This window comes from Notolepis coatsorum, assembly GCF_963971535.1.
Source record: "Notolepis coatsorum genome assembly, chromosome: 16".
Classification (NCBI taxonomy): Eukaryota; Metazoa; Chordata; class Actinopteri; order Aulopiformes; family Paralepididae; genus Notolepis; species Notolepis coatsorum.
This window is the reverse complement of record NC_140180.1, coordinates 11,023,481-11,095,569: the sequence shown is the minus strand read 5'-3', so window position 1 is coordinate 11,095,569 and position 72,089 is coordinate 11,023,481. Positions and strand designations below refer to the sequence as shown.

At 43.6% G+C, this 72,089-nt stretch overlaps 2 protein-coding genes across 3 annotated transcripts; both read left to right on the top strand.

The window, feature by feature from the left end:
* Window positions 1-12,540: 12,540 nt before the first annotated feature.
* Window positions 12,541-12,967, top strand: LOC311243218 (gamma-aminobutyric acid receptor-associated protein-like; the record flags this gene model as incomplete). Its single annotated transcript, XM_084332355.1, has 1 exon — window positions 12,541-12,967. The coding sequence occupies one exon, from the start codon at window positions 12,541-12,543 to the stop codon at window positions 12,907-12,909; it is 369 nt and encodes a 122-aa protein (XP_084188481.1). The 3' UTR covers window positions 12,910-12,967.
* Window positions 12,968-24,347: 11,380 nt separating this feature from the next.
* On the top strand, window positions 24,348-52,274 carry rnf4 (ring finger protein 4). 2 transcript variants are annotated; one of them, XM_084332354.1, is made up of 9 exons: window positions 24,355-24,406; window positions 28,073-28,236; window positions 30,681-30,807; window positions 43,565-44,093; window positions 45,798-45,886; window positions 46,119-46,131; window positions 47,062-47,182; window positions 51,368-51,419; window positions 51,964-52,274. In XM_084332354.1, exons 3-9 carry the CDS (start codon window positions 30,796-30,798, stop codon window positions 52,111-52,113), a joined length of 966 nt encoding a protein of 321 aa, XP_084188480.1. In that variant the 5' UTR covers window positions 24,355-24,406; window positions 28,073-28,236; window positions 30,681-30,795; the 3' UTR covers window positions 52,114-52,274. The 2 variants fall into 2 exon arrangements, with proteins under 2 accessions (XP_084188479.1, XP_084188480.1); XM_084332353.1 differs by lacking the exon at window positions 28,073-28,236 and having other exon boundaries at window positions 24,348-24,406.
* Window positions 52,275-72,089: the final 19,815 nt, after the last annotated feature.

Genomic DNA, 72,089 nt, shown 5'->3' with positions numbered 1-72,089 from the left:
AACGTTGCTACCTATATGTACCTAGCGCTGCTAACTGGCTATCATTATGAGAGCTAACGTTGCTACTTGCTACCTATATGTACCTGGCGCTGCTAACTGGCTATCGTTATGAGACCTAACGTTGCTACCTATATGTACCTGGCGCTGCTAACTGGCTAACGTTGCTACGGCGCTGCTAACTGGCTATCGTTATGAGAGCTAACGTTGCTACCTATATGTACCTGGCGCTGCTAACTGGCTAACGTTGCTACCTATATGTACCTGGCGCTGCTAACTGGCTAACGTTGCTACCTATATGTACCTGGCGCTGCTAACTGGCTAACGTTGCTACCTATATGTACCTGGCGCTGCTAACTGGCTAACGTTGCTACCTATATGTACCTGGCGCTGCTAACTGGCTAACGTTGCTACCTATATGTACCTGGCGCTGCTAACTGGCTAACGTTGCTACCTATATGTACCTGGCGCTGCTAACTGGCTAACGTTGCTACCTATATGTACCCAGCGCTGCTAACTGGCTAACGTTGCTACCTATATGTACCCGGCGCTGCTAACTGGCTAACGTTGCTACCTATATGTACCTGGCGCTGCTAACTGGCTAACGTTGCTACATGTACCCGGCGCTGCTAACTGGCTAACGTTGCTACCTATATGTACCCGGCGCTGCTAACTGGCTAACGTTGCTACCTATATGTACCTGGCGCTGCTAACTGGCTAACGTTGCTACCTATATGTACCTGGCGCTGCTAACTGGCTAACGTTGCTACCTATATGTACCTGGCGCTGCTAACTGGCTAACGTTGCTACCTATATGTACCCGGCGCTGCTAACTGGCTATCGTTATGAGAGCTAACGTTGCTACCTATATGTACCTGGCGCTGCTAACTGGCTAACGTTGCTACCTATATGTACCCGGCGCTGCTAACTGGCTATCGTTATGAGAGCTAACGTTGCTACCTATATGTACCTGGCGCTGCTAACTGGCTATCGTTATGAGAGCTAACGTTGCTACCTACTGTACCCGGCGCTGCTAACTGGCTATCGTTCCTGTTTAAACAAAAATGTTAATAAATGGGAGCTTCCTCAAACAGCCATCTCTTTCCCGACAATCCCCTCTGTGCACGAACCCTTATGGTAATTAAACATTAAAACACCTGCGACTTATAGTCCAGTGCGGCTTATATATGTACACATCATTCAATTTAGCTGCTGCGGCTTATATTCAGGTGCGGCTTATAGTGCGAAAAGTACGGTATGTATATAGAGGGAGTTATGTATGTTATCTGTTCTATATGTAGCAGGGTGGATTATCCCTGCTTAGTGGGAACGGTTGTGCACAGCCACTGGGTAGCGGGACGCAGTAGAGCTCCGTCTGACTGCACCCTCGTCTTTGGGCCTGGAGCGTCAAACTGGAGGCCGGCAGTGGGAGTGGATGGGGCCGGGATTTACCAACCTGGCTTGGTACTCTGGTCTTCCTCGCCTCTCCGGGGCGGTCAGTAGTATTCCCCAACTCGCTCTCACTTCCCCCAATACCTCCGGTAGCCCTCCCAGACCTAAGGACTGATAGATGACTAAATGGGTCCGTTCCTCCCGCAAGCAGTACCCTCCCTCAATGACACTAGAGACCTTAATAACTGAAAGGGGAAGGTGGGTAGGAAAGGGTTAAATGCATTAACGTTACCCGCACCAAAAGGGTTAGTGTTAAGGCTCAGGAATTGACACACACACAAGATTCCCATCTACATCTTTTAGTGTTATTTAAGGACTGGTCAGTTACAAATATCAAATAGCAATGAGTCAAATGAAATGTAGTTCTCCCATTATTCGAGTCGTAACTCAATACCTTGCAAACAACTTATATTGTACACCCAAATAGTATAGACTCAGATATTGCAGACTCAAAGATAATAGACCCAGATATTGCAGACTCAAATGTAACTGACTCATTACCCACGTCTGGGCTCGTACCAATAATAATACCTCTCTAAGGCTGTACATATATGGCAGCGTTACGTTACCCCCAAGAGGAGAAGGGTTAACTGGATGGGAAATTAATATGGATGAACATACACGTTATTACACTCAAATGAAATGAAAATGTGGGCCCACATTACCAAACAAAAGTCCTAACTAATGCCGGCATGAAATGTTTGTGGGGTACCCCTATACACTGTGGTTAGCAACCATTATCTTCGCCCGTAGGCCGCGACACACAATGCAATGTACGATATGGTATTGGTCACCAAAGTGCCACTGTACTTAGCCAAGATGGCGGCCTCGCCCTCACCACCACTCGTCCGGGTGGTAAGATGGCGTCGAACGCTCTCGTCACAAGGGCTAGCAAGCTGTGGTGTGCAGGGGGGCAGTAGCAGGTTGGAGGCGCGTGCTGTGTTGTGGCGACCTCTGCTGGAGAGGCGCCGTCCTCTGCTCCGTCGAACCGAAGCCTGCTGCTGGTCTGCTGAGCTGCCGGTGCTGCAAAGCTGCTGGTAGGCGAGCTGGGTTGGCGCGCGTGCTAATCTGAAGGCTACCTTAACTGAAGCTACTCTGTGGGTCTGAGAAGGCCCTCCTGCTAACGAACATGCAGCCAGCGCACGGTGCCTCTAACCACCAGCTCTCTTCAGGCGACGCTTGCCGTGGGTACCTCGCTGGAGGGGATACAGTTAGCATTAGCCACTTCAATATACCGCTTACTTCTAGTATAACCCGCTGTATCACTAGGGTTGTTCCGTTCGGATGTTCAACGGGCTACTAACGCTTATATTTCTATCATAACACGAAATATACTCGAGTCCAATTACATTCACCCGTGTGCTCCACGACGGGGCTCCTCAACGATACGTCCTCTCAGGTTTACGTTCAACGCCGAAGAGGCTGTTTCTCTCCACTTCCGTTCAGGTGACTTGCTTCTTCTCGACGCCTTCCTCCTGCGCTCCGCCTGCCACCGCCGCCCCCTGCTGGCCACCGCCCACTAGTCCCACAGGAAGAACTGGGTGAATGTGAATATGATTCAGTTAGTGTTTATAATCCATATTCCAGCCGGTGAGAGAAGGAGAAACTCGCGTCATTGTTCAGGAGAATATCAAGGGAAACTGGTTAACATGTCTTTGTGCACCAAGGAGAGATAAAAGGTTAAGTCAGCACTTCTGAATAATAGTCGAATATTCAGGATGCTACATATATATAGGCATGTTTTGTTTGTTATTGTCTTGTCTCCCTCTTGTATCTACATATCCCCATTCTCAGGTGTCCCAGTTGCAGCAGCAGCTGGTCAATCAGCAACTCGCCCCAGTGCAGCAGCAGCTGAGGCTCGTCAAGCAATCAAGCTCCACACCCATTCATATACCCTATTTTGTGCAGTGTTAGTTAGCTCTCTGGTTCATTGGTTGTGGTAACTATTTTCTGGTATATTTTGTGGTAGAGTTCTCTCTGTCGTTTGCTATAGAGCCGTGGCTCTTTGGGGGTATATTTTGTAGAGCTGGTGAAGGCTCTGGTATTGTAGAGCTGGTGAAGGCTCTGGTATTGTGTAGAGCTGGTGAAGGCTCTGGTATTGTGTAGAGCTGGTGAAGGCTCTGGTATTGTGTAGAGCTGGTGAAGGCTCTGGTATTGTGTAGAGCTGGTGAAGGCTCTGGTATTGTGTAGAGCTGGTGAAGGCTCTGGTATTGTGTAGAGCTGGTGAAGGCTCTGGTATTGTGTAGAGCTGGTGAAGGCTCTGGTATTGTAGAGCTGGTGAAGGCTCCGGTACTCTGTGTTTTTGGTGTAACTCTCGTATCTTTTGGTGTTCGTTGTTTATTGCACATTTCTGTCTAACCTTAATCCTTTGTATATTTGTTTATCACCCAGCCTATGGTGATTGTCTTTCTTTTGTATTAATCTTTTGTTTCGCACACAGGGACATTGAGGACAGGAAGATACCCTGGGGTCTACATTTTTGCATCACGTAGGTGACCTGATGTTGGGACTGGAAGACCCATGTTACTGACCAGACACTCTATATCAGTGATGGCTGTTTACTGCAGAGCGGTGGGACTGGGAGACCCATGTTACTGACCAGACACTCTATATCAGTGATGGCTGTTTACTGCAGAGCGGAGGGACTGGGAGACCCATGTTACTGACCAGACACTCTATATCAGTGATGGCTGTTTACTGCAGAGCGGAGGGACTGGGAGACCCATGTTACTGACCAGACACTCTATATCAGTGATGGCTGTTTACTGCAGAGCGGAGGGACTGGGAGACCCATGTTACTGACCAGACACTCTATATCAGCGATGGCTGTTTACTGCAGAGTGGAGGGACTGGGAGACCCATATGTTACTGACCAAACACTCTATATCAGTGATGGCTGTTTACTGCAGAGCGGAGGGACTGGAAGACCCATGTTACTGACCACACACTATATCAGTGATGGTTGTCGGAGTGTAGAGCTATTATTTGAACATGTAGACCACTTATTTTAACAAACAAAAATAACACTTACAGCATCTTTAACAGATGTGCAGTGAGAATGTATATAATGGGACTATACAATGTCTTATATCTGTAGTTTATTTGGCTTTAAATGGAAATACCATCGAAATGGTAGGCTATACATACAATTGCTACGATTTTGTTTGGAGTTATGATCCCAAAGGTATGGGAAAGGGAATGTGATGACATCATCAAATAGCATTACCTGAGATGGTTGAGACAAAACATTTTCTAAACATGTGATGTTAAAGGTCACTAAATATGACAATTTTCAAATGATGCACCAATGCTATGGAACACCCTATGCCTATGCTATGGACATTAGAGAGGCTATATCACTAAATATTTTCAAAAGTAAGCTAAAAACATAGTTCACCGTAGCCTTTTAATACACTCTGCCACTCATTACATCCACACTGTGATTATTGTACTGTAAATGAGAGCTATTTTATGCAAATGTGATGTATTATGTCTATTTTATGTCTACATTATTGCTGTGGAGCACTTTGGGCTGCAATTCTTGTATGAAAGGTGCTATACAAATAAAGTTTGTTATTATTATTGTTATTATTATTATTATATTAGTATGGTTCATTGTCTTCCACATTTCCCCTGAAGTGCAAGATAAATGAACACACAACTATTTATTGTAAAATAAATAACTAAATCTATAAATAAACAAACAAACTAGAAATGGTATTACGACAGGCACACTTACCTTTGGTTTGTGGAACCACTTCCTGATTTTGTTCATTGTTGCCAAAAGAAAGGTCCTGCAGACTCCTCACAGTTCACACAGTACTATATAGTTCTTCTCCAGCACGACCCTCCAAACAACTGGTCACCGGGGATTTCTGGGCTGCAGTCAGAGATCTTCAATCACAACTCAGAGCAGATCAGATATGAGGGACAGTGTCGTGCTCGCTCCCTCGTGTCCTGGAAGGCTCTGGGCACGTCGCGATATAGCATCTCACAGTCTAAAAACCCTGGCGGGAGGGACTTGACCGTCAAGTTCAAGTTCAAGTTCAAGTTCTTTAATAGTTGTCATACAGAAGTACAGAATACTTTCATACAAAATGCTTCTTACTGTTACGCTCCAGAGACTGTGCTAGACAAGATAGTATCAAATAACATATTAACATAATATAGCATGAATTTAGAAGAAGAAAATGAGGTCACAGTTGTTCGGTATAGACATATGTACAATGTTCTGAGTTACCATATAATATACAATACACAACTATGCAGTGTACTAATGTACAGTACTATCTAGTGCAAAGCAGAAATGGGATGAGGTACAATTTTAGGTACAATTTACAGTAAGGTGTACGAGTTGTAGTGCAATCCTTCATCCATAAATATAAAGTGTGGGGAGTGGGTGCTACAGTGTGTTTGTTTAAAGTGGGTGTGTGCTATAAAGTGTGTGTAGTGGGTGCTGCAGTGTGTTTGTTTAAAGTGAGTGTGTGCGTGTGGATGTGTGTGCTATGTGTGTTTGGTGGTTGTTGTTGTGTAGTGTTCATTCATTGTTCGTTTAGCAGCCTGATGGCCTGGGGATAGAAGCTACTTCTGAGTCTTTCTGTGCTCGCCTTGAGACTCCTGTATCGCTTGCCTGACGGCAGCAGTTCAAAGAGGCAGTTGTTCGGGTGGCTCGAGTCCTTAATAATTCTCTTAGCCTTCCCCTTGCAACGCTTGTAGTAAATGTTCTGGAGGGTGGGGAGCCCCCCTCCGATTGTGCGTTCGGCTGAACGTGTCACTCTTTGTAGTCTGCTTTGGTCTTTTGCAGTGCTATTCCCAAACCAGGAGGTGATGTTGCCGGTCAAGATGCTCTCTATTGTACATGAGTAGAAGTTCTTAAGGATCTTCTGGCTGACTTGGAACTTCCTTAGGCGCCTGAGGAAGTAGAGGCGTTGTCGTGCCTTCTTCACCACACTGTTAATGTGTATGGTCCATTTCAAGTCCTCGGATATGTGGGCTCCGAGGTACTTGAAGCTGTTGACTCTCTCAACCGGTGCCCCGTCGATGCTGAGGGGGCTGTAGTCCTTGACCCCCGACCTCCTGAAGTCCACAATCATCTCCTTTGTTTTGCTGACGTTCAGGGAGAGGCTGTTTTCCTGGCACCATCCCGCCAGGACCTTGACCTCTTCCAGGTAGGCCCTCTCGTCGTTGGCAGAGATCAGGCCCACCACCACTGTGTCGTCAGCAAATTTGACGATTGTATTGCTACTCCGCTGAGCCACACAGTCGTGTGTGTACAGGGAGTAGAGGAGGGGACTCAGAACACAGCCCTGGGGGGCCCCTATGTTGAGGGTGATGGATGAGGAGGTGCAGTTGCCTGCTCTCACCACCTGGGGTCTGCCAGTCAGGAAGTCCAAGACCCACTGGCAGAGGTCATAGCCCAAGCCCAGGTCCCTGAGCTTGTCTATGAGTATGGAGGGGACTATGGTATTGAATGCCGAGCTGTAGTCGATGAATAGCATTCTCACATAGTTCCCCTGCCTCTTGTCCAGGTGTGATGCTGCTGTGTGCAGCACATGGGATATGGCGTCCTCCGTGGACCTGTTGGGGCGGTATGCAAATTGCAGGGGGTCCATGTTGATGGGGAGGGAGGAGCAGATGTAGCCCTTTACTAGCTTCTCAAAGCACTTCATGGCTATGGAGGTGAGAGCTACAGGGCGGTAGTCGTTGAGGCAAGCAGGCTTGGATTTTTTGGGTACAGGGATAATAGTGGACTTCTTCAGGCAGGTGGGGATGACAGCCTGTTCTAAGGACAGGTTAAATATGTCAGTGAATACTGGGGCCAGTTGGTCGGCACAGACTTTTAGGACGCGGCCGGGGATGCCGTCCGGACCTGCTGCCTTCCTGATATTCACTTTTTTAAAGGTCCGCCTCACCTCATGCTCTGTTACCCTGAACACTGCGCCTCCATCAGCAGCCGACCCCCCCCCCCCCATTGCCGAGGCTTGTGAGCTGGTGTTGTTATTACCAGCATCAAACCTCGCATAGAAGGTATTGAGGTCGTTTGCTAAGGAGATGTCACTGTTCAGTTTGAGGGAGGCGCCTTTGTAGTCTGTCATCGTTTTGAGCCCCTGCCACATAGCTCTAGAGTCAGCTTGTTCAAACTGGAGTTCAATTTTATCCCTGTAGCGTCGTTTGGCCTCTGTCACTGTCCTCCTTACGTTGTGTTGCGCCACCTTGTGGTCGTTCATGTTGCCTGCCACTAGGCCGTCATTGTATGCTTTGGTGCGCTCTCTCAGAGCTTCACGGACGGATTTGTCTACCCAGGGTTTTTGATTTGGGTAAACTTTCATTTTGGTAGTGGGGATTGTTTCTTTCACCCTAGTACAGACATAGTCCAGCACTGTCTCCGTGTAGGCATTAATGTTATCTGTGTCGCGGAATACAATCCAGTCTGTGTTGTGAAACACTGACACTAGTGTATCCTCTGACGTCACATCCCATTTCTGCACCTCTCGCGAGACTACGGGAGTACTTTTAATTCTTTGTCTGTACTTGGGTGTAAGGAAAATGTATGCGTGATCTGACTTGCCAAAGCCACTATCAGAATGAGCCTTGTAGCCACCTTTAAATTGCGTGTAACAGTGATCTAGGATGTTACCGCCTCTGGTGTTGCAAGTCACATGCTGGTAGAAATCAGGCAATACCTTTCTCAGATTGGCGCTATTGAAATCTCCCAGTACTAAAATGGCGGCGTTAACGTTCGTCGTTTGTATATTGTTTACCTCGTCGTGTAGTCTGGAGAGCGCGGCGTTGTTGTTGGCTTGCGGTGGAATATACACTCCGACCAGGATGATCGCCGTTAACTCCCTCGGGAGGAAGAAAGGACGACACTTGATGGTTATATATTCCAGTTCTGGGGAGCAGTGATTGGATAATTCCTTCACATTCGTTGGATCACTCCAATTTTTGTTAAACATGAAGGCAATACCTCCACCACGTTGTTTACCGGACTCTGATTGTGTCCGATCTTTCCTATGGATAAAGAAATGATCCGCTGGTTGAATCGCGTGATCTGGAACCTCCGGCGTGAGCCACGTTTCGGTGAAGCAGAGAACGTTGCAGTCCCTAACGTCTCTTTGATATTGAATCCTTGCTCGGATGTCATCCAGTTTATTGTCTATTGATTGTACATTGGCTAGCAATATACTGGGAAGTGGTGTACGGTGTCGTCTGGATCTCAGCCTGTTACGGATCCCAGCTCTCTTCCCTCGCCGCCTGGTGATTCCTTTGTTCCTGGGATCAGGATCTGGTCCCATTGTTTTGAGAATCTCCAAAGGCCATTGCTGCGGTTCGGAAAGCTGATTCAGGGAGTAATCCAATCGGTAAGTTTTTCTTAATCCAATGTCAATGATTGACTGACGGTCATACACATATAATGCACCAACAGTTGGTGCAAATAAAACTCCTAATACTATAAAAATTAACAAAATAAAGCACAGTCTCGTCGGAGCGATCAGAGAGGCAGCCATCAGAGCAGCGCCAGGATCTTCGTTTCGTCAAGGGGGATCATGCGTCCCGCCTCCCCGTTCCCGTCCCTTAATCCCTTTGCTTTTGTTCTTGCTTTTGAACTTCTTCATTGTTTCTTTGGAAGAGGTGGGTGCCGAGTTACATATTTCTGTGTGTGTGTGTGTGTGTGTGTGTGTGTGTGTGTGTGTGTGTGTGTGTGGGGAGGGGGTTCCATGGGATTTGTACCCAATTTGTAAGTCGGTTTGGATAAAAGCATCAGCTAAATTACTAAATGTAAATGTAAATATAAACATATAAGGGATCACATGAAATTGTTGAAAATATGAACTATGTATACCTACCGTATATATTTATTCTTCTTACCATATATCCACATACCCATCCACAATACATCCTGTCTTTACATACCTGCATATAATCCCTTTTACATATCTGTAGATACTATATCTATAATTGTACATATCCCCCTACTTTTAGTTATGCTGCTGGCCAGTATGACTTACTACCATAGTGGCTATACCTGTATCACTGTACATATTAATACTACAACCCTGTACATACATCTAATTTGCACTATACTCAGTAGTACTCATTTATATATTTTATACCTAGTTTAATCACCTGAACATTACATATTACTATTGCACTTTACTACAAGGACACAACTACACACCCTCAAGACCCCTCCACTCTACATCATCATGTTGGCCATGATGACAACATCCCCTCCAAATTCCTCAGAGACTCAGCAGCCGCCATCACCCCAGTCATCACACACATAATAAACCTCTCCATAAAACAGGGACACGTCCCCAAGGACTTCAAAATTGCGAGAGTAACACCCCTGCACAAAAAGGGCAGTAAATTAGACCCAGGCAACTACCGCCTTGTTTCTATCCTTACCTCCATCTCGAAAGTCATGGAAAAAATTGTATATGAACAGGTCGAAAAGTACCTCGCGGAAAAAAATCTAATCTACGAATTCCAATCTGGCTTCAGAACATCCCACTCCACTGACACATGCCTTCTCTATTTAAACAACCACATCAAACAAGAGGTGGACGCGGGCAAATACTGCGGCATGGTCATGCTGGATCTACAAAAGGCCTTCGACACTGTCAATCACACCATTCTGATTGACAAGCTAAAAGCAATTGGTTTTGATAGTCTATCAGTGAGCTGGATGCAATCCTACCTGGAGGGGAGAGAACAGATGGTGGAGGTAAACGGTACCCTATCCCCCCCCCTCACAGTGAGCTGTGGTGTTCCACAAGGAAGCATACTAGGACCGCTACTGTTCCTAATTTATGCAAATGACATGTCGTCAGCTTGTGACTGCAACTTGTTCCTGTTTGCGGACGACTCAGCCCTGCTGGTCTCTGACAAGAACAAGTTACAGGTTGAAAAAACCCTCAGCTCGGAACTAGGCAAAATCTGCATATGGCTCGCTGATAACAAACTATCATTACACATGGGCAAAACAGAGTCCATTCTCTTCGGCTCAAATAACAAACTCAGCAAGACCAACGACTTCTCAGTTACAGTGGGTGACAATATTGTCACAAGGAAAGAAGAAATTACCTACCTGGGTTCCATCCTAGAGGCAAATCTTTCCTGTGACAAAATGGCATCCAATGTAATAAAAAAAGTCAACCAACGAACTCGATTCTTGTACCGGATCTCCTCACTGGTAAACAAGAATACCCTGAATATTCTGGCAGGAGCACTCATTCAAGGGTACTACGACTATGCTTGCACCTCATGGTACCAAAGCACCTCAAAGGCGCTAAAAACAAAATTACAAACATCTCAAAACAAACTGGTCAGACTACTGCTTGACCTTACTCCTAGAACCCACCTCACCCCTGCCCACTTTGACAACCTAGGATGGCTTAGAGTAGACGACAGAGTACAGCAACTTGCAATGGGCCTGGTCTACAAGATACACTACACGACCAAGGTACCCATGTACATGTCAAAATACTTCCCAAAGGTCAGTGAATACCACGATCACAACACCAGAGGGAGCTCCACAAATCATGTTAAACCCAGATTCGGCTCAAACAAGGGACTAAACACGTTTCGCAATTATGCCACATCAATGTGGAACGCCCTACCCAAAGCTGTAAAGGATGTGAATCACTACCCACTTTCAAAAACACTCTCAAAGAACACCTATACGGGAGACTGCAATTCGAAACTGGCCCCTGTAAATGTCCTAACCCAACCCCCTCCAATGTACAGTAAATGACCAAGTATGGTTGTCAATATTCCAATGTACAGTTTTGCTTGTACAGTTGTACAGTGTCCCCCACCCACCCACCCCTCCTACCCAACCCCCCACCCCACCCACCCAACCACCTCCAATGTTTTTTTGCCAGGCCATGTATGGCCATTGTTTCTAGTTGTGGCGGCGCGATAGTTAGATAGGTGGGTGTGGAACAACCAGGATTTCACTGTCTGCGACAGAGTTGGAGAACTATCTGACTCTCTCCCTAACCTCGTTCCCAGCTTTATCTCGAGAGATACGCTCTCCCTCTCGTGGATCACACACACACACACACACACACAAATGGAGCCGTGCTGCCGCTTGTGATTGGTGGAGGCGGGAATACATAATTTAACCCTTGTGTAGGAGCCAAAGCTATATATTTAGGTTATTGTATTATATGAATGTTTATATGTTTATTTGTATAACCTTACATTGAAACGGCATTAGGAATATTGATTGGATTTAGATAAAGTCATTGAACCGTCTTTTTTGTCATAATAGAACATTCTAGAACATTTGTGATGTCACAGTATGATGTCATAATCAAACATTCTAGAACCTTGGTGATGTCACCGTATGATGTCATAACCAAACATTCTAGAACATTTGTGTATCTATATAGTCAACAATTCTCTCAGGTCCAGTAGAAGAAGAAAAAGAAGGAGAAGAAGGAGAAGAAGAAGAGCCCATAAAAAGAATTGCGGAGGGCAGTAATACGCCACGATGCGTCTACTCTGCCGGAAATTCAAATAAGAAGAAGAAGAAGAGCAGCAGTGTGCATCTTGAAACAGCACTGAACAGGACTGAACTGATAGACTCAACAACATAGACTGAAGCCTGAATTTCTCAACCAAGGTGCCAAGCCTACCGTTTTGCTGTGGAAAGAGCCGGCAAGTTGATTTACGGCTTTCCAGTGTGGAGGAATTTTCATGTGTCGAGTCTGCAGTGATTTTGGAGACTGGGAAAATACAGTTTTCTTATCTTGTAGTAGTGACGTGAATATTTAGGAAAGTAGCTTTAGGACCACTTCTGTAAAGAAAGACTTCGCTGTGGAAGAGAAATAAACCATTTGGATATCTTTGTTTTACACTGGAGAGCGGCTGTGGACATTATTTTTCTTTATCAACGAACGTACTACTCACGAGTAAGCAACTTTAACCAGTAGAGTGGAACGTCGGCCCTCATATTATGCAGCCAGTAACGTTTGTTTTTGTCCTGCTTTGTCACTGAATCCAATTGCTCCTTAAGGAATCCCGGTCGTATAATACCTCTCTCAGAGTGACCGACTAGCTGTCTCTGTCATTTCTCTAACGATGAAGTTCCAGTACAAAGAGGAGCACCCCTTTGAGAAAAGACGGTCCGAAGGCGAGAAAATAAGGAAGAAGTATCCGGATAGTGTCCCTGTAATTGTGGAGAAAGCCCCCAAAGCCAGAATAGGAGATCTGGACAAGAAGAAATATCTTGTCCCCTCTGACCTGACAGTGGGCCAGTTTTATTTCCTCATTCGGAAAAGAATCCACTTAAGAGCGGAGGATGCGCTCTTCTTCTTTGTAAACAACGTCATTCCACCCACCTCAGCCACCATGGGACTGTTGTATCAGGAGCACCACGAAGAGGACTTTTTCCTCTACATTGCCTACAATGTTGAGAGCGTGTACGGGGACAGCCAAAGGGAAATCTGATCCCACCACCATCACTCCTGCCCACCCCCCAAAGCCCTCCACCACCCATTGAAATATTAAATCCAGCTCCCACTTAAAATCTTTATTTTTCTTTATCAACGAACGTACTACTCACGAGTAAGCAACTTTAACCAGTAGAGTGGAACGTCTGCCCTCATATTAGTAAGAAAACTCTGTTCCAAGAGGAAAAAGGAATCAACACGAACTACTGGAGCGCTGAAAGAAGGATACCAACAAAATGTCGGAACCTAAGAAGGTTGAGATGACACAAAAGGTCTATGAGGAAGATGTCCGTCATGCCATCAATAAGAGAAGAGCTAAGTTAGGTCAGCTAACTGGTCACATGAACAAGATAAATCAATGAATGGAGGAGGACGACGACGGTAACTTGGAAGGTGTGCAGACAAGATTGGTAGAATTCAACAATCTATTTGGAGAGTTCGGTGAGCTTAATACTTCAGTCCAGGTGGTACTAAGCAAAAACATAAGCAAGACATCAGAAGAGGAGATGAAGAAAGATCAGGATGGATGGTTCACGCCGAAGGCTGACACATTTTACAACTTCACAGTAAAGGCTGACACATGGATGAAAGGTGCATCAGCGTATAGCGGAGTCTAGGAAGCACCAAGATGAGGTCAGGCCTGAAGACAGTGCATCCAGTGTCGTAAAAAAGAAAGGGTCTAGAGCACCATCCACTACATTTTCCAGAACATCATCTGCAAGCGTGCGTCTGAAAGCTGTTGCTAGCCCAGGCTTCCGCTCTAAAACAAAAACAACAACTCGATGAACAGGAGGCTCTGCTCTTAGCTACCTCATTAGCTACCTCATCTAAGCTAAGAGCAGAGAGAGAGGATTTACAGGTCCAGGCTGCTTTAGCTGCCGCAGAGGCTAAGTGCAAAGTACTGGAAGAGTACGAGGGCCAGCGAGCCTCATCCAGAGTGTCCCGTAGGGATGGAATGAACTCTTATAGAGAAAAAGAAGCCCTTCGAATCACAAGCTCACGAGCAGGCTACGCCTACTCCTCAGGCTGTAGCGATAAAAAGATAACCTGCTTACAGTAGCAGCTCCAGAGCACCAGGCGGTGCTACACAGAAAGAACAAGAGTCTCCGCAACAAGAGTCCACACGAGCCATGGTGGATTTCCTAGTGAAGCAACAAAACCATGTTACTCTGCCCCCTCAACAGATTCCTATATTCAAGGGAGACCCTATGGAGTACAGGCTATTCATCAGTGCCTTTGAACACGGAGTGGAGGACAAGACAGATAGTAACAGAGACCGGCTGTACTTCATGGAGCAGTACACGGATGGACAGCCAAGAGCGAGGCTATCACGAGGCAAGGAGGCTCTTGAAAAAACATTTTGGAAATGGATACAAGATCTCAATGGCGTATATAGACAAGGCACTGAACTGGCCTACTATCAAGTCTGATGACGGAGAGGCGCTCCACTCCTTTGGCCTCTATCTCACTGGATGCCTCAACGCTATGGCTGACGTGGAGTACATGCAGGAGCTTGACAGCATATCAAATATGCGTGCCACTGCCATCACAGCCAAGCTTCCGTAGAGAGCGGTGGAGAAGCAAAGCCTATGCTCTTCTAGAGAAAGATCAGTGCAGCGCCAAGTTCAGCGACCTTGCCGATTTTGTCAACCTACAAGCCCAAGAAGCCCTACACCTACATCCTCTCTTCGGCAACCTCACAGATGGAAACAAATAAACAGCATTGGCAAAGTGTGCATTTTCTCCGGTCTATGTCCAACCCTCCGCCGGAGTTCAGAGCTGTTTAGTCGTACTTACAGCGCCGACCAGTGGCTGCGAAATTTCTGTACAGCATGTGGATACGGATACATTGGCCACTTCTATTCATTTTGGACGATGAGGGATTTGTACAAACCTGATAAACTTCATCCCAGCTATAAAGGAGTCTCAGCCCTATCTTTCAATTTATCCTGCCATCTAGCCAGTCTTGCAGACTGACGCTATACCCCTGCTAGTTATTCCACATCAGCTATTCCGAGTTTCGAAAATCGGATGGACTATAGCCTGTGCCATTATAACATTGATATTAAAAAAAATTCAAATATACAGGTTATAGTAAATAATAGACCTACAAGCAATAGAGTAGGGATGATCACAAATCATCAAAATAGCCTAGAAACGTTGCAGACTACAACAACGACGGTGCCTCTACCTGGGAAGCTGAGAGCCCGTAGCGACGGTGTTATCCACACTAACCTGCGCCCGCTACGACGTGCTGCGACCAGTGTGACGCCAAATATCACTTTGAATATGGCTCTGATTAATGCCAGATCGCTATCAAACAAGACATTTCTTCTGAATGGTTTTTTCACTTCCCGTAAACTGGATTTTATGTTTCTAACGGAGACCTGGCTACATGTCGATGAGTCCATACCTTTCTCTGAACTCCTAGCTCCTGACTGTACATTTATCAGCGCCCCACGGACCACCGGCAAAGGTGGTGGGCTTGCATGTGTTTTTAAATCCACTTTTCATTGTCGGCATGATTACAGCTGTCACTTACTCTAGCTTTGAGCTGCAGCTCTTTGAATTACATTCCTCTCCTCCCCTGCTGTGTGCGGTTGTCTATCGTCCACCAAAATACAATACGAATTTTATCCAGGACTTTGAGAACTTTTTGTCTGAAACCATGGTGGCTTTCGATCATTTTTCTAATCACTGGTGATATGAACATTCATGTGTGTTGTGAATCCAGTCCTCTGGTTAAAAGCTTCTTGTCTCTAATTGAGTCTTTCAATCTCACTCAGTGGGTCTCTGGTCCAACCCACGAAAAAGGACACACATTAGACCTAGTGCTGTCTCATGGTTTGAGTGTCTGTGGAAAAGAAATATGTGATAGTGCTTGTATTTCTGATCATATGCCTGTTTTATTTTCTGCTGTTGTCCCATGCTCTGTAGTTGCTATTCGTCCTCCTGCACACCGTTTTCGTGCTATAAACACAGACACTGCACTGAATTTCCACACAGCTTTTAATGACTTTGTGCTTTCTAATGTGGATGGGTATATGTAGAGGAGCTTGTTGCACTTTTTAACTCCACTTGCACCAGCATCCTAGACTCTATCGCCCCATTGAGGAGCAAACACCCTAGGGCTCCTTCGGAACCATGGATAAATAATGCTATCCATGTGCTCAGACACTCATGCAGGCGCACTGAAAGAAAGTGGAAGAAGGATAAGTTGCATGTCTCGTTTGGGATTCTAAAAGACTGTAAAATGGAGTATCAGAGAGCCATGAAGGCTGCTAAAACTGAGTATATCTCCAATCTTATTTCTAAGAATATTAGCAAACCCAGGGTTCTATTTAATCACTCTTGTGATACTGCCCCTGTTGTACCATCGCCTGCTCTCTGTAATGATTTTTTAAATTTCTTTGTTGACAAAATCTTGTCTCTTCGGTCTGCACCCCCTCTTGCTGCCCCCGACCCCTCGGTTCCACCTGTGTGCCCAGCTGCTTTTGAGGAGTTTAAACCCACATCCTTGTCCTCACTGCCTGATGTTGTTTGTGAGTTGCGGCCCACAAACGGCCTCTCTGACAGTGTTCCCTCTCGCCTTTTAAAAGAGGTTTTTGATTTTGATTCAGTTGGCTCTTTTATTCTTGTTTTGGTGCATGCTTTTTTTTTCCCAACTTCTTTTAAACACGCTATAGTGCAGCCACTAATCAAAAAAACAAACTTGGACCCTTCTGTTCTCTAAAATTCTAGGCCATCTCGAAACTGCCCTTTCTGTCCAACGTGCTGGAGAAAGTAATCTCCATCCAGCTGCAATCTTTTTGAGAGACAAACGACATCTACGAGAAGTTTCAGTCGGGTTTTAGACCTCGTCATAGTACTGCTCTTTTTAAAATGTTCAATGACCTTATTTTAACTGTGGACTCTGGGTGTGATGCCATTATGGTAACACTGGATTTGACTGCTGCCTTTGATACGGTGGATCATAAGACCCTTTTATCCCGCCTAGAACAGTGTGTTGGCATCAGAGGTGCTGCCCTTATGTTAATTCAGTCGTACCTGACTGATAGGACTTTCTCTGTCCATCTGGGTGAATTCTCCTCAAATGTGGCCCCTCTTTCCTGTGGTGTTCCCCAAGGTTCCATCCTGGGTCCCTTGTTATTTTCTTTATACATGCTGCCCTTAGGTTCTATTCTACGCAAACATAATGTCTCTTTTCACTGCTACGCGGACGATGTCCAAATTTACCTTCCTCTAAAAGTAGAATGCAATAACTGTCTTGAACCTCTGCTGGCCGCTCTTGCCGACATTAAGATTTGGATGGATCTAAATTTCCTAAATCTTAATGACGGCAAGACAGAGGTAATTGTGTTTGGGCATCTGGACCGCTTGGGAAACTCGGCTGGTGTTTTAGGGCCCCTCGATGCCAAAAAACAAAATTCTATAAAAAGCCTTGGTGTCACTTTTGACAGGGATCTGAAATTTAATAAACAGATTGGGTCTGTGGTTAAAGGCTCCTTCTTTCAACTAAGGCTCCTGGCAAAGATAAAGCCCTACCTATCTCCCAAAGACCTGGAGAGGGTCATCCATGCGTTCATATCATCAAGGCTGGACTACTGTAATGCTCTATATGTGGGTCTCGACCAGCTCTCCCTACGACGCCTGCAGCTAGTGCAGAACGCTGCTGCACGCCTCTTGACTGGCACTAAGAGGCGTGAGCACATCAGACCAGTGCTAGCTTCCCTGCACTGGCTCCCTGTTCGTTTCAGGATTGATTTTAAAATTGCAATGTTTGTTTTTAAAGCCTTAAATGGTCTGGCTCCTCAGTACCTAGCTGAACTTCTCCATGCTTGCACCCCAGTTAGAGCACTGAGGTCATCAAACAAATTACTTTTAGATGTCCCAAGGTCTAGGCAAAAAACAAAAGGTGACCGAGCCTTTGCAGTGGCTGCCCCTAAATTGTGGAACAGTCTTCCACTACAAATTAGGTCTGGTCAGACCCTAGAAAATGTTAAGGCTCAGCTAAAGACTCACCTATTTTCTTTGGCGTTTTGAGGCTTAGTAAGCCATATATCCCTGGTCGTGTCGTGATTGTTTTTAATGTATTGCAGCTTCTGATTTTGTGTATACTGTATTTGTAATTTTTTGTATTTCTTAGTTTTTTATATTGTTTTAATGTATTGCAGCTTCTGATTGTGTGTATACTGTATTTTGTATATATATATTTTTTTGTATTTCTCAGTTTTTTATATTGTATTTTTAGTATTTCTCTGTGTTATATTGTGAAGCACTTTGGTACAACTTCGGTTGGTTTTAAATGTGCTATATAAATAAAGTTGACCTTGACCTTGACCCTCAGAGGAGAAGATGGCCATGAAACTACCAGTGGACTCATACAAGTCACGTCCAACCGCACATCCGTGGCCACGCTAGATGAACATTGGAGTCAACAATTCAAGAACAACTTCCCAGAGTGTCAAGACGACCGGCTTGAGAAGTCGAGGGACGACATCCAGTTTCTGGAACTGGTCTCGCAGTCCGTGAAACTTACAGAGGGACACTACAGCATCGGCCTAATACTATGTTATTTGATACTATCTTGTCTAGCACAGTCTCTGGAGCGTAACAGTAAGAAGCATTTTGTATGAAAGTATTCTGTACTTCTGTATGACAACTATTAAAGAAACTTGAAACTACAGCATCGGCCTACCAGTGAGGAACGTCGTCTTCAAGATGCCGAACAACAGAAGAGTAGCTGAACAGCGAACTCTCAACTTAAAGAAGAGGTTCACGAAGAATCCCCAGTTCCATGCTGATTACTCAGTGTTCGTCGACGACTGGATCGCAAAGGGCTACGCAGTCAAGGTTCCCAGTGAGGAGCTCAGCCGCAGCGATGGAAAAGTTTGGTACTTGCCACACCATGGCGTGTACCATGCCCAGAAGAAGAAGATCCGCGTGGTGTTCGACTGTGGGGCATCATTCCAAGGCACCACCTTGGACAACCAGCTGCTACAGGGGCCGGAGCTAACGAGTACTCTCCTGGGAGTCGTCACTAGAGTCGACAGCACCACTCTGCTCAAATACTGACCATGCGTCAAGAGGACTCAATGTGGAATCATTCCTGCATAATGAGACTTGGATACAGGGGCCGGAATTCCTCACCAAGCCCGAAGAGGAATGGCCTCAGAACCCAGAACACTGTGGGGACTAGTGATGCACGATATATCGGCCGCCGATATAATATCGGCCGATATGGCAGTTTTTTTACACATCGGTATCGGTCCGATATCAAGATAGGGCCGATTTTTTTTTTACATGTTTTGGCCTTAAATAGTTTCAAAATATCTGTCTTTTCTGAAAATAAGTTACAAAAAGAAAAATAAAAAAATGCGTTTTGGAAAATAGCTCTTTATTTGATTATCATAAAAAAGTGTTTTCTATACAGAGATATCGACATCGGTAAATATCGGTATTGGCCAGAACAGCAATATTAATATCGGTTATCGGTATCGGCCACAATTTTCACATCGGTGCATCACTAGTGGGGACCTAACCATGGAGGACCCAGAGGTAAAGAATGCCGTGGTCACCGCTACTGCAGCTGAAGAGCAGTTCGACACAGTTCAGCGGTTCCTGACCAGCATGGGCTCATGCGCCGGGTCCGTGTCAAGACGAAGACGACCACTTTAGATAGACCTATCACTAAGATCTGTCTTCTCCAAGAAGCTGCATGAGGCGGTGGTAAAGACCGTCCTCCTACGGTGTGCCAGGTACTAGGGACCTCTGGCACCAGGTATTGGTTATCCAGCAGCAGAGACACTTATCAGTTAAAATAGTGTTTGGTTTAGCTCCTTGTTTTTTAGTTGTTAGTAATTGTCTCTAGATTAGAAGTACAATTAGGGGCCGGTATATAGGAGCTAAAGCTATATATTTAGGTTATTGTATTATATGAATGTATATATGTTTATTTGTATAACCTTACATTGAACCGGCATTAGGAATATTGATTGGATTTAGATAAAGTCATTGAACAGTCTTATTTGTCATAATAGAACATTCTAGAACATTTGTGATGTCACAGTATGATGTCATAATCAAACATACTAGAACCTTGGTGATGTCACCGTATGATATCATAACCAAACATTCTAGAACATTTGTGTATCTATATAGTCAAGCAAGAATTGTGGAGGGCAGTAATACGCCACGATGCGTCTACACTGCCGGAAATTCAAATAAGAAGAAGAAGAAGAGCAGCAGTGTGCATCTTGAAACAGGACTGAATAGGACTGAACAGATAGACGGAACAACATAGACTGAAGCCTGCATTTCTCAACCAAGGTGCCAAGTCTACCGTTTTGCTGTGGAAAAAGCCGGCAAGTTGATTTACGGCTTTCCAGTGTGGAGGAATTTTCATGTGTCGAGTATGCAGTGATTTTGGAGACTGGGAAAATACAGTTTTCTTATCTTGTAGTAGTGACGTGAATATTTAGGAAAGTAGCTTTAGGACCACTTCTGTAAAGAAAGACTTCGCTGTGGAAGAGAAATAAACCATTTGGATATCTTTGTTTTACACTGGAGCGGCTGTGTCTGAAAACTAAAGTGTTATACTCTTACCATATTATGGGACTAAATTAAAAAATGCCATAAAAAGATTATATGTTGAAATAATTTCCCACTTTCTTTTCCATAAATATTTTATTCAACTTCAGATTAAAATGAAATACTCCCACTTTTCTGAAAGGAGTTGTTAAATCTGACATTACATAAAACAATATGTGGTGGTTATGATCGGGGCTGAAGTTGAATAAACAATTTATGGAAGAGAAAGTCAAAATAATTCCAAGATAATTCAAAGATTACACACCTTTGCCACATATATTGGCTACAAACATAATCACTGCAAAGTTATCAAAAAATAAGAATCTGATCAGACACAAGGGTTAAGTTGTTGTTCCCTTTCTAATTTCCTCAAAAACATATAGTCTAGTTAATGTGATCAATATTATTTGACAATTGATGCTTTTTGTTGGAAATTTCAGTCAGTGAGCTCATACTTTGAGCTCATTTTATAGTTAAAATGATTGAGACAACGCAATCTTCTGTCTTCGTTGTGCATGCATGTGCTCACCACACGCGATACATGTTTCACTATTGGCAGTGGCTACTGTTATTATAGTATTATTGTAATGAAAGGTCTGTTATTTAATGTTTGTGTAAAGGGCTATTTTAACTGTTGATGGGTAGTGCATCAGTAAAGTTAATATGGTATTGTGCTCTTGCTGTGTTTGAATAGGTGGAGAGAGTGGTTAACTGTATTATAATAGTAAAGAGAAAAATATGTTGTGCATGCTCTTGCTTTTTTCTTTTTGAAGGTGGAGAGAGTAGCATTGCTAGTGCCACAACAGTTTTATTTGAGGTTCATAACAGTACATTGTACTAAGCAATTGTTGGCTCATTAGTTTGTGATTCACATGCACTCAAATTCACCAGAATGCAGGAAATTAAGTCTTTGTAACTAAAATCTTCCTGGTGGGGGACCCCCATACCCCCCGCTTAAAAAGTGGCCTGACTGGGGCTATATTTCGCTCTATATCTCCCGGTATGAATTATTTCCCCATGCAGTCCGGCCCTGCCGGCCAGCAGCGTAACTAAGATAAGGTAAGATTCCTTTATTGATCCCCTTGGGGAAATTCAGGCATCATAGCAGCATGGGGGAGGGGGGAGGGGAGGTACAGGTAGTAGAATACATGATACATAGAATTATAGTACAGTGGAGAAGTAAAATAAAAATAGATAAAAAATAGGCAGTGTAGACAATATAACAATATAATTAACTCTGGACATGCGCATATGGGCAAGTAGGCAGTGTAAAAAGGTCAAGGTGCAGGATGAGGGTATGTATGCCCTCTCAGTTATATTTGCTCTACAATAAATATAGTTACAATATATAAACTAATATCTAATCTAAAAATGATAAATATTATGCTCTGATATATGCTCCGATGAAGTAAGTATCCAGTGTTGCCCACTGTTGTGGAGCCTGATGGCCGCTGGTATGAAGGACTGGCCGAGGCGGAGGCGGTTAGTTGAGGGGGGGGGGGGGTGGGAGGGCTTATCCAGGATAGCAGCCAGCTTCCTTCTCATCCCCCTCTCTACCACCTCTAGTCTGACCAGCTCGACTCCCACCACGGAGCTATAGCCTTCCTCACCAGCTTGTTCAGTTCAGTTTGTTGGTTTGTTGATAAGAGTAGGGATATGCAGTACAGATACAGATATAGTATCTACAGATATGTAAAAAGGATTATATGCAAGTTTGTACAGACATATGTGGATAGATATATATACGTTAAGAATAAATATATATACATATATGGTATATATATACAGCATTATTGTACATGCTATCATACAGAGTTATATGGGTTATATGCAGGTGTATAAGTAGGTATATAGAAGGATTATATGCAGGTATATTCAGACAGATATGTATATATATACATGCTGTAAATATATATATATGTATACAGTATACAGCACTATTGTACATGCTATCATACAGAGTTATGGGTAGACATACAGGGATTTTCCACTGTGGTGATGTCATTATTTCTGCTAGCAATCATTGCTGCTTATTCTCTTTCTGCCTTCACAGAATAAAAGTGTGTATGTGTGTTCTATTTTCCTAAAATTGGTCCTACTATACCCTATCATTCAGCTTTCTTGCATTTAACCCCCCTTCCCACATATGAATGTCTTCTTCCTCCTCCTTCCCAGAGTTCTTACTCTTAGAACGTTTTTGTTTTGTTTTTACTTTCATATCGGTGACAACATCCTCATTATAAAGAAACCCTATTCCTTAGAATAAAAGTGTGTGCGTGTGTGTCAGTGTGTGTGTGCACGCGCGCTAGGCAGAGCCGCCGCCCTTGTCGCACCTTTCATATAGCTCACGTCACGTGACAAAATTACAGGAAGTGAGAAGGACCTTTAAAAAAAAAGGAAATATAAATAATATAAGAACAACATATACATACATTACAACATCTATACAGTAGAAGGATAGTGAATATTATAAATATCGCTGTAATTACAAATTACAAAAAAATCACTAAGCCTTTAGATGTGGAACAGTCTGAATGTGGTGCTAAAGCAATGTCCAAATATGAGACAATTCAAACTGATTTATAAGGAAATTATGTTCACGAGGTACACAAATGAGGAAGGGACTTGACATTCACATGGTGTTTACATTTTTATTTTATTTCTTTTATGTTTTACATAATAGTTTTTGTTTTTTTGTTTTGCATATATATATATATATATTTGTTTAGAAATGTTTTAAATTAGTACACTCATTTGAGTAGTGGAAAAGGGGTAGGATTAAATAAGTATACTTCTTCCTACTCCTTTTCGAACATGTAAATTGAGTTATGTTTTGCTTTTGTTTAGTTATCTATTTAGTTTGAGTTTTGTTTTGATTTTCTTTAGTTATTTATTTTGTTTGTATTAATTTACACGTTCGAAATAAAGATTTCAAAGCAAATCAAATAGTGAATATTATAAATATCGCTGTAGTATACAAATTACAAAAAAGAAATCACCAAGGGCTTTAGATGCTGTACTGTATATTTAAATATCGTATATGGCACAAATGTAACAGTACTAAATACCTCTATGTCATGTATGTCCCTATGCCATAAATGTCATGTTATGTTGTGTATGTCATAAATGTCACTATGAATTGAAAATGGGGGACCCTGATGTAAACAAGACAAACGTCTTTCTCTGGTCTGCATCCCCTTAGCAATTGTGTGTATTGAGCCGTACTGTATTATTGTACCCATTCTGCAATCTGTTAAATAAAGTTTTCATTCATTCATTCACCAAAAAAATCACTAAGGGCTTTAGATCAGATAGCTTAAGGCGGAGTCACCAGCGTCACTGAACCGCCGCCATCTTGCTCCAGTTAGCCTTGAGTGAGAGTGAGTGAGCTGCACAGACAAAAATACTCATAACTCGCTGAAATATTGACGGATTTACAAACGGGTTGGTTTGCTATAAACATCAAAGATGTAGTTATGATACTGCATACTTATAAAAAAAAAAATTTAAAGATGTTTTTTTTACAAACCGCTTGAATCATAGCCACGTTAATAATGCTTGTAATAAACCAAACCGTTTGTAAATCCGTCAATATTTCAGCGAGTTATGAGTATTTTTGTCTGTGCAGCTCACTCACTCTCACTCAAGGCTAACTGGAGCAAGATGGCGGCGGTTCAGTGACGTCGCTCTCCATTGGCCGGCAGCGCGGGCAAGCTATCTAGTGTTCTATATATATCTATGCTTTAGATCACTAAGCATTTCTTTTTTAAACGTCGCCAGGTGTCGCTGTTGCTTCCTGTCTGCCCCTATAGCAACACATTCAACAACAGAACCGACGAGGAAGAAGACGAGACGAGGAGGCGGAAGCGGTAGCTGCCTGACTAAACAAGTGATCATTTGATCAGGTAAATTAACTTAACGTCTGGGAAATCATTCATAAATCTGTTAACCCATCTAATTACCGTCGTCTACGGTAGTTGCTCGTGGCGTTTGATATGATCATATAGGGGGGAGGGACTCTCAAATATGCCACTGAACTTCTTCTCAGATTTGCTAGCCCATAGCTATAATGTGACCAGGCTGACGTTAGCAGCAGGCATACGGTTACACGTTTTATAAATGTACTACTGGCTTTGATTGATTGATTGAAAAGTTTATTAACAGATTGCAGAATGGGTACAGTACAGTACATCTCAATACATACAATTGTTAAGGGGATGCAGACCAGAGAAAGACTTTCGTCTTGTTTCCACCAGGGTCCCCCATTTTCAATTCATCATAACATATATGACATACATGACATACAGATAGACAGTACTGCTACATCTATACATTTATGACATATCAGATTTGCAAATACAGTACTGTTTGTGATACAAAAGTGTCCAGAAAAGGAGTGTATATACATTTGGCGTAGAAACTGTACATTGGAGGAGGTTGGTGGGGTGGGGTTGGGTGGGTTGGGTGAGGGCTGTACATTGGAGGTGGGGGGGGGGGGGGGGGGGGGGGGTTGGGTAGGGGACACACACACATTTTACACTGTACATTGGAATGTTGACAAAGCCTTACTTGGTCATTTACTGTACAACTAGGTTAGGACATTTGTAGGGGCCAGTTTCGAATTGCAGTCTCACGTAGGTGTTTTTTGAGAGTGTTTTTGAAGGTGGGTAGTGATTCACATTCCTTTACAGCTTTAGGCAGGGCGTTCCACATTGATGTGGCATAATTGCGAAACGTGTTTAGTCCCTTGTTTGAGCCGAATCTGGGTTTTACATGATTTGTGGAGCTCCCTCTGGTGTTGTGATCGTGGTATTCACTGACCTTTGGGAAGTATTTTGACATGTACATGGGTACCTTGGTCGCGTAGTGTATCTTGTAGACCAGGCCCATTGCAAGTTGCTGTACTCTGTCGTCTACTCTAAGCCATCCTAGGTTGTCAAAGTGGGCAGGGGTGAGGTGGGTTCTAGGAGTCAGGTCAAGTAGTAGTCTGACTAGCTTGTTTTGAGATGTTTGTAATTTGTTTTTTAGTGCCTTTGAGGTGCTTTGGTACCATGAGGTGCAAGCATAGTCGTAGTACCCTTGAATGAGTGCTCCTGCTAGAGTCTTCAGGGTATTCTTGTTTACCAGAGAGGAGATCCGGTACAAGAATCGCGTTCGTTGGTTGACTTTTTTTATTACATTGGATGCCATTTTGTCACAGGAAAGATTAGCCTCTAGGATGGAACCCAGGTAGGTAATTTCATCTTTCCTTGTGACAATATTGTCACCCACTGTAACCGAGAAGTCGTCAGTCTTGCTGAGTTTGTTATTTGAACCGAAGAGAATGGACTCTGTTTTGCCCATGTGTAATGATAGTTTGTTGTCGGCGAGCCATATGCAGATTTTGCCTAGTTCCGAGCTGAGGGCTTTTTCAACCTGTAACTTGTTCTTGTCAGAGACCAGCAGGGCTGAGTCGTCCGCAAACAGGAACAAGTTGCAGTCACAAGCTGACGACATGTCATTTGCATAAATTAGGAATAGTAGCGGTCCTAGTATGCTTCCTTGTGGAACACCACAGCTCACTGTGAGGGGGGGGGATAGGGTACCGTTTACTTCCACCATCTGTTCCCTCCCCTCCAGGTAGGATTGTATCCAGCTCACTGATAAACTATCAAAACCAATTGCTTTTAGCTTGTCAATCAGAATGGTGTGATTGACAGTGTCGAAGGCCTTTTGTAGGTCCAGCATGACCATGCCGCAGTATTTGCCCGCGTCCACCTCTTGTTTGATGTGGTCGTTCAAGTAGAGAAGGCATGTGTCAGTGGAGTGGGATGTTCTGAAGCCAGATTGGAATTCGTAGATTAGATTTTTTTCCGCGAGGTATTTTTCGATCTGTTCGTATACTATTTTTTCCATGACTTTCGAGATGGATGTAAGGATAGAAACAGGGCGGTAGTTACCCGGGTCTAATTTGCTGCCCTTTTTGTGCAGGGGTGTTACTCTCGCAATTTTGAAGTCCTTGGGGACGTGTCCCTGTTTTATGGAGAGGTTTATTATGTGTGTGATGACTGGGGTGATGGCTGCTGCTGAGTCTCTGAGGAATTTGGAGGGGATGTTGTCATGGCCAGTGGCCTTGTTTGGTTGGAGGGCGCTCAGTTTTTTGAGTACCTCATCTGTAGTTACTATTTCCAGTTTGAAGTCGTCTTTGTGGACTGCTTTCTGGGCTCTTATTATTATACTACTGTAGATATGGACTCTAACGTTACTAGGTTAGTTGACTTAGTTTTTTCTTCTTTTAATTCATTCTATGATTAATTGAAAATGGGGGACCCTGATGTAAACAAGATGTCTTTCTCTGGTCTGCATCCCCTTAACAATTGTGTGTATTGAGCCGTACTGTATTATTGTACCCATTCTGCAATCTGTTAATAAAGTTTTCAATCAATCAATCAATCAATCAATGTTACACGTCAGTCCAGGGACCTGCGTATACCTTATTGTGGTCACTTCACTCACTTCACGCAGTTCTCAGTGAGGTATAGAGGGTCCAGTCTTTGCAATGCAGCTGATCCTATGCTACTGAGATAATCTCCATCTCTGCTTATTTGTAAAGCAAACTACAAAGAAAATGCTCATATCCATAAGTAGTAGATAGATAAATAGGTCATACATATGTAGGTATGCATTTGGTTATGTGGGATTGTGGGTGGGTAGGTTTGTAGGCAGGTGGGTGGGTGGTTATGTATTATTATCTATGCAGTATACAGTATGTACTGTGTGTATGTATGTTTGTATTAACATGTATCTTTTGAATGTATTACTGGTATTTTATAACTATATATTTATATAGTTTTATATTTTATGTATATTTTTGTACGTTTGATTTTACAAAACAGGGGAAGTTCTCGATAAGCCTCTAGGCTTCTAACTTCTCCTTCACAAATTGGTTATAACTCATTATGTATTGTTTTTACTTTTGTTTAACTGTGTTAATACATACAAATACAAATACTTATTTGCTGCCATTCATGTTGCCAGGCAGTAATTCATAATATCACTTTATTGCTTAGCAACAATTAATGTGGCTTCGTTCCATTTTTGCTTACATTTAAAGGGGAATGCCACCCGTTTAAATAATTGTGTTTTCTTTTGTCCCAGCCTCCAGGACAGTTCAGTTCAGTCAGTATTTATGAACACGCACCACTCTCCTAAAGCTAGAATTCAGAGAGAGAGAGAGAGAGAGAGAGAGAACCCTTCAATCCGTGATGCAACTGGGATGTAAAATCTGGGGCTGCTTTATATAGACAATGGATGGGACTCTGGATCCATGACGCCATAACAGTTTGTTTGAGCTCTCCAAATATGCTTTTTCATTCTTGTTCAGACCTTCTAGCAATGCAATAATAATATTCTATATACCTCATTTGGGTGTGAGAGCTCAGCTCACTCAATATATATATTGTATTTATATCTATCCACATCTGTCTGTACATACCTGCATATAATCAATTTGACATGTGTAGATACTATATATATATATATCTGTACATATCCCTTACCTACTCTTTTTTTTTTAAACTTTATTTTTTTAGCGTTTATCGCTTTTCTGGTCAAGCATGACCGACAGTTGTAGGGTGAAACGGGAGAGAGAGCAGGGGGAGACATTCAGCAAATGACGGCGAGTCCGGGAATCGAACTCGGAGTCAACCAGATCCGTGACGCAGCACGGAGTCCCGCGACGCAGCGCGGTAACATGGTGTGCTACTGGAGCACCCCCTTACCTACTCTTACTAGTTACACTGCTGTATGACTACTAGTCTACTACCATACCTGTATCACTGTACATATTAATACTACAACTCTGTACATACATCTGATAAATGTGTACATGATCTCCTCTCTGGTAAATAAGAATACCTTGAAGACTAACAGGAGCACACTCATTCAAGGGTTCTACTACTATGCTTACACCTCATGGTACCAAAGCACCTCAAAGGCCCTAGAAACAAGGCTACAAACAAACATCACGAAACAAACTGGTCAGACAACAGCTTGGCCTTACTCCTAAAACCCACTAGCCCCTTTCATGACTGTGATGCACGCCAACAATGTTTGGCCGAGTGAATCCACAGTCCCTTGCTCTTCAATAGGAAACCAACCTAGATTTACCATGAAGAACTGGTCCTACCCAAACCTGACCAAGGCATGGTTGGTACGAAAGTGATGGTGACGTCTTGATGGAGCGCCAAGCAGATAGGCTACATCATTTATGATTTACATTTTTATGACTAGTCATATACTATAATAGTATAACACTATGGGCGGCTAGGTGGTGTAGTGGGCAAGGCGCTCGCCACCAATGCAGGAGACTCTGGGTTCGAGCCCAGCTCTCCGCATTGCTATCAGCTTGGCTGGTCGTTCATACTAACATAATTGGCAGTGTTAGGGGGTGGGAAAGCTGATGGGTGGGGATCGGACGTTGTGGACAGCGACTCCTACAGGTCGGTTGGTGCGCCTGCGCAGCAGAATCAGGAAGCGACGGGGGCGGCGTGTCCCTCCCACGCAGACCCCCGCCGCTGAGAGATCGCGCTCTGCAGGTTGAAAAGATGCGACGTCTGCCTCCTTGAGTACCGGAGGGGACACGTGATGCAAGGCTTCGTCCACATTGCAGCCGGCTTGTGGGAGGCATGGCCTAACAGCGTTCGAGACGGGGGAGGGGAGAATTGGACGATACGAAAATTGGGATGGGAGAAAAATAGAAAATGGGAGAAAAAGTAGATATAAAAATAGTATAACACTATAATATTAGTGTAGCCTAATCTTTATTTACAACTGTGAAGAAAAACCCAATTGGTTTAAACGGAATGAATAGACGCATACAAAAAAATTTGAATGTTGATTTAGAATTCAAATGTCAACGTTATGAATGAAGCTTTGAACTATTCAGTGCAGCCCGACCAGTAACACATGTTCTCCTAATTCTATCCTAGAATTCTACCACTCCAGCTTTCAATCATTTTCAATAACTTCTCAAGTGTTGCCATCATTTTGTAATCTAGTCTAATCTAATCTAGAAAAGTCACGCTGCCTTGTCCACTCTTTTACCCATAGACACGGTCTATCATTCTGCTCTTAGATTCATAACTGGTAACACACATTGCATCCTGTATGATATGGCTGGTTCGGTTGGTCTTCTCTCTCTCAGTATCAGAGTCAGGTGGTAGGTGTTGTTATTTGTTTATCTTTAAGGCCATTGGTGGAACATTTCTACCATATCACAATGATCCTTTGGAATGATGGACCATATCCCACTCAAATGATTGTCTTTACACTTAAGGTGCTCCCATAGTCGAGCGGACTGTACATGGACTGGACTCTGCGGAGGTCCACTGGACTCTTTGAGCTTTCATAGTTGAGCGGATCTCCGCGGACCAATTTCCTACATGTCTCGCGCCAGTTTGTGTGACACCAAGTGGGCGCCGCGGACGTCCGCGCGTCAGAAAATAGGAGCTTCGCACTTGGACTCTGCGTTGGGTCCGCTTTGAGTACCCTTTGGGTCAGCTTTGAGCCCGCGGGAGTCTGCTCCGTGTACGGTCCGCTCGACTATGGGAGCATCTTTTAAGGTCCCACAAGTTCAATCTCAGTTTCAGTTTATTTAAAAAAGGACAGTACACATTAATCAACATTACTGTAAATGTTTTTTCGCCCAGCTGGCTAATTCACAACCGTAGTCCTTTTGGCAAGATGTCATGAAACCATCTGAAGTCCGCCTTTTGTTTTGATGCACCAGGCTCCTGGAATGATCTTCAACTCAGACTAAAACTCAATGCCCCACTGTCCTCTGGAACATTTATGAACATGATCACAAACCTCTCTACCTCAGTATGTACTGTAACTGTTTTTAATTTAAGGTATGGGCAGGGTATTAGAAAAAAATACATAAATATAGGAAATCTGAATATAAAAAGTATGAGAAATATAAACAGTGTAAACAAAGGTGCAGATGAGGGTCTGTATGCCCTCCGTATCGCTTATATTATACATTACAATGATAAATATAGGCAATAGATAAAAAAAAAAAAAAAGGAAAGAAAATGTAATCTGAATATATGTTCTCTAGTGACTAGAGACAAATGTAGGTCAGACTTTGCCATCATCTCTACAGTACATTTCACCCTCCCCTCCTCTCTCTCACACCAGATAACACGGAGGAAACTACACTGTGACGAGGTGCGGATGTCTGACAGCTTTCTCGGCGTGCGTGGAAAACATTTCTTCATGACCCCTGTCCACTTGTGATTTCACTGTCGGCAATATGAGCAGCTCTGTAAGTTTTTCTCACCCGTTTCCACATGTTCTGACACTCTGATCCTGATTCCTGACTCTCTGATCCTGACTCTCTGTCTGACTCTCTGATCCTGACTCTCTGATCCTGACTCTCTGATCCTGATTCCTGGCTCTCTGATCCTGACTCTCTGTCTGACTCTCTGATCCTGACTCTCTGATCATGACTCTCTGTCTGACTCTCTGATCCTGACTCTCTGATCCTGACTCTCTGATCCTGACTCTCTGATCCTGACTCTCTGTCTGACTCTCTGATCCTGACTCTCTGTTTGAATATCTGTCTGACTCTCTGATCCTGACTCTCTGATCCTGACTCTCTGATCCTGACTCTCTGATCCTGACTCTCTGATCCTGACTCTCTGTCTGACTCTCTGATCCTGACTCTCTGTCTGACTCTCTGTCTGACTCTGATCCTGACTCTCTGTCTGACTCTCTGATCCTGACTCTCTGTCTGACTCTCTGTCTGACTCTCTGATCCTGACTCTCTGATCCTGACTCTCCGTCTGACTCTCTGATCCTGACTCTCTGATCCTGACTCTCTGTTTGAATATCTGCCTGACACTCTGTCTGACACTCTGCCTGAATCTATCTCTGTCTGAATCTATCTCTGTCTGAATCTATTTCTGTCTGAACACTTTTTAATAGGACCGTCACCGTACACATTAATCAACATTTCTGTAAATGTGCCAGTTTTAGCCAGCTGGCTAATTCGCAACTGTAGTCCTTTTGGCAAGAAAATTTAAAAAAGTTTAAAAATAAAGTTAAACACAATATTTACAACACAATCCAACATAATAGTAAAAGCAATAACCAAATACACAATGAATGAACTGATTACAAGTGATCACATGTTTTGATTTGTCAATAGCCAGGTCCTGAGTTTTTCTGTAAAGGTGTGGTAGGTAGCACAGTATCGTATTTCAGTTGGCAGGACGTTTGAAAACCGAGTGGCTCTGACTGCAAAACAGGACTGACTGAAGGAGCTGGACCTAAACGAATATCTTAGTACCGTAGTTTGAATAGTTTGAATATCTGCCTGACACTCTGTTTGAATCTCTGCCTGACACCCGCCCTCCTTAGGTTTCACTCTGTCTCAAAGTTCAGTCACTATAACCTCATCCTGTCACGGAAGTCCTCACATTCACGTTTTTGTCCCTTCTGCCTTTTTACAGTAATCTTGGTGATTGTGATATTCATAACAATGGTGCAGCCACATTTTTATCTGAAATGGGTGACTGTCCTCCTTATGTTACGCAGTTGCTAATGGATTTAATATCCCTGTCAACGGCCAAGACGGAATACATGAATAGGGGTAGAAACTAGAAATGCACGTGCCCTGAGGTGCATGTGCCTGATTGACTGACCTCAAACCCCACCCTCTTTTCTTGGTCCTCCAATCACAGTGGTTTCTCAGAAAAATTGGCCTTGAGATGGGGTCCGTTTCTCTCCTTGGTATATCAACGACGAGACGTCCATAGCAGCATTGTGTCCAGATTCAGATTGTCACTAGGGATGCTCGATATTGGCTTTTTTACCGATACCGATATTCCGATATTGTCCAACTCTTAATTTCCGATACCGATATCAACCGATATCAACCGATACCGATATATGCAGGGTTTCCCCGTCCAAAAAACGGAATAATTTCAGGTAACTAATAATTTCACTGGATATATATATAACAAATATTGTTATTGTTTTTTATTTTTTTTTAAACCGATACCGATATTTTCCGATATCACATTTTACTGCCGATATCGGCCGATAATATCGGTCGGCCGATAATATCGGACATCCCTAATTGTCACCCCTCCTCCGTATAACCTTTGCAATTTCCCTATGCACGCGCACACACACACACACACACACACACGCATACAGTGCAGACTCACTACTAGGCGTTTGAATGGCATAGCGTCATCACACACTTCAGTCTGTTGATTTGTAGGTCAACCCGCTGCCTCTTTGTTTGTTACTGTAAACGCTGCCGTAGGAGCTACTACCACTTCCTGGCAGCGGAACAATATACCAGCCAGGTGACGCGTAGCGACGGTGAATAGACGATGGCAACAAGAACATGATCGGGCGGCACGGTGGGGCAGCGGGGTAGCGCTGGTGCCTCACGGCAAGAAGGTCCCGGGTTCAGTTTGCATGTTTCTTCTTTCTCCCCACGTTCCTTGCGTGGGGGTCCTCCGGGTACTCCGGTTTCGGGACGCACCGATCCGACTTTGTCACTCCCGATAACGATACCCGGGCGTTTGGGTATCGGCCGATACCGAGTACCGATCCGATACCCGTTGTTCAATTAATGGGATCATTAGAAAATCATTAATGGGATCATTCTTTTGCGCAAGGCTTGACTTAAAGGGGAACTATTTTACTATTTCTTTCACTATTTGGGCACTTTTACACAATTCCTGTGAGTCTATGGAACACCTCTGTAATATATATATATATTTTTTATTCATTGTTTTGTATTTCTAATCAAGTCCTCAAAAACAGCATTTTTCTACCTCAAGATCTCGAGCCGTTTTGAGCCTGGGCTCCAGGTCCAGGTCCAGCCACTGTGTGCAGCTCATCTTGTATCTCAACATTAACATGCAGCGGTGTCTTTCTGACATCACAAATCATCACATTTTCAAATGACTCAGTTCAGTGAGGGTGAATATTGTGAGAGGAGAATTGGAAGAATGCGCCAATATGAGAATTTTGAGACATAGATCATATTAATATAAGTTCACATAGCTAGGAAACAATGCTAAACACTCAAAAAGGCCATTTATAAGATAGTTCCCCTTTTAAAACATTACTTTCCTAACTTAGTGAAACAAAATGTAACAAATTAACACATGGATATAAATGTACTGAATTGTTATTTATTATTAAATCTATTATATTATATTATTATATAAAATCTTGAAAAAGAATTAAAAGAAAATTCCAATATATATTTATTTTTTCCCGATCCTCGATCCAGCTATTTTACAAATTTTAGTCATATCGGGGGCGGATATCCCATATCGATATCGGATCGGTGCATCCCTAGCTAGGTTTCATGCTGTTGCCCTTAACCAAGGTACTGGCATTACAACTCGAGGTGGTCCTAAATACCGCTCACTGCTCCTAAATCGTTAGGATGGGTCAAATGCAGAGAATGAATTTCCCCAAGGGGATTAATAAAGGTTCACCTTAACTTAAACCACATTTTAACTGCAGAGTATATTGACAATAAACAGAAGTGAGCCAGAGGTGTTGACCTTCTTCTGGAGCATGTGGTGGTGTTTTGTTTTGAGCCACAGCCATCTGAGATCTGGTGCTTTACTGACCGATGCCTTTGTCTCTAGTCTTAAAAACACCCGTACTGGACAATTAGACGAGGAAAAGACATCATACATAAACAAATTCATTGAGATTATATCTTCTAAGATTTAAAATCGATTTGCAAATTCCAAAAATAGATGTTTTCCCGTCATGTTTTCCCCTACCATTGCCTTGGGGGTGCGGCATGTACAGTGAAGATAAATAAATGTAACAGTACTGTATGTCGTGTATGTCATAAATGTCATTATGAATTGAAAATGGGGGACCCTGATGTAAACAAGACCAAAGTCTTTCTCTGGTCTGCATCCCCTTAACAACTGTGTGTATTGAGCCGTACCGTATTGTACCCATTCTGCAATCTGTTAATAAAATGTTCAATCAATCAATAACGCTGAGTTGACGAGAACTCATTACGTTACTGTAAAAGCTTCCCAACAAAGAGTTGTTTCTTAACATAATCTGTCTAAAACCAAAAATGGACAGACGTTGACCCTAAATGTCTGAAATTCAGGCTAAAATACAGTATCTGTTTTTTATTTTAAACTGACCCAACCTGAATCTCTCCTGATAGGAGGGCTGTTAGTCCCGGACAGAACACTAGCAGCTCTCCTCCTGATAGGAGGGATGTTAGTCCCGGACAGAACACTAGCTGCTCTCCTCCTGATAGGAGGGCTGTTAGTCCCGGACAGAACACTAGCTGCTCTCCTCCTGATAGGAGGGCTGTTAGTCCCGGACAGAACACTAGCTGCTCTCCTCCTGATAGGAGGGATGTTAGTCCCGGACAGAACACTAGCTGCTCTCCTCCTGATAGGAGGGATGTTAGTCCCGGACAGAACACTAGCTGCTCTCCTCCTGATAGGAGGGATGTTAGTCCCGGACAGAACACTAGCTACACGACGAGGTAAATAGAATCCAAGAGGCGAATGTTAACGCCGCCATTTTAGTTCTGGGAGATTTCAATAGCGCCAATCTGAGAAAGGTATTGCCCGACTTCTATCAGCATGTGACTTGCAACACCAGAGGCGGTAACATCCTAGATCACTGTTACACGCAATTTAAAGGTGGCTACAAGGCTCATTCTGATAGTGGCTTCGGTAAGTCAGATCACGCATCAATTTTTCTTTCACCAAAGTACAGACAGAGAATTAAAAGTACTCCCGTAGTCTCGCGAGAGGTGCAGAAATGGGATGTGACGTCAGAGGATACGATCCGGTCAGTGTTTCACCACACAGACTGGAATGTGTTCCGCGACACAGATAACATTAATGCCTACACGGAGACAGTGCTGGACTATGTTTGTACTAGGGTGAAAGAAACAATCCCCACTACCAAAATGAAAGTTTACCCAAATCAAAAACCCTGGGTAGACAAATCCGTCCGTGAAGCTCTGAGAGAGCGCACCAAAGCATACAACGACGGCCTAGAGGCAGGCAACATGAATGACCACAAGGTGGCGCGATACAACGTAAGGAGGACTGTGTCAGAGGCCAAACGACGCTACAGGGATAAAATTGAACTCCAGTTTGAACAAGCTGACTCTAGAGCTATGTGGCAGGGGCTCAAAACGATGACAGACTACAAAGGCGCCTCCCTCAAACTGAACAGTGACATCTCCTTAGCAAATGACCTCAATACCTTCTATGCGAGGTTTGATGCTGGTAATAACAACACCAGCTCACAAGCCTCGGCAATGGGGGGGGGGGGGTCGGCTGCTGATGGAGGCGCAGTGTTCAGGGTAACAGAGCATGAGGTGAGGCGGACCTTTAAAAAAGTGAATATCAGGAAGGCAGCAGGTCCAGACGGCATCCCCGGCCGCGTCCTAAAAGTCTGTGCCGACCAACTGGCCCCAGTATTCACTGACATATTTAACCTGTCCTTAGAACAGGCTGTCATCCCCACCTGCCTGAAGAAGTCCACTATTATCCCTGTACCCAAAAAATCCAAGCCTGCTTGCCTCAACGACTACCGCCCTGTAGCTCTCACCTCCATAGCCATGAAGTGCTTCGAGAAGCTAGTAAAGGGCTACATCTGCTCCTCCCTCCCCATCAACATGGACCCCCTGCAATTTGCATACCGCCCCAACAGGTCCACGGAGGACGCCATATCCCATGTGCTGCACACAGCAGCATCACACCTGGACAAGAGGCAGGGGAACTATGTGAGAATGCTATTCATCGACTACAGCTCGGCATTCAATACCATAGTCCCCTCCATACTCATAGCCAAGCTCAGGGACCTGGGCTTGGGCTATGACCTCTGCCAGTGGGTCTTGGACTTCCTGACTGGCAGACCCCAGGTGGTGAGAGCAGGCAACTGCACCTCCTCATCCATCACCCTCAACATAGGGGCCCCCCAGGGCTGTGTTCTGAGTCCCCTCCTCTACTCCCTGTACACACACGACTGTGTGGCTCAGCGGAGTAGCAATACAATCGTCAAATTTGCTGACGACACAGTGGTGGTGGGCCTGATCTCTGCCAACGACGAGAGGGCCTACCTGGAAGAGGTCAAGGTCCTGGCGGGATGGTGCCAGGAAAACAGCCTCTCCCTGAACGTCAGCAAAACAAAGGAGATGATTGTGGACTTCAGGAGGTCGGGGGTCAAGGACTACAGCCCCCTCAGCATCGACGGGGCACCGGTTGAGAGAGTCAACAGCTTTAAGTACCTCGGAGCCTACATATCCGAGGACTTGACATGGACCACACACATTAACAGTGTTGTGAAGAAGGCACGACAACGCCTCTACTTCCTCAGGCGCCTAAGGAAGTTCCAAGTCAGCCAGAAGATCCTTAAGAACTTCTACTCATGTACAATAGAGAGCATCTTGACCGGCAACATCACCTCCTGGTTTGGGAATAGCACTGCACAAGACCAAAGCAGACTACAAAGAGTGACACGTTCAGCCGAACGCACAATTGGAGGGGGGCTCCCCACCCTCCAGAACATTTACTACAAGCGTTGCAAGGGCAAGGCTAAGAGAATCATTAAAGACTCCAGTCACCCGAACAACTGCCTCTTTGAACTGCTGCGGTCAGGCAAGCGATACAGGAGTCTCAAGGCGAGCACAGAAAGACTCAGAAGAAGCTTCTATCCCCAGGCCATCAGGCTGCTAAACGAACAATGAATGAACACTACACAACAACAACCACCAAACGCACATAGCACACACATCCACACGCACACACTCACTTTAAACAAACACACTGTAGCACCCACTCCACACACTTATAGCACACACCCACTTTAAACAAACACACTGTAGCACCCACTCCCCCACCCACTCCCCACACTTTATATTTATGGATGAAGGATTGCACTACAACTCGTACACCTTACTGTAAATTGTACCTAAAATTGTACCTCATCCCATTTCTGCTTTGCACTAGATAGTACTGTACATTAGTACACTGCATAGTATTGTGTATTGTATATTATATGGTAACTCAGAACATTGTACATATGTCTATACCGAACACTGTGACCTCATTTTCTTCTTCTAAATTCATGCTATATTATGTTATTATGTTATTTGATACTATCTTGTCTAGCACAGTCTCTGGAGCGTAACAGTAAGAAGCATTTTGTATGAAAGTATTCTGTACTTCTGTATGACAACTATTAAAGAACTTGAACTTGAACTTGAACTGATAGGAGGGATGTTAGTCCCGGACAGAACACTAGCTGCTCTCCTCCTGATAGGAGGGATTTTAGTCCCGGACAGAACACTAGCTGCTCTCCTCCTGATAGGAGGGATGTTAGTCCCGGACGCGTGTACCTGTTCCGCAACAGTAAGTGACTTCCGGGGTAGGCCTGATTGGCCCCGACAGGCACGTGACGCGGCAAACTCAGGACGCGCAACGAGGCTGCTGAGAGCTGTCGCGCGGAAATAGGCTGTCTATTGCCATTCTCTAACACAAACTCTAACCTTAACCAGCTCCTTAACAGCGCCTAAACTTAACCGTTCTAACCTTAACCAACTCCGAAACAATGCCTAACCTTAACCTTAACCATGCCTAACCTTAACCATAGAAAGAATATTGCCATTCTCTAAGACAAACTCTAACCTTAACCAGCTCCTTAACAGCGCCTAAACTTAACCGTTCTAACCTTAACCAACTCCGAAACAATGCCTAACCTTAACCTTAACCTTAACCATGCCTAACCTTAACCGGCGAAAGAATACACGGTAAAAAAAAAATCACGTAAAAAAAAAAAGATTTGATGGGATTCGAACTCACCAACAACGGACCGCAGGATCGCAGGACCGCTGCTCTGCCAGGTGAGCTATAGCGCCGAATGAGAGTCATGGCGTATTTGGACGGTTACGTAATTCCGTAAGCTCTGCCGCGCGGCTCCGCGGAGCGTGCCGCGCGGCAGAGAAAGTTGCGCGTCACGTGCCTGTCGGGGCCAATCAGGCCTACCCCGGAAGTCACTTACTGTTGCGGAACAGTTACACGCGTCCCGGACAGAACACTAGCTGCTCTCCTCCTGATAGGAGGGCTGTTAGTCCCGGACAGAACACTAGCTGCTCTCCTCCTGATAGGAGGGATGTTAGTCCCGGACAGAACACTAGCAGCTCTCCTCCTGATAGGAGGGCTGTTAGTCCCGGACAGAACACTAGCTGCTCTCCTCCTGATAGGAGGGCTGTTAGTCCCGGACAGAACACTAGCAGCTCTCCTCCTGATAGGAGGGCTGTTAGTCCCGGACAGAACACTAGCAGCTCTCCTCCTGATAGGAGGGCTGTTAGTCCCGGACAGAACACTAGCTGCTCTCCTCCTGATAGGAGGGATGTTAGTCCCGGACAGAACACTAGCAGCTCTCCTCCTGATAGGAGGGATGTTAGTCCCGGACAGAACACTAGCTGCTCTCCTGATAGGAGGGCTGTTAGTCCCGGACAGAACACTAGCTGCTCTCCTCCTGATAGGAGGGATGTTAGTCCCGGACAGAACACTAGCTGCTCTCCTCCTGATAGGAGGGCTGTTAGTCCCGGACAGAACACTAGCAGCTCTCCTCCTGATAGGTCTACAAGACCAATATTGGTACGGTTAGGTGCAAAAGTAAATAAATATTGGTACGGTTAGGTGCAAAAGTAAATAAAAATGCACACTCGGACCACGATCAAACTCAAGGCAACAGCGACACCAAGTGGCCAGGAGGAGGAAGAGCATATGATAAAAAACAATGTACATGATACCTATTGAACTGAAAAATGGCATAATGGCATAAACAGAGTGAATGGGGAATATTTCAGTATTTATTTATTTTTTATATTTTTTTAATGTTCTGCCGGATATGTAGGCAACGCAGACCCATCCCCACTAAACGCCATAAATGTATTATATTATAGCTATAATATCTATACCCAGTGTTTCCCATTAATTACCTAGACCAGGGGTTCCCAAAGTCGGGGTCGCGACCCACAGGAGGGTCGCGAGCCGCCGCGGGGGGGTCGCCAGATGATTGAAAAAATTAAAAATCCAAAAAATAAAAAATATATATATTTTTTTAGTCAGGCCACTGAACTTAGAAGCAGGCCAGGACAGTGTTTCTAGTTGCAGCAGCGCAATAGTTAGATAACCTAGGTGGGGAACAACCAGGAAATCACTGCAACTCACAAGTTGGAGAACTATCTCTCTCTCTCTCTCTCTCTCTCTTGCTCTCACACACACACAAAACGAGCTGCATGTGATTGGTGGAGGCGGGACCCTTACAAAAAACTGTTGTTGCTAATCATTGACACATGCTAGCCTGTAATAATCCCCCCCAGAAAAATCTACTTTGCATTTGATATATTGCAAATATATGCCATCACACACACTGGCATTTAAAGAGTTGGAATTATAAAATTAATATGTGGTGTTATGATCAGGGCTGAAGTTGAATAAAAGATTGTATTATTTTCAATCTGACATTACAAAAAAACTGAAAATCCATCGAAATCAGTGTTGTTGCTAATCATACATATGCTAGCCTGTTTTTTAACAATAATTTGTGATGCCATCACAAACACTGGCATTTAAAGGGTACAAATAAAAAAAATGCCTGCACCAGAATGCAGGAAATGAAGTCTTTGTAACAAGAAATGTCCTGGTGGGGGACCCCCAGACCCCCTGCTTAAAAAGTGGCCTGACTGGGGCTATATTTTGCACTATATTTCCTGGCCTGAATGATTTCCCCAGTCCGGCCCTGGTTAAAAGCCTCCAATGCTTATTAGTGTGTGCGTTTGAACGTGTGCATGTTTCAACCATACATTTCCATTTATAAAAAAATTTAAATTAAATTATAATTTTTTACCTCCTATAATAGTGGGGGTCGCGGCTCTCTGACCCCGTTATTTTTGGGTCGCGGCCTGAAAAGTTTGGGAACCCCTGACCTAGACCACAGTCTAATTTGTCCCGCCACAGTTTTATAATGAACAGAAAATATTTTTTTATTATTAAAAAGAAAATAAAAAAAATATTAAAAAAATAAATATTTTTAAATATAAAGTTTGCCAATAGGGATGTATCAGTAGTATTGGCAGTGGTCGTAATAGTAATCCAGTATCTTTTTTTATTTTCTAAAAAATAAACCAGTTCAACACAGGTAACTACTTTTGCTTAATTTCTTTGATGGCTCAAATGTATGCTCTAGTCTAGTCAAGCAGTGTTTCCCACATGATTTTCCGAGACTGTGGTGGGTGAACCTCGGCCGCTCTAGGGGGGTCCGGGGGCATGCTCCCCTGTAAAAAAGTGTTTTTTGTACATTTTAAAGTTAAATGCATCAATCTGGTGCACTATGAGAGCAAAATAAAGAGGCCAGATCTATGATGAACTTTGTGCTCAAAACACAAAATCGACTAGAGAGCATACATTTGAGCCATCAAAGAAATGAAGCAAAAGTGGTTACCTGTGTTGATGTTTATTTCTTTAGAAAATAAAAAGAATCTAAGATATATACTGGATTACTATTATGACTACTACAGCTGCCAATACTACTGATACATCCCTATTGGCAAACTTTATATTAATTTTTTTTTTTTTTTTATAATAAAATAAATATTTTCGGTTAATTATATTATGGTGGAATTTAACAAATACATTGAACGGCTGGGGTGCTTCGAGGAGAGGATTGTGAAGCACTGCTGTTTTGAGCACAAAGTTCATCATAGATCTGGCCTCTTTATTTTGCTCACAAAGTGCACCAGATTGATGCATTTAAGTTAACTTTAAAATGTACACAAAAAACAATTATGGGGGTGCATGCCCCCGGACCCCCCAAGAGGGTCTGAGGTTCACCCACCACAGTCTCACTAAATCCTGTGGGAAACGCTGTATACCATATTATAACTAGGGATGCACCGATATGAAAATTTGCCACCGATACCGATTGTTCAACTAACACAATCGGTCGATACCGATTCCGATATTTGTGGCAACAAATTTCTTTTAAATATTTTTTTTTGTAATATATGTAATATATATATATTTTTTTTGTCATTTTTTTTTTTTTATGAAACTACTGTATATTTGTGTTACAAATTGTGCTCACCGATATGAACATAGGCCTCTTTACTTACTTAAAAAAAGGAAACATCAAGAAATAGAAGGAAACATCAAGAAATAGCACTATCTCTCTCCCAGTATGTTCTGCAGGGCTGCAGCTAGATACTAGTTCTCCCAGCATGGTCTACCTGCTGGGCTGCAGCTAGATACTATTGTCTCAACCAATGACATTTTGATTGACAGTCGATTCTGCCAATTACGTCACACACTGCTTGCACCCGCCTCTGCTGTTACCACCAATCGGCAAGCGTGTATACATTTTTTACTTCGGCTTTTGTCCGCCATTGATTTTGAGTTGACGAGAGCTTTTCTACAACAACAACAATGGCGGCACGGCTGACGTTTAGCTTTTAGCTCCGCAGGATGACTTAAATGAGGCATAATGATTTTACTGCAACTAATGTTATAATAAAACAAAGCCTTTCTATACATGTGTCTGATTGAAAACGTTATTAACAGATTGCAGAATGGGTAAAACTCAGGGCTCTGTGAGCAACGGAAGGAACTGAGCTAGTATGAACGCTTGCTACGTTCGTACTGTATGCTGATGTTATTGAACGTGTAACACTAACTATATAACGTTAATGCCACAAAACGAATGCCTTGTTAATCATAAGTAGTAACTTTGATGCAGTAGCGTGTGTGTGTGTGTGGGGGGGGGACTGGGGACGGCGTTGTGCAGGTCGCGAGTGAACTTTTTTTTGTCTTGACGCTACACAAATTGATGGATATTTATCGGGTACTGCCATCGGCACATTTGAGCTTATCGGCCGATAGGCCGATTGCAGTCAACAAGGCACTTATCGGCCGATACCGATACCCGACCGATACATCGGTGCACCCCTAATTATAACTATATAGTAACTCCTTATACAGTGGATTTCTCCAGACCTCCATTAGCAGAACCTTGACGTGTGGCCAACGATGGCAACCCAGCCTCTATCCCCGCTCAACACGTCGGACCAAAACAATGTAAACAACAATGTTCAATACTAGGGATGTGCATCGCGGCTATCCTGTCTTTTACTTAAGTGGTTCCAAGTGGTCTGCCAGTCAGGACACCGATGCTGACCCATAACTGCATAAACGGACACGCACCCCTCTACCTTCAGGGACTCATCACTCCACAATCCTCCACCCGTACCCTCAGATCTGCAGGTAGCCTGCTCCTTCAGGTCCCCAATAGCCGGCTCTGCACACCATGGGTGACCGAGCCTTCTGCTCGGCTGCACCACGCCTGTGGAACAGCCTCCCCATCCAGCTGAGGGCACCACAGAGCCTGGACTCTTTTAAAGCAGGCCTGAAAACCTGAAAAAATCTGTTTCAAAAGGCCTTTGACTGTTTTTTCTTCTTGTGCTGTTGTCTTACATTTTCTGTTTATACTATGTTTTTAACTGTTCTATTTTATTTTTATTCTGTATTTAATTTTTTTTTAATTAATAATAATTATATTTTTTTAACTGTTTTTAAAGATTTCTTTTTTTGCGTTTTATCGCTTTATTGCTACTGGGCAGTCCAGTAGAGAGAGACAGAGGAGGAATGGGAGACAGAGTGGGGGGAAGATATTCGGCAAATAACGACGGGTTCGGGAGTCGAACCCGGGTCGGCCGTGTCGCGGCTGAGCGCGCTATGTGGTTCGCCACTGGGGCGCCCCTTTTAACTATATTTTAACCCTGTAGCACTTTGGGATCCTAGTGAACAGAAAGTGCAATACAAATTCAATTTATTATTATTTATTACCGAATCTTCATGTCGTGCTAATTACAGATCAATGAAATGACGTAGATTGGAATCATTTCAATATAGCTTACAGCAGGAAGTAGAGGACAGCCCTGCCTCCCCCAGCGTAAGTGTCTTAACCCGACGTGTTGCTTTCAGACCCAGAGGAAGAGAAGGACCACAACAGCCCCACCCCGACGCAGCAGAGCCAAGACCAGCATGGCGGCCGCTTGCAGCTCTGCTGGGGCCCCCGCTGGCCCCTCCCTCGCTGGGGCCCCCGCTGCCCCCATGGAGACCATCGACGTGCTAGATCCCTCCAGAGAGACCATCGACGTGCTGGACGCCTCCAGGGAGACCTTCGCCGTGCTGGACGCCTTCAGAGAGACCATCGACACGCTGGATGCCTTCAGAGAGACCATCGACGTGCTGGATGCCTCCAGGGAGCCCATCGTCGTGTTGGATGCCTCCAGGGAGACCATCGACGTGCTGGATGCCTCCAGTGAGACCATCAACGTGCTGGATGCCTCCAGGGACACCATCGACATGCTGCTGGATGCGTCCAGGGAGACCTTTGACCTGCTGGATGCCTCCAGGGAGACCTTTGACCTGCTGGATGCCTCCAGGGAGTCCTTCGACCTGCTGGATGCCTCTAGGGAGTCCTTCGACCTGCTGGACGCCTCCAGGGCCAGTGAGTGACCCGAGCTGTTCGCCTGATACCTCAGACTCACACAGAGGGCCACACAAGCTAGCTCTCCTGGGGTCTGATACTAGCTCTCCTGGGGTCTGATACTAGCTCTCCTGGGGTCTGATACTAGCTCTCCTGGGGTCTGATACTAGCTCTCCTGGGGTCTGATACTAGCTCTCCTGGGGTCTGCTACTAGCTCTCCTGGGGTCTGATACTAGCTCTCCTGGGGTCTGATACTAGCTCTCCTGGGGTCTGATACTAGCTCTCCTGGGGTCTGATACTAGCTCTCCTGGGGTCTGATACTAGCTCTCCTGGGGTCTGATACTAGCTCTCCTGGGGTCTGATACTAGCTCTCCTGGGGTCTGATACTAGCTCTCCTGGGGTCTGCTACTAGCTCTCCTGGGGTCTGATACTAGCTCTCCTGGGGTCTGCTACTAGCTCTCCTGGGGTCTGATACTAATGATAATAATAATCTTCATTTATATAGCACCTTTCATACACTGAGTGCAGCTCAAAGTGCTTAACAGAGACACGTCTTCTTTAAACAAGTCAAGAAGAAAAAAAACATAGTAACACAGTAAGTCAAGAAAAAATAAGAATACCATAAGGTCCATAAGCTCAAAATAAATGCATGCATGCATGCAACACTCCCAGACGTACCCCACGCGAAGGTAAGGAAAAACTCACTAAAACCTAACGATAGGAAAAAATGCACCACAGGCAATGTGGAGGAGAGAAACCTTAGAAGGGCCAATTCAAGGGGGGGGATCTCCCTTCTTAGATGTCGGTGATATTAGTGTTGCATTAAAAAGAGGCGAACAGCTGGTAAGCATGCACCCATGTGTGTAGTGAAACACCGATGAGTGCATGCGATAGCAACTGAACATTTTGAAAAATGTAATATAGAGCTGATGGTGATAACAACTGAACATTTTATAAGATTAAAGATAGAACTGATAGCGGCTCCAGCCGAGGCAGCAGGGGTGCGTCCTCCCGGGACGTTCCACACTCCGGCCACCACTCCGAGACAGCCGAAGACAGGGAGACAGGAGGCGACGCAGAGAGGGCCGCATCCCCCCGGCCATCACGGGACGTCGAACACTCCGGCCACCACCACGAGACAGCCGGAGACACGGGGGCATGCAGAGGGGCCAGCAGGGGTCGCATCCTGGGTGGGCGTCATCACGGGACGTCCCTACTAGCTCCTGGGGTCTGATACTAGCTCTCCTTGGGTCTGATACTAGCTCTCCTGGGGTCTGATACTAGCTCTCCTGGGGTCTGATACTCTGGATGCCTGAACACTGAGTAACACACAGCAATAAATAACAAAATCAACTGTCTCATCTACACTATGCCTGTAGACAGTAAATTAACTGTCTCGTCTACACTATGCCTGTAGACAGTAAATTAACTGTCTCGTCTACACTATGCCTGTAGACAGTAAATTAACTGTCTCGTCTACACTATGCCTGTAGACAGTAACGTCAGTAGACGTCGTCATCCCCCTCTTTTTAGGACAGAAAATGTCCCCATCTTCTTTAATTTAGAAAATACAATGTGAACTAGACTGAAGTGAATCTGCTGCCCCACCTTCACTGATACTGTGTACTTTTTAAATCACCTTCATCTGAATGGAGCAGGAGTCTTTAGAAGTAGGTTCAGTGTGCGTGTGTGTGTGTGTGTGTGTGTGTGTGTGTGTGTGTGCAGGTGAAGGAGAGGAGGATGTAGTAGATCTAACGTGTGAAGGATCAGAGGCGGCTGCTGTTGTCGACCTGACGAACAATGACTCTGTGGTGGTGAGGAACACACACACGCATACACACACAACATACATATTATGCATGCACGCACGCACGCACGGACTCACACACACACACTCGGTAGACCATAATTTTAATAATATCTTGTACATGCTAGCATTACACTTCACTTAGATCATCCACACAGAAAGAGAGAGAGAGAGTAGTTTTGTCTCAGTCCTTCTTCTCTTGTGTTTCTCATGACCGTGTGGCTGTGGATGGACACCAGGTGGTGGACGAAGGTAAATCTCTTGAGTTTTCTTTTTAATCTTGTTTGTTTGTTTGTTTTCAGTAGGAGCTCAAAACCGCCCTCAAAGAGCTGCAATTAGAAACTGGTCCCTGTAAATGTCAAAATCGCCCCACGCACCCAACCCCCTCCAATGTACAGTTTCTTCCCCTTCGGATGTATATATTCTTTATGATCTCTTTTTCTTACACAATACTGTTTTTCTGTATGTCATAAATGTCTTGATGGATTGAAAATGGAGGACCGTTATATTAACAAGATGAAAGTCTTTTTCTGGTCTGCATCCTCTTAGCAGTTGTTTGTATTGAGCCGTACTGTATTGTACCCATTCTGCAATATGTTAATAAAGTTTTCAATCAATCAATCAATCAAAGCTTTAGTGAAGGAAAGCGTCAATGGGTGCCCTCTGCTGGCCATGTTGAAGTAAAGGCTCGGAATCAAATGTTCATTTAGTGGAAAATGTATGATGTACACAATTATTTTCTTCAACCGTTCTCCCCCCCCCCCCTCCCCCCAACCAGTTAAATAACAGTTTACAACAGTATTACAATTGATAATTAAATCGGATGAGAATCATTTGAATTAAGTACCACCATTACAAACGTATTACGGAAAAAAATAATAACGATTTGTTCTGAGAAGAAATACAAAAATAAGTAAAAGAGGTCATACAGTTATGTCTTAAAACATAAGATGGATAAATTATATTTTGCCATTTGACAAATATAATATTTTTGTCAGCATTTTTGCCAGCCCTACAGTGAAATGTTCAATTATCTACTGCTTCTGGATGCACCTCTGCATATATTCGCTAACGAGGCCTATATGTCCTCTCTGTTTTCTTCCCCTCCTCGTTCTGTCTCTCATCGTATCTCCGTCTCTCTCACCTGTCTCTGTCCCCCCCCCCCCCCCCCCCCCCCCACAGGTCCCCAGCGCCGAAGGAGGACTAACCGAGAGAGTTACGTTGTGAGCAGTGATGAAGAGGACACCAACACTGTCCTCAACGCTGCCCTGATGTCTTCCCTACAGGCCAGCAGTAAAGCCAGGTAACAACAACCAGCAGTAAAGCCAGGTAACAACAACCAGCAGTAGAGTCAGGCAACAACAACCAGCAGTAGAGCCAGGTCACAACAACCAGCAGTAGAGTCAGGTCACAACAACCAGCAGTAGAGCCAGGTCACAACAACCAGCAGTAGAGCCAGGTCACAACAACCAGCAGTAGAGTCAGGTCACAACAACCAGCAGTAGAGTCAGGTAACAACAACCAGCAGTAGAGCCAGGTCACAACAACCAGCAGTAGAGTCAGGTCACAACAACCAGCAGTAGAGTCAGGTCACAACAACCAGCAGTAGAGCCAGGTCACAACAACCAGCAGTAGAGCCAGGTCAACAACCAGCAGTAGAGCCAGGTCAACAACCAGCAGTAAAGCCAGGTAACAACTGACAGCTCTGGATACAGTAATTCAGTTCTAGAACATAATACAGAAACAAATTGAGAGCACCAACGTTTCAACAGACCTCACATTCACTGCTCGAGCCTCATTGGTCTGGTGCGACCATCTCAGTCAGCCCAGAAGTAGTGCATAGAACGAACGAGACGTGATAGTTTCTTTGACCACAGAATGCGGGTATTTCTTCTAACAATGGGGGAACAATACACAGCAATATATATATATATATATATATATATATATATATATATATACACACCTTTTTATTGTTCAACATTCTTTTGTTTTTCCACAGACATAAATGTGACCAGTGTTTGGTTTTTCCACTTTACACCATGCATGGCTCCAGGGGTGCAGTGCTGGGCATACGCGGTCAAACGACGTTTGGCCTTCGTCACTGAGGCTGAAGTACGCGCAATCGCACACGGATATGTACCCGCGTGTACGCGCAGTCGCGCACACAAAAATCCGCTGTTCCCATTTGTTGTAACTAAGTACCGGCCCGGCCGGCGGCCACCGTTTTACATAACAAAAAGCACAGGTAGACTAGGTGTCTCCAACCACGTCCGCGAGTACACGGTATAAACGGATAATTTTGACAACAACAATAGTATCATGTTCCTACCTGCAACGCAAGGATCATGCCCCCGCCGCCCAAGAGAAGAAAGATGCAGCTTCAGCAGCTCGGCCTCGTACAAAGCAAACTCAGTTTCGCTTTACCTCGACCTCCGACGCCGGCGCCTCCGACTCCACTGAGTCCAGCAGCAGTCCTCTTGCCACTCCAGTACAACAAGGCAAGTAACCGCATTTAAAACAGATTTTATTTTTTTCTTTAATATAGGGCCTAATGTATTTGTCCAGATTGACTAAGCTATAGGCTATTTGCCTGTTTGTTTATCTTGAAATAAATAATCGTGCCACTGGTTCATGAATCATGAGACATGACAAATGCGTGTTTTGTTTACAGAGTCAGGAAATAATCATGTTTTAATTCAATGTGATCACTGATTAATATTGTACTGACAAAATGCAGATATATTCTTACAAAGAAATGTATTTGCCACGCAATCGCATTGGAAGAATAATAATACAATCATTCAGTAATGATTTGCTCTCTGCACAGTAGAGAACTTGCTCTTAATATTCTGGTTAAATCTGCTGTAATGTATATGTTCTAATGTTATCTGTTTTGTTGTATCAACAGGAGTCACAGGAGGACCATGAAACCATGCTCACCACTAGTAGAAAAAAGCACCACCATCACTGAATGACACAAATAATGTAAGTGATTGATTGAAAAGTTTATTAACAGATTGCAGAATGGGTACAGTACAGCTAAATACATACAATTGTTAAGGGGATGCAGACCAGAGAAAGACTTTCGTCTTGTTTACATCAGGGTCCCCCATTTTCAATTCATCATAACATATATGACATACACGACATACAGATAGACAGTACTGCTACATCTATACATTTATGACATACCAGATTTGCAAATACAGTAGTTTGTGATACAAAAAGTGTCCAGAAAAAGAGTGTATATACATTTGACGTAGAAACTGTACATTGGAGGAGGTTGAGTGGTTGGGGGGCTGTACATGGGGGGGGGGGGGGGGCACACTGTACACTGTACATTGGAATACTGACAAAGCCATACTTGGTCATTTATTGTACAACTGGGTTTTGAGTGTTTTTGAATAGTGATTCACATTCCTTTACAGCTTTGGGTAGGGCGTTTCACATTGAATCCCTGCCCCTCATCAGGTTTGGTGTGAACGATGGGCTGTGTCTGTGATTGCCATGGAATGTTAACTTTCATACCATCCATAGAGGCAATTAGTGTCATTGTCTTTCATACGCTGGGAATGTGTTTTGATGTTCTCTGCACAGTAGAGAACGTGCTCTTAATATGCTGGTTAAATCTGGTTAAATCTGCTGTAATGTATATGTTCTAATGTTATCTGTTTTGTTGTATCAACAGGAGTCACAGGAGGACCATGAAACCATGCCCACCACTAGTAGAAAAAAAGCACCACCATCACTGAATGACACAAATAATGTAAGTGATTGATTGAAAAGTTTATTAACAGATTGCAGAATGGGTACAGTACAGCTAAATACATACAATTGTTAAGGGGATGCAGACCAGTGAAAGACTTTCGTCTTGTTTACATCAGGGTCCCCCATTTTCAATTCATCATAACATATATGACATACACGACATACAGATAGACAGTACTGCTACATCTATACATGTATGAGTGTAAAAGCTGGCCAAAAGAAATGCCACTAGGATTTGGCGAGGTGGAAATAAGGCATCTGTGCAAAAGATTCAAGCTGCCCCTTAACAGTACTATTGATGGATTCAGGGACTTCATTGAGAGCAATGGAGAAATGATACCCGATGAGCTTAGGCCTTTATTGAATTGCACAAAAGTAATTCCATGTAGCACTGCAGAATGTGAAAGGGGATTCAGTGCCATGAATCAAATTATCTCCCCAACCCGCACACGGTTAATGATTTCACGGGTAGCATCTTTGATGTTCATTAAGATCAACGGGCCACCTCCACAGTTCTGGGATTCAACAACATATGTCGCAACTTGGCTGAGAGCCCATCGCTCAGCTGAGGACAAGAGAACGAGGAGAGCAAAACCAAATCATAGGCCCAGGACCACTTGGTGGGGGCTTGCTTGACTGATTGTATGGTAACTCAGTTACTTCTAGTCTGCATCGAACATTGTACATATGTCTATACTGAACACTGGGACCTCTATTTTTACTTCTTTTTACATGCTACTTTATTTTATTTCATACTTATCTTGTCTAGCACAGTCTCTGGAGCGTAACAGTAAGAAGCATTTTGTATAAAAGTATTCTGTACTTCTGTATGACAACTATTAAAGAAACTTGAAACTGTTTTGAAACCACTGTTGTGAAACAAATTACATTGAAAAAAATTAAGTGATGTGTACTTTTTCCCCTTCTCAAAATAAAGAACTTCAAGTAAACACAAGTTGTCTGATTATTTTAAGTTTGCTTTTGTGTTTGTGTGTAAAACAATTTCTTTAATTGAATTAACTTAAACTAAAAGTAAATACAAACTAAATTAACAATGTAACTTACATTGTTAATTTAGTTTGTATTTACTTTTCTAGTTTAAGTTGATTCAATTAAAGAAATTGTATCAATACATTTAAAACTGTTTGTTTTTCAACCATATCTGTTGACAATATAGGCAACATCCTGCTACCTTTTTCAGCTTCTCTATTTCAAGGCCAAAAAAAAATGTATCTGTGCCACTACGCGCACGTGCATGGAGCGTTTGGCCTACTGTCATATTACCACTGCACCCCTGTCTCTGACGCCTTATCTTCTGGGCCCCCGGCCTGAAAAGTTTGGGAACCCCTGTTCTAGAGCATAATACAGAAACAAATTGAGAGCACCAACGTTTCAACAGACCTCACATTCACTGCTCGAGCCTCATTGGTCTGGTGCGACCATCTCAGTCAGCCCAGAAGTAGTGCATAGAACGAACGAGACGTGATCGTTTCTTTGACCACAGAATGCGGGTATTTCTTCTAACAATGGGGGAACAATACACAGCAATATATATATATACACATACCTTTTTATTGTTCAACATTCTTTTGTTTTTCCACAGACATAAATGTGACCAGTGTTTAGTTTTTCCACTTTACACCCTGCATGGCTCTTACCATAGAACAAGAAGAACAGCCATTTTGAGTTGCTAAATGCCTGTTGTTTTCTACCTCAGGGCTACCCCAGGGACGATAAGCTGCCCAGTGTGTATGGATAGCTATGCAGAGGTAGGAACTCTCTCTCTCTGTGTGTGTGTGTGTGTGTGAGTGAGTTTGTATGCATTTGTACTTATGTATGCATGTGCATATTTGTGTGTGTATGTGTGTGTGTCTATGTGCCTACTTCAAATTACATTCTGTGTAACAAGAAAAAATATCCTGACCTATCTGTCTCTCTCTCTCTCTGTATCTCTCTCACTGTTGCTCTTTGTCCGTCTGTCTCTCTCTCTCTCTCCCCCCTCTTCTCTCTATCTGTCTCTCTCTGTATCTCTCTCACTGTTGCTCTTTGTCCATCTGTCTCTCTCTCTCTCCCCTCTTCTCTCTCTCTGTCTCTCTCTCTCTCTGTATCTCTCTCACTGTTGCTCTTTGTCCATCTGTCTCTCTCTCTCTCTCTCCCCCCTCTTCTCTCTATCTGTCTCTCTCTCTCTCTGTATCTCTCTCACTGTTGCTCTTTGTCCATCTGTCTCTCTCTCTCTCCCCCCTCTTCTCTCTCTGTCTCTCTCTCTCTCTCTCTCTCTCTCTCTCTCTCTCTCTCTCTCTCTCTCTCTCTCAGATCGTTGAGAGTGGCAGACTGGTGGTCTCCACAAAGTGTGGTCATATCTTCTGTAGCCAGTGCCTTCGTGACTCACTGGCCAGATCCCTCACGTGTCCCACCTGCAGAAAGAGACTGACCCACAAGCAGTACCACCCCATCTACATCTAGGAAGTAGCAGTACCACCCCCCCATCTACATCTAGGAAGTAGCAGTACCACCCCCCCCCCCCATCTACATCTAGGAAGTAGCAGTACCACCCCCCCCATCTACATCTAGGAAGTAGCAGTACCACCCCCCCCATCTACATCTAGGAAGTAGCAGTACCACCCCCCCCCATCTACATCTAGGAAGTAGCAGTACCACCCCCCCAGCTACATCTAGGAAGTAGCAGTACCACCCCCCCATCTACATCTAGGGAGTAGCAGCCACACCCTATCTACATCCCAACCTACCACCCCCCCTATCTACATCCCAACCTACCACCCCCCCTATCTACATCCCAACCTACCACCCCCCCTATCTACATCCCAACCTACCACCCCCCCTATCTACATCCCAACCTACCACCCCCCCTATCTACATCCCAACCTACCACCCCCCTATCTACATCCCAACCTACCACCCCCCCTATCTACATCCCAACCTACCACCCCCCTATCTACATCCCAACCTACCACCCCCCCTATCTACATCCCAACCTACCACCCCCCCTATCTACATCCCAACCTACCACCCCCCTATCTACATCCCAACCTACCACCCCCCCTATCTACATCCCAACCTACCACCCCCCCTATCTACATCCCAACCTACCACCCCCCCTATCTACATCCCAACCTACCACCCCCCCTATCTACATCTCAACCTACCACCCCCCCTATCTACATCTCAACCTACCACCCCCCCTATCTACATCCCAACCTACCACCCCCCCTATCTACATCTCAACCTACCACCCCCCCTATCTACATCTCAACCTACCACCCCCCCTATCTACATCTCAACCTACCACCCCCCCTATCTACATCTCAACCTACCACCCCCCTATCTACATCCCAACCTACCACCCCCCTATCTACATCCCAACCTACCACCCCCTATCTACATCCCAACCTACCACCCCCCTATCTACATCCCAACCTACCACCCCCTATCTACATCCCAACCTACCACCCCCCTATCTACATCCCAACCTACCACCCCCCTATCTACATCCCAACCTACCACCCCCCTATCTACACCTGAACCTACCACCCCCCTATCTACACCTGAACCTACCACCCCCTATCTACATCTGAACATACCACCCCCTATCTACACCTGAAGCTACCACCCCCCCCCCCCCCATCTACACCTGAACCTACCAACCTACCACACCCCTCTGAACCTACTAGTATGTGTGGCTCTGCCTGGGTCCCTCACATGGATCGCTCTGTCATGTAGTTTTCACTCCTCACCAGTTGACCATCGGAGCAGTAATCCAGGAGGGAGAGTGCTGTGATCCTGACACAGGCGTTACTGGAGTAGATCACCAGAGACACATTTAGCTGCTGCTGCCGTCACACAGATTGTATTATTATATTTTGTTTTATTTCACCGGCTCTCAACCCTTTATTTCAGTTGAGTCAGATTACAAGAGTTTGATTGGCACGTTGTCGGTGATTGGCATATTGTCAAATATGGGAGCATTGTTTGTATCTTAAAGGGGACATATTGTGGAAAACCTGTCTTGCGTTGTTTCTACAGAATGAGGGGTTGTTGTCTCAACACTGAGAACGTGTTAAATATGTACATTGTGCCGTTTCTGCCGTTCAAAACCCTTTCTTTTGAAAGTAGCCGTTCGGAATTGCGACCACAACCGGCGGTGTTAATAACCTGCGTGTGAAGAGTTCTTGGGGAAAATGCGTGTACGCGTACAAAATGCCGAATCGCTCGTGAAAACCTTCTCTTTCCTACCTAAAGTTGAACCTCAAATATCTTAACGGTGAATTTGATACGCTATTGCTGGATTATGAGTCAAATTTGATCTGCAACATCTAGTTTGATAGTTTGATTTGAATAGTAATAGTAGATAGTTGGCTAGATGTACGATAGTTATCGCATTTGTACGATAAAAAAACGGCTGGCTCGTTACAGGCACAGAAATGTCCCATTAAGAACAGGACTGAAACGGAGGGGTATAGAGGCTGATGAGTTTTCTTAGTGGTAATCTGGGTTTATTTAAGTAAAAAAACGAATTAAAAAAATTTATTCAGACATGTTTAGGGGACCTCAAAGACCCATATTAACTTGTTGAAAAGGACTCAAATATGTCTCCTTTAAAATGTCCCCTCAACTTTTGAGCCTATGTTTTCTCGACCCCTGGCTTTTGTGAGTGAGCGCAGACGAGGCTCGTTATACTTTGCTCTCATCCTCTGGAATATCATCACATCGCCACGTGGACTTTCCAACTCGCCACGAGAGGCGTCGCGTTTCGCTGTTTTGTTCCGCCGTACACCAAGGAAACGGAATAAAGATGAACTATAAGTAGACTTAAATAATTCTAAGTATAGTACGTCTTGTGTTCTCACCGCAACAATAACTATGAACAGCCAAAATGTTAGTGTGTGTGTGTGTGTGTGCCTGAGAGTATTCTTTAAGTTGTAGTTATCGTTGACGTGAACGTGCTAGATGTGACGGTAGGCCCTATTTCTTATTTGTTTTATGCGGCAACACAGATGGCCGATGTTACCAGCAGCAGGAGATGTAATTAGACCCACGGCTGAATATCTGTTTAATTATTTCCTGGCAATGAGATATATATCGAGTTATATTATCAATCCAACAATGCTGTTGCAACTCTTTTGTCATTGTTACCCACCATCAGCATTGCCCAAAGGGTGCCTTTCATATTTCCTGGCGTTCACGTGTTGGGCTGATGTTCTGTGGCCACTTAAAAAAGAATAGCCAGACACACTGAATTTATCTGGTCGAGCTTTCAATCACAACTGTGCCAATATTTAACTGTTAAATACATTAATATTTGATGCTGATGAAGTTGACCAAGTTCTCTTGAAAGTCCTCGGAATGGTATATTATTATTTTTAGTTTACTTTCTCTTTTTTTTCTTTTCTTTTCATTATTGTTGTAAATATTGAGTTAACTTAATGTATAAAATAAAACGGTTCAAGTTGAATTAAACTGCATAATGATTTACATAGTAAGTTGCCAGTTTTTTTTTTTCACCCCTCAGAGTTGGCGACTCGGGCCACGCGACTAGGACTCGAGTCTGACTAGTTATACACTTGATAGCTTTAATTTATCCTTCACGTATACAGGTGGATCCCGCTGAGAGAGAACCTCAACACATAAATACTAAATGGTACTTTTCCATCTCCTTTGTGAGCTAACCTTCAGCGTCTGGGCGACTTACTCTCCTTCCAGCCCGTTCGCCTCGTCACAATAAAAGTCCTGGGAAGCGCACAGTTCTCAGATAAAGATTAGAACTCTGGTCTATTTGCAGCTACAATAATTATCTGCAAATTACATATTCATACAGATAATTACTTGTTATTCCTCCCTATTAAATTGTGCAAATATTCTGTATATCGGAGAACCGTGAGCTTCCCAGAACCTTTATTGTGAAGAGGCAAACTGGCTTGAAGGAGAGTTGCATCGCCCAGAAGTTGGCTCATAAGTGGGATGAATAATGACTAAAAGCGTATTAAAATGTTTAGATTTAGGATGGATTGTACAACTTTAGGTACTTTTTGAGCACCATCACTGCGAGGAAGGGGCACAGCATTCCCTCCTCACAGAAGAGATGTTTGCATATTAGAGACTGATTGATTGATTGATTGAAAACTTTATTAACAGATTGCAGAATGGGTACAGTACAGTACGGCTCAATACACAATTGTTAAGGGGATGCAGACCAGAGAAAGACTTTCGTCTTGTTTACATCAGGGTTCCCCATTTTCAATTCATCATAACATATATGACATACACGACATACAGATAGACAGTACTGCTACATCTATACATGACGTACCAGATTTGCAAATGCAGTACTGTTTGTGATACAAAAAGAGTCCAGAAAAGAGTATATACATTTGACGTAGAAACTGTACATTGGAGGAGGTTGGGTAGGTGGGGTGGGGTTGAGTGGGGGGGGGGGGCTGTACATTGGAGGTGGGGGGTTGGGTAGGAGGGGTGGGTGGGGGACACTACAACTGTACAAGCAAAACTGTACATTGGAATATTGACGACCATACTTGGTCATTTACTGTACATTGGAGGGGGTTGCGTTAAGACATTTACAGGGGCCAGTTTCGAATTGCAGTCTCCCGTAGGTGTTCTTTGAAAGTGGTTTTGAAAGTGGGTAGTGATTCACATTCCTTTACAGCTTTGGGTAGGGCGTTCCACATTGATGTGGCATAATTGCGAAACGTGTTTAGTCCTTTGTTTGAGCCGAATTGTCTATTTGTTTGCATCCATCAAAATACGTCTGGAAGAGGGACTAGGAGCATGGTAACCATAGACGTGCTAATGGAACCAGGTTCAGGGAGGGCAGGCCTGATTTCAAGAGTTGTTTTTTGTCACATGCATATACACAAGACATGCAGTGAAATGTAGGTGGCCATGCCGCCTCGATTGTGCAAAAATACAAATGATAAAATAGAGTAGACATGATTAAAAAAAAATATATACAATGCTAAGCTTATGAATAAAGGCAATGAGTAATATACAGATCTGTTTTAAAGTGACCTTTTTCTAGTGTATTTGTGTATGGGGTGTGAGAGTAAGTGAGGATGTGGTGTGTGTGTGGAGAGATCAGTGTTCTGGCCTGCCTTTACATACAATATGATTGATTGATGTTTTTTTATTTTTGTGTCTTACATACAGATGTATACCCAGCCCATATGGGCTCACAAGACACATAAACAATATATAGTATACTTGACAATAAGTATATAGACCAAGATTGCCACAATAAGCAATACAATACATATATAAGCACTGTTATCAAGAGACCTAGAAGGGACTGGACTTGTCACGTGGGGAAGTTACCAGAGACGTGGGTTTGTGGATGTAAAACTTAAACGCACCCTACTAACAGCTGGAGAACTCCAGAACTATTAGGAACGTCTGACCACTAAGTGTGTCTGACTCTTAGTCTTAACCACCAAAACCTGCACGGACTACAGCGTATGATGCATAATATCATGCCAGTTAGGGTACCTTGTGTAATAGTACTGCATTACACTGTTTATTTTTCTCTTTTTTTAATGAGTTAATTATTTAGTTTACACTGTTTATTTTCTCTCCTTTTTATATTCAGATCTAATTGTATTCCCTATACTTATGTCTTTCTACTATTACCCTGCCCATACCTGTACTCCCCCTCCCCCATGCTGCTATGACGCCCCAATTTCCCCCAAGGGGATCAATAAAGGAACATGTTATCTGATCTTATCTTACCAGACACAAGTACGTACACACACACACACACACACACACACACACACACACACAATAGGACTTAACATTTCCACATTCCATGGAGGCACAGATTGCCCCTCTCTAGCTCTGATAACGACCGTATCGGCTGACCTCAGCTCAGATGCCAGAACACACAGGATGCTCAAGACAGAAAACGCCTCTCGCCGGGTGTCTGCACCGATTAACCCATGTGATTCGATTTCAATTTATGAGGTCTCTATTTTTTTTTATTTATTTGATAAAATTAGTCTTGATGGCGCTGGTTTCATAACGTACAGCAGAAGCCTAAAGATCGAAACATGATTGTCGGCTAACAGTAGACAAGATAATATACAACACGGGTGATGAAATTAAAATGACAAAATGCATAGATGAGTCAACAATCTTTTCAAAAAGGCTTGGTAGAGTATGTTAAACCATGTCACAATGTGAATAACACACTAACTTAATTGACTTACTTTCTTAAGTAACTTACTTACTACTAGTTCTTATCTAATAATAATAGTCTAGTTATTGTTGTTTTATTGTGGATCCCCATTAGTCTACAGTCCAAAGTGAGACTACTCTTCCTGGGGTCCAAACACTACTCTTCCTGGGGTCCAAACACTACTCTTCCTGGGGTCCAAACACTACTCTTCCTGGGGTCCAAACACTACTCTTCCTGGGGTCCAAACACTACTCTTCCTGGGGTCCAAACAAGGTATAGTCTAATATACTAATAACATCATTAAAGTAAAAATGTCCAATGTATGCATAATCTTTATTGTAGAGACATCCCCTATCTGGTAAGTAGGCACTAATACTTTAAGATGCACCTTTTTCCACGTTTGGCCACAGATTGTTTTGACCTGCCAAGTGGTGTTCCTCGGAAAACTAAGACCAACGTCTTATTCCTCGTCAAAAAGTACACATTGTTCAAAACTGAGCTGCAGATCAGAAGTACTATAATACTCAATATAGACCTGTTTGCTGTTTACAAACATACCGTGTTCGAGCCAATCAGCAATACCAACTGAGTCACGTGACTAAGTTGCCCCGGACCTGCGCGAGCTGCTGCGCCAAAAGAAGTACAATGGGGCTCTATGGAGAAACCATGACACCCCCCCTGACTTAAAAGTTGTTTCAAATGAAAACGGTTGGATGTCATTTAGCCAAATCAGCGTGGCTGTGAGTGTGAGTCTTTCCCCTTTGACATAATCTAGCTTTGGCATGGATTGATTGTTTAGATCGCTAGCATGGCTAACAATGCAAATATATTGTAGTCTGCCCCCGTTGTTCTGACCAGGATTACGTTCCTTTCTGCTTCTGGTCCGCGCGCGCATATTTGTCATGACGTCGTCGGCGACCAGGTCTATACTGTATGTGCAAATGTCCTCAACTACACTAGTGGTGAAAATCCCCAAAGAGTTGAAATACTTGAAAGAATAGTACACTGGTAAAAGAAGTAAAAGTCTGTCATTTAAAAATTCCCTTCAAGTTAAAGGGGAATGCCAGTGATGCCACCCATTTCACCAATTCCAGTCGGTGATGTAACCGTAATGTGAAATATTGGTGCTTCTCCATAGACGATGAGTTGGGCCCCGATGTAACAAGGCCATAAAGTGTTGATATGAGCTCGTACACCCAAGTGAGGCTTTAATAATTCTTCTTCTTGCGATGATGGAATATAAAGCTCCTTTGGGTGCAAGTCAGCTCACGAAAACATTATGGCCGCGTTAAGGCATTGTTTATGGAGCAGCTCCAGAGTCTAAATCTCGGTAACATCACAGGTTGGAGGGTTCTATCTCTCTCTCTCTCTCTCTCTCTGATCTCTAGCTTTAGGAGAGAGCGGTGCATGTTCACAAGTGCTGACTGAACCGTCCCGGGGCACAGGAATAACATTATGTGAATTCTTAAAATGGGTGGCATTGCCCCTTTAAAGTATTACATGACTTGATATTAAATGTGCTCAAGCAGGAAGAGTGAATGTAGATAAGGTACATCACGTCATATTTAAGTACGAAGAGGAATTCAATCTTTGATACATGCAATGATGAATATCTGGTTTCCCCCCGACTTATTAATTCATATTAAAATTAAATAGTAATATTGAATTGCTGTCCGAAAAGGAGAACGATCAGGAGACTGTTTCTAAATGTATTACTATGATAGTTTCTTACTATATGGATCCATCAAGATTACATAAATCTATAGTGAAAAGATCATTAGTTCTATAAGAAACTAGGCCTATTGCACTATTGGATGCCATTTATATGGAAATCTCTACTGCACGTGTAATTGGGGTGGGGTACAGGCCAGCATTGAGCTGTGGGTCGCAGCGTCCGAGAAAGTTTAGGCCACTATCTAGCAGTGGAGCGCGGTTGGGGTGTTGGTCCTGGGGGGTCCTGGCGTGGGAGTGGGGGAGGAAATGTCTTTTGTGGTGTCTGTGATAATAATTGTGATAATAATACATTTTTATTTGTATGTTCTGTATTTATTATTTTTGTTATTTCTATTGTCATTGTTGTTATTGTTATTATTGTGCTGTGAAGTCCTGTTTATTATTATAGTGTGTGTTGTCATGTTTTATGTTTCATGTAAAAGAAAAGACCAATTAAAAAATTAAATTGATAAAAGAAAAATAAACTAGGCCTATCGCTTAAAGGGAAAATGAGTGAGAAAAGGTGTTTTAAGAAGTGAAGTGAGAGAGAACACAGAGAGAACACCCCAGCAGAGCTTATTCTCTTTCACACAAAGAAAACAGCAGGAACAAAGTCGTTACATTTCGTGATGCTTGAGTCAACAAAGACTTTAACTTTCTTCTTCGACCACTTAAGATAAGAAAGCAGGAGGCCAGATGGTCACCCAGATAGGAATCACTGGTGTGAAACCTCTTTACTGCCTAAAGTCCTAAATTAACCTTAACTGAAACTCAACAGACCGTTGAAGAACCTTTGGGAGAGAGATGGTCCACTCTTTAACCCTTTCACTACCACAGTACACGTTAACCCTTTCACTACCACACTACAGAGTACAGAAGGTTAACCTTTCACTACAGAAGGTTAACCTTTCACTACCACACTACAGACTATTAACCATCTGTAGTGTGGTAGTGAAAGGGTTAACCTTCTGTAGTGTTGTAGTGAAAGGGTTAACCTTCTGTAGTGTTGTAGTGAAAGGGTTAAAATCAGAGATAAAGCATATCTAATAAAAAAAAAAAAAAAAAAAAAAAAAAAAAAGGCATGACACAATGTACAAATGATTATGGATATGATATAAAACATATATTTATGATATTGTCAGATGTGTAGAAGACACCTACTAACTACACATTAACCTGTATAGGATTAGCCAAAGGGTTGATGGTCCATGTTAGAGTTGCCTTGATGGCTTGATCTTGAGCCTGGCTGGCTCAATTATTCACATTTACATTTAGTAATTTAGCTGACGCTTTTATCCAAAGCCACTTACAAGTTGTGTACAACAAGTCAGCAGGAAGGGTAGAACTCTGGCAGCTAAGGGTCAGTAAGATTGTTCGTCAAACAGTGTTGAACTTGAGTACTGTAGTATAGGCATATTAGCATAGTAGGTAGTAGGCACGGTGGATTACTTAGCAAAGTGCATGATAGTAAAAGAAGGTACGAAGGTTAGTAGTACCCTATTTGTTTAAAAAAAAAAAATAAAAATCCAGATATTGATTGGGTGGGTTTCAGCTGTCCTGACTGGTGGGAAGTTTGTTTCACCATTGTGGAGCGAGGACAGAGAATAGCCTGCTTCTCTTTGATCACCCCCCAGGAGCTTGGATAGGAGTGGGTCTGAGGTCATGAGGAGGTAGTGGTGGGGTCCTACTAATCACCACAAAATACCCCAAAGTATACCCCAACCCCATAATACTCCAAAGTACCCCAGAATACCCCAAAGTACCCCAAAATACCCCACAGTACCACAAGTAGACCCTAAAATACCCTAAAAAGTATCACGAAATACCCCAAAGAACCTCAAAGTTCCCCAAAGTATACCTCAATGTACCACAAAATGCTGGCTCAGAGGTAGAGCAGGTCAACTAATGATCATATGGTCAATGGCTTGGTCAGTGGTTTGAATCCCAGCTCCTTCTGTTTACATGCTGAAGTGTCCTTGGGCAAGACACTGAACCCAAATTGCTCCCAATGAGCAGGCTAGAACCTTGCATGGCATCTGGCTGCCATTGCTCTGAGTGCATGTGTGAATTGGTGAAGGAGAGGCAATTATAAAGCTCTTTGTGCAGGTAGGAAAGCGTTATTTATATGCAGTCCATTTCCCATTCCCAAAGTACCACATATTTTCAAAACAAATGTTTATTTTAATATATTATAATCTCCAAATGTAATCAAATCTGTATTGAACACTGAACAAACATTACATTGAATTTTTTTTCAATTTTCAACAATGAATGAATGAAGTTTATTTTTCAGTCTTGTTTACAGACAAATCAAACACACCCGTGTGGACTTACAAAAGGAAAATAAAAAATAAAAAAATAATCACAAATGTACATATTCAAGGCAAGCTCACACACAAAATCCAAAACCAACGACTGAAAAAAAGGAATAGGCTGAAGCACATGCTTATTTTTGCCTATCCTTTACAAATTCTTAAAAACGAAATATTTTTTAATATAAGAAAGAAAAACTTAAAATAAGCTGCAAGATATAATTTTTTGAAAGAAAAAACAAATGTTTGATTTTTTACTCAAAACTGTACTCCTGAATTATTTGATCCTTTAACATGTTCAGCGCCAGAGGTCACTGTGGGTGTATGGCTGTGTGTGCCAGCCGTGTTTACAGTGCTAAAACTATATTAAATATTATAGCTATGGATCTCATAACATAGTCGATTGGCAGTGAGTTTCTTCTGGTCAAGATGCAAAAAACAGATACTTTTTTCATCCATACATTTCCGTTTTATACCGTGGTGAATATGAGTATAGTTTTAGAGTAATTCTGTGTAATGCCAGGAAACGCCGCCAAACAGCGTTTTACTGCATTTCATTATAAATCGTGCCATTCCTCGCCTGGATCAATAATCGAATCAATTGAATCAATCAATTATTTAAACGGATCCCCATTAGCTGACACCTTAGCGGCAGCTAGTCTTCCTGGGGTCCAACAACATACATATACACAAGATAACATACACCTAGCATATATCACAAAGACAATTAATCATAGAATAGAGTAAAAACATGTATCATAGAAAAGAAAAAATGTAAAACAGGAGATGAAAAAACAAGAGATGAAATCCAGTTATACCAAAATAAAACAATTTATCAGGATGTGCATGTATTCCAGCTGTGCTGAATACAAAATGTTATTGTGTGTGCAAGTGTAAATAGTGTTTAAGATTTATTTTAAAACTAGCCTTTTCTTTGATGTTCCTAACATCGCTGGGAAGACAGTTCCAGGATACTATCAACCTATAAAATACTGCCCTTTTCATAAAATTAGACTTGGGTAGAGGTAAATTAATCAATCCACCTCTTGGGGTGCGAACCATGGGTAAGCTGGGTGAGCCATTGGCTCCCCTAGATCAGACACCAGCTCCCCTGAAAACATGATTTGTGAATTTTTGGGGGGTCTCTAAAATACTGACAATGAATGCTATTTTTGCCATGCATTTCTCATTTTTCTGTAATTTTCTGTATCGTCATCATCGTGTATAATAATAAAATTAGGCTATTTTGATGTATGATTAATGATTTGCGTGTAGTGGCTACTGGGACATAATTCACGGCATTCTAGCCTTTTGTGGTGTTTACTACATCTCCCATGACCCTTAGCGGGGGATGATGTAGTTAAAGAGAGACAGACGAGTGAAAGATGAATGGAAGTGTTGTTTGTGCGACAGTAGCGTGCGTAATAAACGAGTGTTTTTGCATCGGAACACGACTCCGTCTACGCTATCATTACTGCATTCCTACATTTGTGACCCTGACGTGATCTTGGACGTATTTTGGAGATTATATCGAACATGTCAACTGAACAACAGAACGCAGATCGCAGAACTTTGAACGCAGTTTCACTCAAGCTGCGCAGAGTGCCAACGCTTGGTTTGCGCAAGCCGAAGCCCAATTCGCTCTCAGGGATATTACCGCGGATGCCACCAAGTACTACTATGTGGTAGCAGCCCTTACGAACTCAACGGCAGCGAGAGTGGTGAGTTTGCTGGAAAACCCACCTACACATGACAAATATGTGACTATAAAAACACGCTCTGAGCTCCCCCCGGGAGCTCCCCCGAAAATCGTGGTATGGTTCGCACACTGCGTCTTGCCCCTCTGGTTGAATGTGTGTGAGTACTTGCGCTGTACACAATGCAATTATACAGGAACTTTGAAGTTTGAGTAACTCTATGAAAATATGTAATTAAGTTAGCAGATAATCTTACCTTAACACTGAGCCATGCATGCATGTCAACTACACTAGCCCTATGTGAGCAGCCTAGGACCAGTCTCTCGGCAGTATTATGTTTCATCATGCATGCATGAAAGGGTGGGGGGGGGGGGGCTTCTATGCTTCGATCGCCACCAACGGAATACTTTACACAGTACATTACAGACACACGCTCCGATCGTGGGGAAATTATCGGATCAACGCAAGATTGATAACATAAGCCCTTACCTTGTCTATGATGTACTGCAAAAAGAAGAATCCAATGATCTGATCGCCATTCCAAGTACTGATCGCGATCGTGTTTCCAACGTAATCCAGCATTGAACATGAACATAACCGCTTGCCTTGCCCGAGTGTTTAGACCCCGCCCCCACGCCACAGCTCGGCCCAGACACCAAGCCACATAGTTTCAAATGGAGTGCAATAGCGGCCGCAAGGCGTTAGGCGGCGGTATTGGACGTTTGCGATCTCAGACCCATTCCCAGTGATAACATCAGGCTGGATGGATGAATTATGAAGGAAAATATCGAATAAAAGAAATGAACGATGAAAACCCGACTTTTCTCGGGTTTGGCACCCAACCCATAAGTTGCGAGTTAACCCGACTCATGTCGGGTCTGGCGTCCAATGTGTTAAGGCTTTTTTAAATCTCCCCTGAGAAGTACACAACTTCAACCCGTCACTAAGCGGCTCTTCCATAATTTAACTCCCAAAATTTAAACACATCTAGCTTTTACATTAGTTCTTACCTTTTTACATGTTTTAAGAATATATAACCCTCTTAAATTATACTTTCCTTCTCTTGGTTGAAAGAGACATTGAATAACAACACAACATCAACAACAATAATAACAGAACAGTATAACATTTTTGAACAAATTCCAGTAATGACGGAAGAAACAACAGTATATAGGCTATACATCAGGGGCGGATTTAGGATTGTAGGAGATCCGGAGCTTAGCCCAGATAGGTGCCCGCGTGAGCGGGCACGGATTCTTTTTACTTCGACACCACAACCTTTAACTTATACCACCACCTTAAAGCGGACAAAAGGCAGTAGAGAACACTTAAATTCACACCCTTTAATTAATGAAGCAAACTATAATAATTTATAATAATAATAATAATAATAATAATAATAATAATAATAATAATAATAATAATAATAATAATAATAATAATAATAATAATAATAATAATAATACACTGTGTTTGTATAGCACCTTTCATACAAGAATTGATCACTGATACAAAGTAAAATAGTGCAGTGCAATAAAATAGTTAGTAAAATAGAATAAAATAATGCAATAGTGCATTGCAATAAAATAGTTATCATCGTATTTTTTCGGGAGGCCGGTAAGGAGTGCATTACAGTAGTCGAGTCGGCTTGAGATAAAGGCATGTATCTGGTTTTCAGCGTCCTTTTGATTTATAAATGGCCGTACTTTAGCTATGTTTCTAAGGTGGAAGAATTATGTTTTTGTCAACTTGTTGATTGTGATTTAAAGCTTAGGTCTGAGTCTACCATAACACCAAGACTTAACTCACCCAAATACAGTTAGCAGCTGGATAGACTACAGATGGAAATTAGCTTCTACTAAATCTGGTGCAAACATATTTTCATGTAACAATGATTAATTGTCAAAATATATATATATATATATATATATATATATATATATATATATATATATATATATAATTTTTTTTTTTTTAATAGATTTGGGGCTTTTCAGAAAACATTCTGGGCTTGAGCCCAAGTAGCCACCCCCTAGCCCCGCCCCTGCTATACATGACAACATAACAGGACATTCTAACTGTGTCATTACATTACATTCTGTGTCATCTTAAAAACCCCAATGGGGGTATATTTTGCGGGTCCTGGTGTCGCTGTAGTAGTGGGGGTGGGGGACCTGGTAGTCCCTGGTACTGCTGGGTGTCTCTGGAACTGGTGGCTGTCCCTGGTACCTCTGGGTGTCTCTGGTACTGGTGGGTGTCGCTGGAACTGCTGGCTGAGTGAACTTGACCCTCTCCTTCGTCTTCTGGTGAAGCTTCTTAAACCACTCCGTAATCTTAATCTGCTTCTCTGTGTGCTGGTCCTGCACCTGGAGACATGCGGTTAAACATTTACCTCTGTCCCAATAGACTAGACATGTTCTCACAATTGAATTATTATTGTTATTTCATTGCTACTGAAGTTTACATGTACCTGTATTTGTTCTGCTGTGATAAGCAAGTGTTCCTTTGTGTTTGAAGTGACATACAGAAATGAACAAGCAAACAAACCTACCATGATTAATAAATTGTATTTGAAGCCAATGTAATGTATCATAAGTTGGATTTGACACATGTAGAATGGCTGGGACTTTATCGCATTAATTTCGATTAATTAACTACAGAAACAATTAAAAGTAAAAAAAATTGATGTATTTAATCGCATGATGATTTTTCTTTATTGTGTAAGAATGTTACCTTTCAAAGGAGACCAGACCCATGCATGTGCTATAAGTATAAAGTATAATAAATGGCAAATTACTTTTTTTTTAGTCTGGTTTGTTCATAACAAATTATAAAATAAGAGAAATTTAGATCAATCAAGAGTTTCTTTTTTCCAATGGTCAACTGTTCTGGAATATACTTGAAAGTACTGAGTTTTACTTTTACCTCGAAAGTGCTTGAGTTTACAAAAGGTCCTTTGCGCTATATATATATTATTCCTAAAATTGCTGCACTTTGTTAAAAATCGCATTGATCTGTTGGTCTGTGTAGTAGCTAATACAGGATTTTGCTGCTTAAACGTATGTATAATGTATATTCATTGATTCACTCGTATACCAAAATTCATTTGAATAAAAAAAAAATGCTTTTCGCATCAAATATTGATATGCGATTAAAATGTGATTCGTTTAGATTAATTAACTATAAAGTCTCAAATTAATTTGATAAAAACATTTAATCGAGTCCCACCACTAAGAATAAGTAGTAGTATTGAATAGTAGTATAATAATGATGTTGCTGTACCTTGTGATCCTCTGAAGCTTCCTCTATGGGGCAGCAGTTGTGGTTCTTGTGATTTCTGGAGGTCTGACACACCACACAGATGGGCTGGTGGTCATCCAGACAGAAGAGCTTGAGTTTCTCACTGTGCAGACTGCAGAGCACCTCAGAGCCCGCTGACGCTTTCTGGCTTCTTTCCATCAAGGCCTCACACAGGTTCTTCAAAACCAAGTTGCAAGGAGGTTCAAATGTTGAAGAGCGCCTACAAACTGGACAGTTCTTTTGTTGTTTGTCTTTCCAGTATTCCTGCAGACAGACTTTACAGAAGCTGTGGCTACACGCCTACACGACAGGACAACAGGATCTTTATAGATGTCACAGCACACAGGACAAGACAGATCCTCTTCACAATGAGACAACATGGAAGCCATTTTGTCACTCAGTCACACTCCTTCCTCTGGACTGTTCCCCCGAAGTTCACTTTCAATCACGATTGTTATAAACTTACTTTGATTCAGTCAGAAGCTGGTTGAAGTCACTGTTTTGATCACTATTCCTTCCTGTATTTGTCTAAAGCTAGTCCTGCTCCGTCTGTGGGTTTTGTCTGGTGTGTTTTACTGCAGGCAGGTGAGTCTCTGTGTCGGTCCGTGAGGAGTGTAGAAACACTGATGTTTATTTCCTGTATTTTGACAGGAGTCAAACAAGAGGTGGAGCTTAGAGAGAACTGGAAACCATAATATGTGTTGGAAAGATTAAAGGTTATATGATTTCTCACTGCTACAGAATACCACAGTTTTGCCAATTACTGAATGTGAACTACAATTTTACTACAATACAATAAATTTCTGTCGAGCGACAGTTGTCACAAGGGTCGGGTGCACTGCCATAAATCTGCCTTTAATTGTAGCACACTTCAAGATCTAAGAATATTACATATAGTGCTGTATACCGTATTTATAAATGTATTTATATTTACTGCATTATATGTATCCATATCTGTCTGAGTATACCTGCATATAATTCCCTACTTATACACCTGCACATAACCCATAACTATGTATGATACCATGTACATTGTACAATAATGCTGTGTATATATATATATTTATTCTTACCATATATATGTAACGGATGGTATCGTGAAGCACAGTCAAGAAGGGCTGGGGTGAGTAGTGATGCTATGGGTTAAACTCATTCTCACATCCTCAAAGACAGATAGACACGTTGCTTAGTAGTTGGTTCACCTCTTGGTATAGCGGTCTGTGTTGCTGCCTGCGACGTGGGAGACCGGGGTTCGACTCCCACTCGGGGCATCGAAGTTTAAGGTGACGTTGTCACAACCGTTACAATGGTGCCGTGACCCGGATGCCTTGGGTGGAGTGGAGTGAGTTTGAGAGGGTGAGTGTAACGGATGGTATCGTGAAGCGCAGTCAAGAAGGGCTGAGGTGAGTAGTGATGCTATGGGTTAAACTCATTCTCACATCCTCAAAGACAGATAGACACATTGCGAAGTAGTGGATTCACCTCTTGGTATAGCGGTCAGTGTTGCTGCCTGCGGTGTGGGAGACCGGGGTTCGAATCTCCCTCGGGCATCGAAGTTTAAGGTGAAGTTGTCACAACCGTTACATATATATATATATATCCACATCTGTCTGTACATACCTGCATATAATCCTTTTTACTTATCTGTAGATACTATATCTATATCTGTACATATCCCTTATCTATTCTTACTAGTTACACTGCTGGCCAGTATGACTTACTACCATAGTGTCTTTATACCTGTATCACTGTACATATTAATACTACAACTCTGTACATAAATCAAATCAAATCAAATTTATTTGTAAGGCCCGACAACACACGTTAATGTCCCCATGGGCCGGACATGTCTTCTTAAACAAGTCAAGTTTCAAGTTCAAGTTTCTTTAATAGTTGTCATACAGAAGTACAGAATACTTTTATACAAAATGCTTCACAATAAATCAAGAACAAAACAGAAACTAAATAAAGTCCATTTTTTTTTTAAATAAATGCAAAATAATGATTACATAATTCTGATTAGCACTATACTCAGTAGTACTCATTTATATATTTTATACCCAGTTTAATCACCTGTACATTGTATATTACTAGTTCACTTTACTGTTACATTTGCACTCTGGTGGGATGCAGAACTTATTTTTCGTTGTACTGTACTTGTGCTGTATAATGACAATACATTTTAATAAATGTCAAACATTACTATGGTAAAGAAAACCGTATAACTTTATTACAAGCATGAAAGACATTAATAGGATACAGCAGATTAAATCTAGTTGATAACAAACACCGAGATGTTGTCAAACTGGGAGGTAAAGTCCATTTAACAAATACACAAATTAAGCTTTCTGGAAGGTCATGTTAAACCAATGGTTGTATTTTTCTCTCTCTTACACACACACACACACACACACACACACACACACACACACACACACACACACATCCATGTTTCCATGTATTGTGCGGGCATTACATAGACTTTCATTCTAACTCATTACCCTAACCATAACCCCTAACACACACACACACACACACACACACACACACAACGCAAATAAGTAAATATGGCATTATATATCAGAGGTGAGTAAGAAAATGAACAAAATTGATGGTTAAGAATGAGACTGAATAATGACATCACACAATAGTCTAATGATTAGACTGTTGTGTGATGTCATTACCCATTAGTGTTAGACTCTAATCCTAATGAGATATTCCTCTAAATATGACTTCGAAAATGGCCACAATATTAGGAGAAAAAAAAGTAAAAAGAAATTCCGGCGGCGCGCGGTTTGGGGGGCCCCCATAGCTCTCAGGCGATAACTCGAACCCTGCAGGGTGTCCCTGGTAGTGCTGGGTGTCCCTGTTATATTTCATTGGCTACGCTTTCTGCTTCGCCTATGGGATGTCCTCTGCGCATGCGCGCACCTACTTGAAACTTTTCACATGCACCTTCCCATCTGTCCGACCACGCCCACCTCCGGCCAGCGTATAGCCCAGGTGTGGTGGTCAACTCCCCCCTTCCTCATTGTTTCAACGAAACGTTTGCTCACAGGCCTTTCGGCAGTTTTGGAACAGAAGTTTTAGCTAAGTTAGGAGAACGTTTCGGGAAAAAAAAAATATATGGATTTGTCGAGATGGTCGGGACTCCCGGGTCGTTTCGTCCGGCAGGTCGCCACGTCGCGCCCTGGGCTCCCGCTGGACCGTAGTTTTTTTGGGGCGACGGAGCCTCCGGCAGCCCATCAACTTTAGCCAGTTCCCCCGACGACGAAGAGAGCGGGGGCAATGGCGACGAGCCAGACGTGGCCATGGGGGGGGGCGCTGTGGGTTTGACCAGGCCACAGGCCGGCGCAGACGCACTGGCGTTAACCGAGGGCGACCTACGACGAGGGCTCTCGGCTAGGAACCGGCATTTCCAGGAGAGGAGCCTCCAGAGTGGTCCGTCTACAGAACTCGAATACGCGGGGGCCGGAGGCCTTCGAGCCCCGCGTGGACCTTCGCCTAGGGGCCCTGGGGGCTGAACCTCAAGAGGCCGATGACGGACTCGTCGGTGTCGTCAATGGAGATGTCGGGGCTGATGCCGCACCCGACCCCCGCGGGACGTCGCCCAGGAGGAGGACAGACTGCGTCGGGACATGGCTGTCATCTTCCCGAGGGTTATGGCTGCAAACGGCACCCCGCTTCCAGTACCACCACCAGGACCCCCCGAGGATGACCTGGTACAGTAGGCCACTTTTTTAGGGGAGGCTCACGTGGCAAGCCTCCTATGCTATGCCCGGCCCTCCCCTCAATTCTTCCGTATGTTGCCGCGGGCCGGGAATTACCACACATCAAGGGTCTTACTAAGGCCTACCTCCCCTTGGTAGAGGGGTTGGTACAGGGGCTGACGACAGGCGTGCCTCGGCTGGATAAGCCGTTGGCATCCGTCTTATGCCCCGAAATGATGTGGCACCCCAGCCTCAAGCCCATGCCGAAAGGCAAGATGGCTCGACAGCTGGCGGAGTGGGCGGATAAGGTCTACATGGCTTCCATGCAGAGCCTGGCCGCGACCAACAACAACATCGCCCAGATTTCGGCATTCATGTCCAAACTGGTGACGAGGGGAGAATTGCTGAGCCTGGATGATAACGACACGCGTCCCGGCTCAGTCTATGGGGGCCATTCTGCATCTGACACAGTTGCAGAGTGTAGCTGCCGGCAAACTGGCAGCGCTGGCAACGCTGACTCAGAGGACCCTGTGGTTGGAGCAGTCTTCCCTGGAGGACCGCAGGAAACTACCTCTTCTCCTCGCCCCGCCTCTCTGATGCCGGGCTCTTTGGCTCGTCCATCGAGGAGGTAGCAGTGGCCTGCCGAGAGATGGAGGAACAGCGACGGCTCCTGGGGCGCCACTTTTCCACGGGGAAAGTAGCTGGTGACGCACTGAGAGAGGCGCGCGCCCCAACGCGAAGCGCCGGAGGGCCCTGGCACGGAGCGGTCGCGGCGCGGCCCAGATTGGGGCCGCACACAAGACTGGACCCCATCCACGCTACGCGCGCTCTCCTTCTGACGCCGCCTGGGACTACCCTGCGCCGCCAGCGCACCTGGCAGCGTCAGGCCTCACAAACCGGGACGCCTCCCGACGCAAGATTACAGGTTCGCCCCCCCTGGAGGGACCAGGCGGGAGCGCAGAGTGTTCCCCCCGTTCGCCCCGGGTGATTATGTACGTATGTCTGTTAGGTGCGACTGTTGGTAGTGGGACGTTTGAAAAGCCCCCCCCCCCCCCCCCGCGTGAACACTTAAGGTAACTAACTTGCGTTCAGCGTTTCTCTGATTGGCCACGACGCCCACGTGACCGCGCGCTAGCACGCCCCCTTATCGCCGCCTGCCGCTCTGTGTGTTGCAGCGCGGCAGAGGTCCCTTGCGGAAATGCGGAAATGTAATGTTATGTTCGAATCGCTAGAATACACAACATATTTATCAAAACAACTACCAGATTCACTCATCATAACGTTATTTCGCGTGACAACACAGCCCAGCTGTCAGAAACTGTACATTGTAACGTTATATAACGCAACGTTATATAATGTTATTTCGCGTTTTTATTCATAACGTCATTTCGCGTGACAACACAGCACAGCTGTCAGAAACTGCACATTGAGGGGGTTTGAATCACTGTACATCAGTGGAGGCTGCTGACCAAATTTTTAGGTGAAGCACAAATTATTATATTAT

Bases quoted from the DNA above. Each gene is read 5' to 3' on its own strand.
- rnf4 (XM_084332353.1), top strand. The intron at 44,094-45,797 runs GTGAGTGACCCG...GTGTGTGTGCAG, and splicing joins GCTGGACGCCTCCAGGGCCA to GTGAAGGAGAGGAGGATGTA. The intron at 51,420-51,963 runs GTAGGAACTCTC...TCTCTCTCTCAG, and splicing joins GTATGGATAGCTATGCAGAG to ATCGTTGAGAGTGGCAGACT.